The sequence below is a fragment of the Aegilops tauschii genome, chromosome 3 (genome assembly GCF_002575655.3).
Source record: "Aegilops tauschii subsp. strangulata cultivar AL8/78 chromosome 3, Aet v6.0, whole genome shotgun sequence".
NCBI lineage: Eukaryota > Viridiplantae > Streptophyta > Magnoliopsida > Poales > Poaceae > Aegilops > Aegilops tauschii.
In genome coordinates, this window is record NC_053037.3 from 625,492,651 (window position 1) to 625,563,857 (window position 71,207).

The 71,207-nt window shown below is 42.5% G+C and overlaps 4 protein-coding genes, 1 long non-coding RNA gene and 1 pseudogene across 11 annotated transcripts; 1 reads left to right on the top strand and 5 right to left on the bottom strand.

The window, feature by feature from the left end:
* Positions 1-13,189: 13,189 nt before the first annotated feature.
* Positions 13,190-16,755, bottom strand: LOC109758522 (pectin acetylesterase 5). 6 transcript variants are annotated; one of them, XM_020317380.4, is made up of 11 exons: positions 16,494-16,755; positions 15,199-15,331; positions 14,990-15,069; positions 14,827-14,916; positions 14,570-14,694; positions 14,436-14,496; positions 14,226-14,279; positions 14,049-14,126; positions 13,855-13,960; positions 13,606-13,751; positions 13,190-13,499 (listed from the first exon to the last, which is right to left on the bottom strand). In XM_020317380.4, exons 1-11 carry the CDS (start codon positions 16,719-16,721, stop codon positions 13,389-13,391), a joined length of 1,212 nt encoding a protein of 403 aa, XP_020172969.1. In that variant the 5' UTR covers positions 16,722-16,755; the 3' UTR covers positions 13,190-13,388. The 6 variants fall into 6 exon arrangements, with proteins under 6 accessions (XP_020172969.1, XP_045089938.1, XP_073367506.1 ...); XM_045234003.2 differs by having other exon boundaries at positions 14,436-14,499; XM_073511405.1 differs by having other exon boundaries at positions 15,199-15,499; positions 16,494-16,746.
* A 5,065-nt stretch (positions 16,756-21,820) lies between these two features.
* On the top strand, positions 21,821-22,936 carry LOC109758521 (uncharacterized; annotated as a pseudogene).
* A 901-nt stretch (positions 22,937-23,837) lies between these two features.
* On the bottom strand, positions 23,838-24,367 carry LOC120962134 (uncharacterized). Its single transcript, XR_005752986.2, has 2 exons — positions 24,252-24,367; positions 23,838-24,107 (listed from the first exon to the last, which is right to left on the bottom strand). It is a non-coding gene; the product is annotated as an uncharacterized lncRNA (long non-coding RNA).
* A 4,032-nt stretch (positions 24,368-28,399) lies between these two features.
* On the bottom strand, positions 28,400-39,211 carry LOC109758532 (pectin acetylesterase 5-like). 2 transcript variants are annotated; one of them, XM_045234006.2, is made up of 12 exons: positions 38,843-39,211; positions 38,530-38,662; positions 38,299-38,378; positions 38,131-38,220; positions 37,865-37,989; positions 37,725-37,785; positions 37,410-37,463; positions 37,236-37,313; positions 37,045-37,150; positions 36,807-36,952; positions 36,616-36,712; positions 28,400-28,720 (listed from the first exon to the last, which is right to left on the bottom strand). In XM_045234006.2, the coding sequence occupies exons 1-9, from the start codon at positions 39,140-39,142 to the stop codon at positions 37,145-37,147; spliced, it is 927 nt and encodes a 308-aa protein (XP_045089941.1). In that variant the 5' UTR covers positions 39,143-39,211; the 3' UTR covers positions 28,400-28,720; positions 36,616-36,712; positions 36,807-36,952; positions 37,045-37,144. The 2 variants fall into 2 exon arrangements, with proteins under 2 accessions (XP_045089941.1, XP_040242012.1); XM_040386078.3 differs by lacking the exons at positions 36,616-36,712; positions 36,807-36,952; positions 37,045-37,150; ... (6 more) ...; positions 38,530-38,662; positions 38,843-39,211 and adding an exon at positions 32,531-34,822.
* Positions 39,212-49,314: 10,103 nt separating this feature from the next.
* On the bottom strand, positions 49,315-53,317 carry LOC109758523 (pectin acetylesterase 5). The gene is made up of 12 exons (XM_020317384.4): positions 52,563-53,317; positions 52,378-52,460; positions 51,575-51,707; positions 51,392-51,471; positions 51,232-51,321; positions 50,969-51,093; positions 50,833-50,893; positions 50,520-50,573; positions 50,348-50,425; positions 50,133-50,238; positions 49,887-50,032; positions 49,315-49,786 (listed from the first exon to the last, which is right to left on the bottom strand). The coding sequence occupies exons 1-12, from the start codon at positions 52,858-52,860 to the stop codon at positions 49,676-49,678; spliced, it is 1,365 nt and encodes a 454-aa protein (XP_020172973.2). The 5' UTR covers positions 52,861-53,317; the 3' UTR covers positions 49,315-49,675.
* Positions 53,318-55,225: 1,908 nt separating this feature from the next.
* Positions 55,226-58,678, bottom strand: LOC109758533 (pectin acetylesterase 5-like). Its single transcript, XM_020317392.3, has 12 exons — positions 58,456-58,678; positions 58,289-58,371; positions 57,690-57,816; positions 57,448-57,527; positions 57,284-57,373; positions 57,048-57,172; positions 56,913-56,973; positions 56,591-56,644; positions 56,432-56,509; positions 56,243-56,348; positions 56,017-56,162; positions 55,226-55,930 (listed from the first exon to the last, which is right to left on the bottom strand). The coding sequence occupies exons 1-12, from the start codon at positions 58,676-58,678 to the stop codon at positions 55,817-55,819; spliced, it is 1,287 nt and encodes a 428-aa protein (XP_020172981.1). The 3' UTR covers positions 55,226-55,816.
* Positions 58,679-71,207: the final 12,529 nt, after the last annotated feature.

Consider the following 71,207-nt stretch of genomic DNA (forward strand, 5'->3'; position numbering starts at 1 on the left):
CGAACTGCCTCGCTCGTATCCGCTGGGCTCGGTGGGCCACCCAACAGATTTTTATGCCATAGAACTGCTCTTCCGACTCATCGGATGCCATCGAAAGATTGGAGAAAATGGTGGAAGGAGGAGATAGGGGAGCGGCGGAGTGGCGCGATTCTTGCTCGGCGTCTGTCCTAGTTTAAATGGAGGGCGGATGGGAGGAGCCTGCCCGGCGTAGCATTTAATGCCAGCCCACTGGTGAACGGACGTGTGGTCGGAGTAGGTTTCTTGGCTTCCACATGGGTTTAACGGAGAGGTTTGAATGCGGCGAGGAGGCGTGTTCAAACGGGCATGCAGCGGGTGGCGCCCTCGGCCGGCACGTCGCTTCATTGGCCATGAGAGGTCGCGTATGAAGGAAATATGCCCTAGAGGCAATAATAAAGTTATTATTTATTTCCTTATATCATGATAAATGTTTATTATTCATGCTAGAATTGTATTAACCGGAAACTTAGTACATGTGTGAATACATAGACAAACATAGTGTCACTAGTATGCCTCTACTTGACTAGCTCGTTGATCAAAGATGGTTATGTTTCCTAGCCATAGTCATGAGTTGTCATTTGATTAACGGGGTCACATCATTAGGAGAATGATGTGATTGACTTGACCCATTCCGTTAGCTTAGCACTTGATCGTTTAGTATGTTCCTATTGCTTTCTTCATGACTTATACATGTTCCTATGACTATGAGATTATGCAACTCCCGTTTACCGAAGGAACACTTTGTGTGCTACCAAACGTCACAACGTAACTGGATGATTATAAAGGTGCTCTACAGGTGTCTCCGAAGGTACTTGTTGGGTTGGCGTATTTCGAGATAAGGATTTGTCACTCCGATTGTCGGAGAGGTATCACTGGGCCCACTCGGTAATGCACATCACTTAAGCCTTGCAAGCATTGCAACTAATGAGTTAGTCGTGGGATGATGTATTACGGAACGAGTAAAGAGACTTGCCGGTAACGAGATTGAACTAGGTATTGAGATACCGACGATCGAATCTCGGGCAAGTAACATACCGATGACAAAGGGAACAACGTATGTTATTATGCGGTTTGACCGATAAAGATCTTCGTAGAATATGTGGGAGCCAATATGAGCATCCAGGTTCCGCTATTGGTTATTGACCGGAGATGTGTCTTGGTCATGTCTACATAGTTCTCGAACCCGTATGGTCCGCACGCTTAAAGTTCGATGACGGTTATATTATGAGTTTATGTGTTTTGATGTACCGAAGGTAGTTCGGAGTCCCGGATGAGATCGGGGACATGACGAGGGGTCTCGAAATGGTCGAGACGTAAAGATCGATATATTGGACGACTATATTCGGACATCGGAAAGGTTCCGAGTGATTCGGGTATTTTTCGGAGTACCGGAGAGTTACGGGAATTCGTCGGGGAGTATATGGGCCTTATTGGGCTTTAGGGGAAAGAGAGAGGGGAGGCTGCGCCCCCCCCCCCCCCCCAAGGCTTAGTCCGAATTGGACTAGGGGGAGGGGCGGTGCCCCCTCCTTCCTTCTCTTCTCTTTTCCCTTTCCTTCTGTCCTACTCCAACTACTTGGAAGGGCTCCTAGTTCTACTAGGAAAAGGGGAATCCTACTCCCGGTGGGAGTAGGACTCCCCTAGGGCGCGCCATAGAGAGGGCCGGCCCTCACCCTCCTCCACTCCTTTATATACAGGGGAGGGGGGCACCCCATAGACACAACAATTGATCCCTTGGATCTCTTAGCCGTGTGCGGTGCCCCCCTCCACCATAATCCACCTCGATAATATCATAGCGGTGCTTAGGCGAAGCCCTGCGTCGGTAGAACATCATCATCGTCACCACGCCGTCGTGCTGACGGAACTCTCCCTCAAATCTCGGCTGGATCGGAGTTCAAGGGACGTCGTCGAGTTGAACGTGTGCTGAACTCGGAGGTGTCGTGCGTTCGGTACTTGATCGGTCGGATCGTGAAGACGTACGACTACATCAACCGCGTTGTGCTAACGCTTCCGCTTTCGGTCTACGAGGGTGCGTGGACACACTCTCCCCTATCGTTGCTATGCATCACCATGATCTTGCGTGTGCGTAGGAATTTTTTTGAAATTACTACGTTCCCCAACAGTGGCATCCGAGCCTGGTTTTATGCGTTGATGTTATATGCACGAGTAGAACACAAGTGAGTTGTGGGCGATACAAGTCATACTGCTTACCAGCATGTCACACTTTGGTTCAGCGGTATTGTTGGATGAAGCGGCCCGGACCGAAGCGAGACTGGTTTTACCGCCGTGCTTTGCACACAGGTGACTAGCGGGTGTCAGTTTCTCCAACTTTAGTTGAACCGAGTGTGGCTACGCCCGGTCCTTGAGAAGGTTAAAACATCACTAACTTGACGAACTATCGCTGTGGTTTTGATGCATAGGTAAGAACGGTTCTTACTCAGCCCGTAGCAGCCATGTAAAACTTGCAACAACAAAGTAGAGGACGTCTAACTTGTTTTTGCAGGGCATATTGTGATGTGATATGGTCAAGGCATGATGCTATATTTTATTGTATGGGATGATCATGTTTTGTAACCGAGTTATCGGCAACTGGCAGGAGCCATATGGTTGTCGCTTTATTGTATGCAATGCAATCGCCCTGTAATTGCTTTACTTTATCACTAAGCAGTAGCGATAGTCGTAAAAGCAATAGTTGGCGAGACGACAATGATGCTACGATGGAGATCAAGGTGTCGCGCCGGTGACGATGGTGATCATGACGGTGCTTCAGAGATGGAGATCACAAGCACAAGATGATGATGGCCATATCATATCACTTATATTGATTGCATGTGATGTTTATCTTTTATGCATCTTATTTTGCTTTGATTGACGGTAGCATTATAAGATGTTCTCTCACTAAATTTCAAGATAAAAGTGTTCTCCCTGAGTATGCACCGTTGCCAAAGTTCTTCGTGCCCAGACACCACATGATGATCGGGTGTGATAAGCTCTACGTCCATCTACAACGGGTGCAAGCCAGTTTTGCACTTGCAGAATACTCAGGTTAAACTTGACGAGCCTAGCATATGCAGATATGGCCTCGGAACACTGAGACCGAAAGGTCGAGCGTGAATCATATAGTAGATATGATCAACATAGTGATGTTCACCATTGAAAACTACTCCATTTCACGTGATGATCGGTTATGGTTTAGTTGATTTGGATCACGTGATCACTTAGATGATTAGAGGGATGTCTATCTAAGTGGGAGTTCTTAAGTAATATGATTAATTGAACTTAAATTTATCATGAACTTAGTCCTGGTAGTATTAGCATATCTATGTTGTAGATCAATAGCTCGCGTTTAGCTCCCCTGTTTTATTTTGATATGTTCCTAGAGAAAACTAAGTTGAAATATGTTAGTAGCAATAATGCGGATTGGATCCGTGTTCTGAGGATTATCCTCATTGCTGCACAGAAGAATTATGTCCTTGATGCACCACTAGGTGACAGACCGATTGCAGGAGCAAATGTAGACGTTATGAACGTTTGGCAAGCTCGATATGATGACTACTTGATAGTTTAGTGCACCATGCTTTATGGCTTAGAATCGGGACTTCAAAGACGTTTTGAACGTCATGGACCATATGAGATGTTCCAGTAGTTGAATTTAATATTTCAAGCAAATACCCGAGTTGAGAGATATGAAGTCTCCAACAAGTTCTATAGCTAAAAGATGGAGGAGAATAGCTCAAGCAGTGAGCATGTGCTCATATTGTCTGGGTACTACAATCGCTTGAATCAAGTGGGAGTTAATCTTCCAGATAAAATAGTGATTAACAGAATTCTCTAGTCACCATCACCAAGTTAGTAGAACTTCGTGATGAACTATAGTATGCAAGGGATGACGAAAAAGATTCCCGAGCTTTTCATGATGATGAAATCGTTGATGGTAGAAATCAAGAAAGAGCATCAAGTGTTGATGATTAACAAGACCACTAGTTTTAAGAAAAGGGGCAAAGGGAAGAAGGGGAACTTAAAGAAGAACGGCAAGCAAGTTGCTGCTCGAGTGAAGAAGCCCAAGTCTGGACCTAAGCCTGAGACTAAGTGCATCTACTGCAAAGGGACTGGTCACTGGAAGCGGAACTACCCCAAGTAATTGGCGGATAAGAAGGATGGCAAAGTGAACATAAGTATATTTGATATACATGTTATTGATGTGTACTTTACTAGTGTTTATAGCAACCCCTCAGTATTTGATACTGGTTCAGTTGCTAAGAGTAGTAACTCGAAACGGGAGTTGCAGAATGAACAGAGACTAGTTAAGGGTGAAGTGACGATGTGTATTGGAAGTGGTTCCAAGATTGATATGATCATCATCGCACACTCCCTATACTTTCGGGATTAGTGTTGAACCTAAAAATAAATGTTATTTAGTGTTTGCGTTGAGCATGAATATGATTGGATCATGTTTATTGCAATACGGTTATTCACGTAAGCTAGAGAATAATTGTTGTTCTGTTTACATGAATAAAACCTTCTATGGTCATACACCCAATGAAAATAGTTTGTTGGATCTCGATTGTAGTGATACACATATTCATAATATTGAAGCTAAAAGATGCAAAGTTAATAATGATAGTGCAACTTATTTGTGGCACTGCCGTTTAGGTCATATTGGTGTAAAGCACATGAAGAAACTCCATGCTGATGGGTTTTTGGAATCACTTGATTATGAATCACTTGATGCTTGCGAACCATGCCTCATGGGCAAGATGACTAAGACTGCGTTCTCCGGAACAATGGAGCGAGCAACTGACTTATTGGAAATAATACATACCGATGTATGCGGTCCGATGAGTGTTGAGGCTCGCGGCGGTTATCGTTATTTTCTGACCGTCACAGATGATTTGAGAAGATATGGGTATATCTACTTGATGAAACATAAGTCTGAAACATTTGAAAAGTTCAAAGAATTTGAGAGTGAAGTGGAAAATCATCGTGACAAGAAAATAAAGTTTCTACGATCTGATCGCGGAGACAAATATTTGAGTTACGAGTTTGGTCTTCATTTGAAACAATGCGGAATAGTTTCGCAACTCACGCCATTTGGAACACCACAGCGTAATGGTGTGTCCGAATGTCATAACCGTACTTTATTGGATATAGTGCAATCTATGATGTTTCTTACCGATTTACCACTATAGTTTTGGGGTTATGCATTAGAGACAGCTGCATTCACGTTAAAAAGGGCACCATCTAAATCCGTTGAGACAACACCGTATGAACTGTGGTTTGGCAAGAAACCAAAGTTGTCATTTCTTAAAGTTTGGGGTTGCGATGCTTATAAGAAAAAGTTTCATCCTGATAAGCTCAAACCCAAATCGGAGAAATGTGTCTTCATAGGATACCCAAAGGAGACAGTTGGGTACACCTTCTATCACAGATCCGAAGGCAAGATATGCGTTGCTAAGAATGGATCCTTTCTAGAGAAGGAGTTTCTCTCGAAAGAAGTGAGTGGGAGGAAAGTAGAACTTGACGAGGTAACTGTACCTGCTCCCTTTTTGGAAAGTAGTTCATCATAGAAATCTGTTCCTGTGACTACTACACCAACTAGTGAGGAAGCTAATGATGATGATCATGTAACTTAAGATCAAGTTACTACCGAACCTCGTAGGTAAACCAGAGTGAGATCTGCACCAGAGTGGTACGGTAATCCTGTTCTGGAGGTCATGTTACTTGACCATGACGAACCTACGAACTATGAGGAAGCGGTGATGAGCCCAGATTCCACAAAATGACTTGAGGCCATGAAATCTGAGATGGGATCCATGTATGAGAACAAAGTATGGACTTTGGTTGACTTGCCCGATGATCGGCAAGCCATCGAGAATAAATGGATCTTCAAGAAGAAGACTGACGCTGACGGTAATGTTACTGTCTATAAAGCTCGACTTGTTGCAAAAGGTTTTCGACAAGTTCAAGGGATTGACTACGATGAGACCTTCTCACCCACAGCGATGCTTAAGTCTGTCCGAATCATGTTAGCAATTGCCGCATTTTATGATTATGAAATTTGGCAAATAGATGTCAAAACTGCATTCCTGAATGGATTTCTGGAAGAAGAGTTGTATATGATGCAACCGGAAGGTTTTGTCGATCCAAAGGGAGCTAACAAAGTGTGCAAGCTCCAGCAATCCATTTATGGACTGGTGCAAGCCTCTCGGAGTTGGAATAAACGTTTTGATAGTGTGATCAAAGCATATGGTTTTATACAGACTTTTGGAGAAGCATGTATTTACAAGAAAGTGAGTGGGAGCTCTGTAGCATTTCTGATATTATATGTGGATGACATATTGTTGAATGGAAATGATATAGAATTTCTGGATAGCATAAAAGGATATTTGAATAAGAGTTTTTCAATGAAGGACCTCGGTGAAGCTGCTTACATATTGAGCATCAAGATCTATAGAGATAGATCAAGACGCTTGATAAGTTTTTTCAATGAGTACATACCTTGACAAGATTTTGAAATAGTTCAAAATGGAACAGTCAGAGAAAGGGTTCTTGCCTGTGTTACAAGGTGTGAAATTGAGTAAGACTCAAAGCCCGACCACGGCAGAAGATAGAAAGAGAATGAAAGTCATTCCCTATGCCTCAGCCATAGGTTCTATAAAGTATGCCATGCTGTGTACCAGATCTATTGTATACCCTACCACTAAGTTTGGCAAGGGAGTACAATAGTGATCTAGGAGTAGATCACTGGACAGCGGTCAAAATTATCCTTAGTGGAATAAGGATATGTTTCTCGATTATGGAAGTGACAAAAGATTCGTCATAAAGGGTTACGTCGATGCAAGTTTTGACACTGATCCAGATGACTCTAAGTCTCAATCTGGATATTGAAAGTGGGAGCTATTAGCTAGAGTAGCTCCGTGCAGAGCATTGTAGACTTAGAAATTTGCAAAATACTTACGGATCTGAATGTGACAGGCCCGTTGACTAAAATTATCTCACAAGCAAAACATGATCACACCTTAGTACTCTTTGGGTGTTAATCCCATAGCGATGTGAACTAGATTATTGACTCTAGTAAACCCTTTGGGTGTTGGTCACATGACGATGTGAACTATGGGTGTTAATCACATGGTGATGTGAACTATTGGTGCTAAATCACATGGTGATGTGAACTAGATTATTGACTCTAGTGCAAGTGGGAGACTGAAGGAAATATGCCCTAGAGGCAATCATAAAGTTATTATTTATTTCCTTATATCATGATAAATGTTTATTATTCATGCAAGAATTGTATTAACCGGAAACTTAGTACATGTGTGAATACATAGACAAACATAGTGTCACTAGTATGCCTCTACTTGACTAGCTCGTTGATCAAAGATGCTTATGTTTCCTAGCCATAGACATGAGTTGTCATTTGATTAACGGGGTCACATCATTAGGAGAATGATGTGATTGACTTGACCCATTCCGTTAGCTTAGCACTTGATCGTTTAGTATGTTGCTATTGCTTTCTTCATGACTTATACATGTTCCTATGACTATGAGATTATGCAACTCCCGTTTACCGGAGGAACACTTTGTGTGCTACCAAACGTCACAACGTAACTGGGTGATTATAAAGGTGCTCTGCAGGTGTCTCCGAAGGTACTTGTTGGGTTGGCGTATTCCGAGATTAGGATTTGTCACTCCGATTGTCGGAGAGGTATCACTGGGCCCACTCGGTAATGCACATCACTTAAGCCTTGCAAGCATTGCAACTAATTAGTCAGTCGCGGGATGATGTATTACGGAACGAGTAAAGAGACTTGCCGGTAACGAGATTGAACTAGGTATTGAGATACCGACGATCGAATCTCGGGCAAGTAACATACCGACAAAGGGAACAACGTATGTTGTTATGCGGTTTGACCGATAAAGATCTTCGTAGAATATGTGGGAGCCAATATGAGCATCCAGGTTCCGCTATTGGTTATTGACCGGAGATGTGTCTCGGTCATGTCTACATAGTTCTCGAACCCGTAGGGTCCGCACGCTTAAAGTTCGATGACGGTTATATTATGAGTTTATGTGTTTTGATGTACCGAAGGTAGTTCGGAGTCCCAGATGAGATCGGGGACATGATGAGGAGTCTCGAAATGGTCGAGACGTAAAGATCGATATATTGGACGACTATATTCGGACGTCGGAAAGGTTCCGAGTGATTCGGGTATTTTTCGGAGTACCGGAGAGGTACGGGAATTCGTCGGGGAGTATATGGGCCTTATTGGGCTTTAGGGGAAAGAGAGAGGGTAGGCTGCGCCCCCCCCCCCAAGGCTTAGTCCGAATTGGACTAGGGGGAGCGGCGGCGCCCCCTCCTTCCTTCTCTTCTCTTTTCCCTTTCCTTCTCTCCTACTCCTACTACTTGGAAGGGCTCCTGGTTCTACTAGGAAAAGGGGAATCCTACTCCCTGTGGTAGTAGGACTCCCCTAGGGCGCGCCATAGAGAGGGCCGGCCTTCCCCCTCCGCCACTCCTTTATATACAGGGGAGGGGGCACCCCATAGACACAACAATTTATCCCTTGGATCTCTTAGCCGTGTGCGGTGCCCCCCTCCACCATAATCCACCTCGATAATATCGTACCGGTGCTTAGGCGAAGCCCTGCGTCGGTAGAACACAATCATCGTCACCACGCCGTCGTGCTGACGGAACTCTCCCTCAAAGCTCAGCTGGATCGGAGTTCGAGGGACGTCGTCGAGTTGAACGTGTGCTGAACTCGGAGGTGCCGTGCGTTCGGTACTTGATCGGTCAGATCGTGAAGACGTACGACTACATCAACCGCGTTGTGCTAACGCTTCCGCTTTCGGTCTACGAGGGTGCGTGGACACACTCTCCCCTCTCGTTGCTATGCATCACCATGATCTTGCGTGTGCGTAGGAATTTTTTTGAAATTACTACGTTTCCCAACAGCGTCCGCCCTGAGGTGCCTTCAATGTGGAGCGGCGCGCTCTACAGCGGTATGAATGCGGGCAGCTGGACGACGGGCGGGAAGCACGCGCGGGCGAGGGGAGGGGTTTTGGTGGGCCAGGGGGTTAGACGAGGGCCTGGGGCCTTTCGGACTCCCTCAAAGCTCCCCACGTTTGTCTCCGGTTTGCGGGAGATATCGCATCCAGACTGCCCTGCGGACTAATACGGGCCCGCGTAGGATGGCTTTCGCGGTCCGAACAGCATGGTCCGGACGGTTGCGAGAGGTTTGAGGATCAGCGTTGGAGACACCCTTACTCTATTATCTTAACGCATGCACACATGCCACATCATTAAAGGTCCACCATAATATGCATAAGAATTACTTTTCATTATTAGCTTTTTCTCACTAATTTTATTTATTTCTACATGCACACATATCACCTTATCAAAGTTCATTATAGTATACTGCCTATATTCAATAAATATTTTGCAACCATATAATAATCCAATACAATATATATTATGTATTTTTAGTTTTCTATATATTATTAATCTAAATGTTTCATATGACCAAATTTTATTTAAAATTGCAACGTATTCCCGCCGCAATGTTTAATAGTTTTACAGTAATGCTATTTGGTGGGCGTTTGTTGGGAAGGGGGTGGCAATAGAATGTTATTTGCTGGCAGTTTTAGTTGCCACGCCAGATTGAACGATTAGAATTTCTGCTTGTTTTTACTCAAATTTTCCTTCCTCTCAGAAACTGTCATGCTAATTTGAAGAAACTGTAAACCTCGAACAACTGAAACTGCCATCAAAACGTTGGCAAAAGTCACCCCCTACTAGCGAATGTTCGCTAGATAAGAGGTCTCACATTGTAGGGAAGAAGCAAGTCTTTTGTACCAACTGAGATGCAGTTTTGCATACACTGGATGGATTTTTAAATCGCCCGACCTCATCAATCACCACACAGAGCCAGGGAATTTGTGAAAGAATTCTTGATCCATTGAGCCTATGCCATAGCTTCTAAGCATCACATCAAATGACAATTCTTATTTGATATGAAGGACAAATAAAGAAGACATAGACCATGCACTCTTCTTTTTTTACACAAGTACACAAACAAATAGTGTCTGAACTTGGAAGAGAGCTAAACAAAGCTATTCTTGGAGATTGAAGAACCGCATCGTACATCAAAGATCCGTACGAAAATAGCATACATTTGAATCAGATGATGCTGGAGATTTTCGGACATCTGCGTGTATCATTTTTCGTGGATGATGATGATACGCCGACATACTGGATGTCCTTCATGGCAGGGAAAAATTTACGAAAATCTAACAACGACATGTGTCGCATTTAGAGGGCAGAAAACAACTGAAAGAAGAATACCCTCATGAGATGAAATCGAAATGATAGAGCAATAAGCTCTTAAGTTGTCAAATGAATGAAATTAAATAAGGTAATGTACACACGAAATGGTCCAAGAGCAATGTGTTTGATCTTCAAATAGCTTAAGAGAGAAACTTTTTGTAGGGACTTTCCCAGTCACATCTGCCCACAGTGAGCATAAACATCAACCATCAGAAAAGCAAACTATGGTTATGAAAATGTCAGCGCCCAATTTCAAATACATCCACACCCAAGTAATCATTTAGAGAAGTAAATATTAACTGATTAATGTGAACAACATACTGAGGCTCGGATGTAGGGGGGCGGGGGGATAAATATTAACAAACAACTTCCATCTCTTACCAGTCTATCCCCTTGAAGGTACTGTGCTGATGTTATGGTCAAAACAATCTTCGATCAAACAGTGCACATTGTAAGGTATAAATAAACAACTGATTAATGCTGGTTTGCAGAAGTGCTTAGTTTTCAAACCAAACTTCAGTCAAAAGCTGCTCTCAGTTATGCCAAAAATATACCCAATAGAAGATTGTAACTCGTAATATTCTCATGCTCAGGGAAACCACAGTCCCTGTCCACTTCCCTGCTTCAATACAATTGAACTCTTTATTAATATTATGGACTAAATACACAAATAAATACTAAATAAACAAATGATTAACTATTTAGCTTCTCTGGTTTACTCATTTCTTAAGCAATAAAAGGCACCAAGAGACGTACAAAGCCAATAGTGCATAGGAAATGAGTAATCCGTCTTACAAATCACACCCTTACAATTTGAAATCAAGTATATGAAGAGCGTGCCAGCGTGGTCTGTCTACAAGTACATATGGACTTCTATACTTCAGCAAGTTATATATTTCCAGGTACCTCCAAGTGGTGTTCAGCTAGAAACAAATTTCAGAGAATTTCTTTTCAAACCAGATAAATTTTATAACAATCGTAATAAAAGAACAGTGGTTTTCGCTAGTTTCAGAAAAGAAGAGAAGGACTGGCGCAGTTGGTTGGATATATTGTGCTCAGTCAATATAACTTTAGCAAATAGCACACCATATATATTCCAAGATCGTTGGAGTATGTGATATTCTTCCAGGGCTTTGCGGCATTTTTTTCCGAAAAGGAGGAATACCGCCAGCCTCTGCATCTCTTGATGCACACAACCATATTATTAAAAATCCAGGTTCAGAACAAGGTCTCAGACAGTGCCGCGAAACTCATAAAAAAAGTTGTCATAATGGGCGAAAATAGGGTAAGATGACTAGACACCTATCCTACTGTTGGACCGTCATCCCAACTGGTTGTAAGTATCCCGTGCAACCATCTCTCAATGGTTGCACCCAATATCCATAAGCTCCATGTGGTCCGCGTGACTGAGTAAACACAATTCACAAAAATAATTACTTATATGCCCTCGGAATGGCCTTTACATGGAAGGTAAAGGCCATTTGAAATGTTAGATCTCAACTAAACACCTTTCACAAAAACAACTACTTATATACGCAAGCGGACAGGCGGGGCGCACGACGATGGGGTGAGGACGGCGGCGTGAGCGAGGTGGTGCTGGATCACGGCTCGACGGGGGCGGCGGCCGCGTCCGAACTGTGATGTCCATGTGTGCGGTTGTCGGCGTCCACGACCACTGCGGCGAGAACGGCAGGCGGCGCGCGACGACGGGAGTGCGAGGGCGGGGATTATGCGAGCCGGTCAGGGCATGTCCATTAGATCAGACGTTAGATGCGTGTAATATGTATCCACGTCACATAACGATAGAGATATAGACACATCCTACAAACAAGGGTGTGTCTTTTCTGCAAATGTGATAAGAAAATTGTGAGTTTGGTATAATATAATGCCAAGCTCATGTGTTGAATATTTTATTAAAGCCTATGAAAGCTGGTCTTTAGGGAGGTTGGCGGAGTCCTTGATTAGGGGGTGCTCGGCATATGTCGGTTTCCCACCCTTTGGGTTTGGCCGAGGACCCTCCCTAAGCCTGTCCATGGTGGGCCTCGTTCGTCTGGTCCAGAAGCTTCAAGAAGGAAGGACACAAAGACTTGGCGCATACTCCAAGGCGTAGAGATAGTCCTCAGAACGTTTGCCCCTTAGATACGGCCGACCATGTGTAAACCTTAGGGACCCCAAATATCTATATAAGCCGGGGTGCCAAGGCCGTAGAGGGCAGATTCATTCACATTTGATCTCATAGTAGATCACCTATACTCTGTACATCACCCATAATCAATACAACAAAGCAGGATGTAAGGTTTTACCTCTTCGAGAGGGCTTGGACCTAGGTAAACCTCGTCCCTTGTGTTTTTTTTACCATCCTAGGCAAGACTACCAGATCGGGACGTGCTACCCGAGATCCGCCGAATTTAGCTCCGACGGAGATGGAAGCTAGACAAACAAGTGTGTGTCATGACAGTGAGGTACGTAGAGGCTGGCTATCAAAAAGTTGCCCCCCTTGAATTTGATAGTATTTAAGTGGAGTATTACCCACTTGCGTTCATGCTTACAAACATGACTAAATGTCGTTTTACATGTCACTCAACATAAAAAATTCAAAAATATTGAGGAGATATTAAACAACTCCTAAAAAATAGAGGACAAATTGAGATAATAATTGTTCACAATGAGTTTTTTATACTTTTCTGTTATTCCCTATTTTCTCTGGACAAAAATAAACATGAATTGAAATTCTGAAGCAACATTTGACGAATTAACAAAGTAATGCATCTTTTTGGGAAAATTTCCAATTATAATTTACTAGAATTTTTTTTTAATTTTTTTTACTCCATATGTTGTAACCCATCTGCCATACTTAATTTCATTATGTGTGATCATTGCTTTTCTCTTTGATGCACAATTCAATATGAAGATTGTGTTTTTGTCTTGAATCTTTACATAGTAAATATCAACACAATCCAATATACCCCCTCCGATCCATATTAATTGACGCTACTTTCGTACAATACTAAAGCAGCGTCAATTAATATGGATAGGAGGGAGTAGTAACAAATCATGGTGGCGGCAGACTATTGCATGTTGGATTGCACGGATACTCGCAGTCAATCTCTTTCACTCCTTGGCTCCTTCCAAAGTACCAATCTCCAACAACCTTTGCAATATTCTGCTCCACAAAATGGTAACGAAATTATATCAATCCAAGTGACAATATGGTGCATCAAATATAACACAGATAATTCAAGTTTCTAGTAGAATTTTGAACTCCCTGCCTTATTTCCCAGCCTTGGGGATGTTGGTGAACTCCAAGAGATGCGAAAGAGCGTTTGGCAGTGAGTGAAGCATGAATCAATGAACATGCCCCAGTCTGCCTTATCATTGATGACCTTCAAATCATTGATCATTGTGTTCCTGATTTCTGTCGAAGAAGAAGAGAGATTATTTAGTGTTCCAGACAACAGGAAGAGCACCGGTGATGAATGAGAGGGTAAAAAGGAAGTAGATTGACAAGCTTAGCCAACCATCAAGAACTTTAATTTGGGTTGAATTGCAGTTTCCGATATTGTCCTTGCAACTCAACCATGACTTTTCAGGGGAAGATGAAGTCGGTAGGAGAACATTCTGTATCTATGGTGAAGAACCACATATAAAACAGTCATAACATCAGTACACATAAGTAGATATTAGAATAACAATAAAAAATATTGAAAAATACCTGCCATGAATCGTATGCAGAGTTGAGAATAAACATTGGGGTGCGGATGCTTTTAATAAGCTCTGTGGGGAAGAAACACTAGGAGCAACATTATTTCAGATAACAAACTTACTGACATAATCTGGTGATGACATGCGGAAGTGTGGGAAGCAACTCAAATTATACAGCGGAAACTACCTCGGTTGGGTCCTTGTTGGCAAGACAGTCCTTGTGCAACACTTGTCTAACATTCTGAAATTAAGTTAGAAAAAGAAGGCGAGAAAAATTACCAATGGTATTTACTAACCACGTTTCAGAGAAAGTGCATAAAAAATTGGAAGATGACCGGCAGGTTTGATTATAAATAAGACATATACTTCAAAGTCTCAAGCAAGCCCGACAGCTAACCTGGAGCTGTACAACTCGGTTGTAGAAAGACCAAAAGGACCTTTCTCCAGATATATCCTTTCTGCTAGAAAAAAGTGGTACTTTAGTTCAGGTATACAGTGCTAGTGGATTACATTTATTTTCAGGACTCTTACACGTCAAGAAAAAACCCAGCATCCGCAAAGCATTTAACCGAAACCTGCTGTGGAAACCGTGCACTAAAATCATCGCAATGCAGTATCGTGGCTAGACCTCCGGCAGAACAACCTGTAAAGAGCACCTGAAATATGTAGAAATATGAGTTTTATTTTAAATTTTCACATGGTTATTGTCAAAACTAATGGTTGTCACGCAGAATATTTTTGTGCCAATGGTTCTTGGTATTCTGTGAACTCGGTAAATGAGGTATGACCTGTGTGGCATTGGCGAGTCCTTTTTCCATGAGTTCGCCAATAACTGCTTCATAGATGCGCAACCCTCTGAAGTAAACTGTGGTTCCATCCTGAAAAATTGCCAACAGAGAATTACCTCTAGCGACCAAAACAACAACACCGGACCATGACCTAGAAAGTCACCTGCGCTTGACCTTCTGCATCCCCAGCAAATGACGCCCCATCGCAATACCGCACATAGACTTTATTCCAGTTGTAGAAATCTAATAATGTGATGATCAAAATTAGTGCAAGGACATATCAAACAGGTTACAGAACCACTTACGCAAACAAACAAACAAACAAACAAAAAAACATAGCGAGTAGACTGGATGTGAAGCACCAGTAATTACCAGGATTATATATCTCATCACTGTCAAAAATTCCATGGCCGGTGAACTGTAGTGGTTTCATGAAGTTTGATGAACCAAGAACAGACATTCTGCGACCAGAACAATCCTTGACAGTGCTGCACCAGCCTCCTCCCTGGGTGTTTTCAGTTGAGGAAATATACATGTCAACTAATTAATTAGCTTACCTTGAGTCCACTTGCTAAACATCCCATCATGCATTTAGGAAGGCATCTTTTGGTCCAAAAAAAGACGTGGAGTGGGCGGCATGTGCTTGATGCCAAACATAATTTGGGAGTTAGGTCTGCATATATCTTGAAATATTGTGTGGTTAAGAACGTTACAAGATCGTCCCATCATCAATATAATATTCTTTTTTGGCTGGCTATTTCTTTTGCGGATGAAGTGGCTAATTAACTTGTGTGGGACATGATAAAGAAAAACATGGCAATATATAGAAAATTAATGGGTGAATGATGGATGGATGGTGGCTAATAATGGTGAGACATGAAAATTTTGTGCCGAGACATGATATTGTTTTGTTTTCTCAAAACGAAGGCAAAATCTCTACATCATCTCGTTAATTAATAAGAAGTAGAGCTGCACAATTAATTAGTGGGAAACCAAGCAAAATTATCACCACCCCACTAGCTATAACACAGGGCAACACCGGCCGACCTGGCTACTCACACGAAGACACACAGCTGTTAGGAGAAAAGCACCGTTGAAGCTGTCATCAAGCTTCATCGTCATCACTCCGTCGCGAGCCAATGCCTCCGACTTCACCATGATGACCACCAACAAATCACTCACTGCAACAAGCCGATACCCATGCCGTCCCATGCCAAGCAATCGACTACACAAGTCGGTGACTAGACAAGTCCAACAAAGAACATTGCATGGAAAAAAGCACTGAGCCTGCACGGATGGCCTCACCAACCGATCACCCATCTCATGTCGGCTTTGACTTCACGAAGACACGGTGACGCACAAGGAGCTCTGGAAGAAACAAACCCAGCCGTGACCCAACTCAACTCGAAACCGTTAACATTGCCAAACAAGAGACCATGCAACAGCGACCTAGGGCCGCCACCCCAACATCCCCGCAGTAAGCAGCGGCAGAACCCCGCAACCAAGATGACTCCAAGACGATGCCTACGAGAAGGACCATGACACTAGATCTTTGTCCCTGTTATTTTACTGCTTGGTGCTTGCTAATTTGTGCGAGACATGAAAAAAAGATGACGATATAGGAAAATTAACGGGTGAATGATGAAGGGGTGGATGACACTCCGGACCTCTAGATGGACGAGCCAGCTGCCGGATCCGTCACCGGAGCCTCTCTGCAGGTGGTACCCAGGCGGGGTCCCGTCCAAGCAGAATGCTCCCTTTTCCTGTGCGCTGGCGAGGAGGCTGACCGCGACGGGCTCCAGCGGCGCTGCGCCGGATAGCGTAGGACGGAGAGGGCCGGAAGAGGCCAGCAGCAGGAGCAGGAGCAGGGCCGCTGGTACGTTGCTTGGCGCCATATCTTCTTGTTAAGCTGCACGGTTTGAATGCTCCAATAGCTTCTTGCTTAAGTAGAAGAAGAAGGGCCGCTGGTACGTCATTTTCTTGGTATGAATAATACAGTAAGAGCGATCAAGCTGTATGATGGTGATCCTTGGAGGGAGGCCGGTCAAGATCAACTATCAATCAGTGAGCAGTTGGACAAGCTAGCATGGATAGATATCAATGTGCCAGTCGGGTGTCTTTTTCTTTTTCTTTTTTGGAACGTGGCAAGGATCCACACACTGCATTAAACATGAACCGGAGATACAATACAGTTCACAGAGAGTTCCAGCAGAATTATAGACTAGTCTCTTTGTCTTTTACGAGGACCACGAATTAAGAGAAGGAAAAATAATCTGGTCCAATGCAACCTCCGGTTGGATCCAGCCTCGTCGTCGCCTTGGAGGGATCACTTACGGAGATGAGACCGCCATCGGTGCAGCCCCACCAAACCGAAGCTGCTCCTGCCTCCCATATGGCGTCACGGCCAGCGGGAATAGAAATGGGTGCCCTTTCACTAGAAGAGGCAGTTGCTTGCTGGTGGTCGGCTTTCGACGGCGCGCAACCGCACCATGAACCTCCTCTGCAAGCTCCAACTCACCTCTTCTCCCGGCCGTCGGGTGTTTTTTCTTTTCTTTTTTGGGCCAGGCCAGCGAAATCGGAGGCCCCGTGCCAGACTCTAAAATGGGGCCTATTTCTTAAAAAAATCTTCTTTATCGTTAACAAATATAATCTATAAATAAGACATCACTTAACAAATACTATATTTTTTGTCAGAACTACTATATGCCGAAAGAACTACCGGCAGCGGTCAGGGTGGCGCTGGTAGCGCCGGTGGTGGCCATGTGACCTTCTCCCGGTGGGGTCCATGGTGGCTGCAACTGCAAGGTTGGCCAGAACCCAGCTTTTGGCGAAAAAACGGCTCAGGGAGGGCAAAGGATTGACTGGCGATAGCCATGGCCTATAGCGCATGGATGGCAAAGAAATTTTGTCGATTGTCAAACCAACGAGGAGGCGTTGCGGCGCTGGTTGGAGTCGTCACCGACGCGAAGGATATGGTAGCATCGAGCGAATAGACGCACGGGCTTGATGCAGCCGCACAAAGGATCAATAGGTCTGCGACCTATATATGGCCTGTGAAGTGTAGTGCTAGGAAATTGGGGGGCCCTCCGAACTGGAGGCCCTATGCGGCCGCATGGGTTGCATACCCCTCGGCCCGGGCCTGGTCCATGTGTCTTTTATAAGGAGGACCCCATACTAACAGAGCGAAAAACGAGTCCAGCACAATCTCCACTTGGATACAGCCTCCCCGTCGCCTTGGACAGACCACTTAGGAAACGAGGCTGCCATCAGCGCAGCCCTTGCACACCATGTACACCATGATGTTCACGGTCAAGAGGAATAGAAATGGCCGCCCTTCGACCAGAGGAGGCAGTTGCTCGCTGGTTAAAGACCGGCTTTCTACCGTCTGGAACCGCACCACGAGCCTCCTATGTAAGCTCCAAATCACCTCTTCTTCCCGTCGTCGGGTGTTTTTTCTTTTCTTTTTTTGGAACCAGAGATACAATGCAGTTCACACATACTCCCAACCAAAAAGAGTGAAATGCACCACTAGTCCATAAACTCAAACGGATTGCACACTTTAGGCCAACAACTCGAGAAGTGATCGGATTTAGTCCGCAAACTCGTTGATTTGATCAAATAAGGCCGAAACCGGCCCGAGTGGGAAAAACTGACCAAACAGAATATTTTGGAGTACAACTTCTACAACAATCTCTCCAAAGAAATACGAATTGTCACTGACAAACATAGATGCAATCTCTCGAAAAAAATACAAACTCTCACTTATAGTATATAGGGATTCGATCTCTCCAAACAGAATATCTCTCCATTGTGCAAAAATGCTCTTTTAGAATACAACATCTACATCATCTTCCTCTGGCAAACAACAATTTGGGTCAACTTTTTTCACCCAGTGGCACTTCGGCATTGTGTATCAACCAAAGTGCTAGGTTACGCAATGGTACACGCATGACGATTTCAACGTGGAAGAAGATTCAATGAAGCACACAGATAATAACTGAAACACATGTTGGAGAAAGTCATATATTGCAAGAATAGTCATATCAACAACTAAATCAACATTGCTATTTGTTCTAAAAAGGAGATAATATCAGTTTTCTTTGCTATAACTATCAACAAAAACCAGGGGCAATCACTAAACAAGGTAGGACTATATCTATCTGAACAAGTTTTCACGCATGGATAGTTATACGTAGCCTTCTCAATAGTAGCAAAAAGGGATTGAATGCGGGTAATGGTAAATGATGAAGGTAACAATGAGGATGATGTTGTCAAGAACATAGTATATACAAAAATATTCTAATGGAATGAACGAATAACATGATTTCAGCATGATGTTTCTTTCACTAAAGGAGGCCACTTCCTATTAAATAAAATAACCTGAAAATAAAACCTGACTTACCTATTCTAACATTATATGGCAGGTAGAATATGGTGTACTACCGTGCGAAAGTATTATGTGATTCCTGATTCTATATTATGTGATTCTTGATTCTACAAGCTTATTATTTAATGCAAACCAATAGTAAGAGCGTCGAGACATTGTCATATTTCATATGTGCAATGCAATCAGACCTGTTTCTCGTATTCTGCTATTATATAATGATTTTTCTTTGTGAAATATTGCAAAAAAATGCAAACCAATAGTGAGAGCATTGGGACATTGTTATATTACATTAATTTGAGCCCTATATTCGATTCTTCATGACCACTAACCTCAATGCAACGAATCAAGAAAGTAAGTTGATGGGAGCTATCCGGCAACAACAATTATTCTGTGAGCAGAGAGAACTAGGAAAATGCAATGGGATCGGGGAAGATGAACATTCTCACTGTGTGAAAGTATGAGTAGGGGAAAGAAGAACCAACAAGTCAACAAGACTACAGAATGGGAAAGTGAAGAATCATAGTGATGGGATCCATGAACCAAATGATGTTTTGTAAATGCAGCTTGGTACTATGAATACACATTAAGCCTAATATATCAAGGGTTAGTTAGTAATAAGAACAAAGTTTGCTCTCTCAGTGTCCACCCTTCGTACTGGTGAACACTATGTAAGAAAATCTGATAAAAACCTATATTAGAAAAAGTGATTTGTATGTCCAGCCACCCTTGGTTTTGACGGGTCCACATCTATGGAACCAAATACCTACCAACAAAGTTTTCATTCAAATGCACATACTATATAAATAAACTAAATTAATTTTAGTACAAGATTACTAAATAAATATTCCAACCTTGCATACCGGGAGAAAATTAACCTATGACTACACGAAAACAATCAGAACTATCAAATTTTTGTTTACATAAAAAACCAAGCAACATGATAAAAATGCTATAATTTTAAGAATGTTGTCGATCATAATACTACAGTTTGTATTGTATGCATGATTAGAATGTAAAGAATTACCAGACAACACATCTACTTATGTTATCAATAAAAACCCAAACTTACCAAAGATAAAACTTTGTTCGCAAAGTCCTTATATTTGAAACTGTCACCACATTTGATTTCAGTTTTCCTTTGGAAAATCAAATAATATATTTTGAACATTTAACTTCATAAAATCCTAGCCCACGCATCAAGCAGGACACTTTGCTAGTTAAGATTAAGATGGGAGGATCAAAGTCCACCAGGAAACCCATGGTCTCTCAACAATACGTGCAACAGCTCATGTTTCCTTCCTCTAGAAGGCTGTGGCAGTCTGGATGATTTTGGCAGAGGTACCACATGCAAATCGGCGGCCGCTTCACTACGATAACGTCAGTCGGCTAGATTCCTTCCCAACGCAATCTTGCACGACCCTAGGATGTAGTTCACCCTGTAATATGTGACGTTCAACAGTAGAATCATGGCTTAGTTTATCTAAACACTCACATGTAGTCTCCCTAATGGAAAATGTGCACTTGATCTTTCCAGCTGGAGGACGCACTTCTCGAAGCGGCTGGAACTGATAGAAATTGAGTGGACGGCGGTTGGGTGACATGGAGAGAGAAATAAGAGAGACATCGTGGAGAGATTGATTTTTTTGATGGGGTGTAGAGAAAGAGGAGAGGGGTCGTGGAGAGATTAATTTTCCTCTTTTTACGAAAGAGAGATTGGTTTTTTTACCGGTGCAAGCAGATTGATAATTTGACAAAGTTTTGAACGAACTCTGGGAAGATCACGGTAAAGGAGTCATCTCATTTTTTTGTATTCGAAAAAATAAGATGTCTGCACTGGATATACGGGTCGATCTCGACTGTAATAACTCGGCCCCACAAGATTAATGGCTCCCAAGTACTGATTAATGCGGGAATTCTTTGGGAGTCTCAAATTAGTATAGGTATAGATATCATGGATTGCTTGTGTGATGTAGAATCCAAAGTTAGTTGCATGGATTGCTTTGTGTAGAAATTTTAGTGATAATCCGATTGTGTAGAATCCGATATTTATAATGCATTTTGATTAGAAATATTTTGAGTGTCCAGAATATCAGGAATAGATATAATGAACTCCTATAAATTACTAGTGTAGAATTTGTTGCTTTGTGTCTCCCTCCGTGGATTTTGGTTTATTTGTGTATACAATTACTAGGGTAGAATTGTATACTTAGTTTTCAATATGTTTTCAGTATGTTTTGTGTAAAATAAACTCCAATTATGTTTAGTATAAATTGGTTTACTGGTGTACAAACTGATTATATACTTAGTTTTAATAATATTTTGTGTAGAATAGCGCAGCCACCACCATGTCAAGGTGCGCAACCAACCTCGCAACTGGCACGCAGTTTGGCATCTACTTCTAGCCGTGTTTTGTTCCTGCAGGGGCAACACATTATATGAAGTTTCTAATAGTCAGTTATTTTGTTTTTGTTGCAATTTCCAATAATGCAATGTGTTCGTTTATTGATTTTTCTTACACAGATCGTCCCTTGCAATGTGAGATTGGAGTTCAATGAGTTCATTACAGGTGACACTGTGATCTTCGACGCTCCTAGTGGACCCTACACTATGGAGGTCGACAAGGGACGGAAGATATCCCAGATTGGAGGAGATGAATGGGATCGTTTGATCGCCCACATGCATCTCACTAGGGGTGAATTGATCAGCTTCTCCTTTAGAAGAGAAACTCCAAGGCTGGCTGTTATCTTCCTCAAATTGGAGGACGTAGATGATGAGGACCCACTTGATGAAGCTCTCTATGCCCAAAGAATGAGGCTGAGCAAGGACGAATCGGGCAACCTCTGGTACATACTTCCTCCACGTGATGACTACGTTGGGATGCCATTCGGGACCCGCCTGACAAGGATGAATGTTAACCGCTATGTCATGGTATGTTACTTAGTGTAGAAATTTGATATGCCTAATTAGTAATGTTGTGATATACTTACTGTAGATTTTGATGATATGCTTACTGTGTAGTAATGTAATATGCTTGGTATAATAATGTTGTGATATCCTTAGTGTAGAATTTGAGGATATGCTTAGTGTAGTAATGTGATATGCTTAGTGTAGAATGTGATGATATATGCTTAGTGTAGAATTTGATGATATGCTTAATTAGTAGCTATATCCTATTCGTTGGTACTAATCATGGTAACAAAATTAAGTGAATACCCAAAATTGTAGTCATTTTATTTCTATCTTTCCATTGAATTTTAGAACTTAGAATTTATTACCCTAGAAAAAAAAAACCTAATCCTTTGAATCTTTGGTAGTAATGTGTGATGCATCATATGCTTATTAGTGTGTAGTAATGCTGTGATATTCTTAGTATAGAATTTGATGATATACTTAGTGTAGTAATGTGATATAGACTTATTGTAGTAATGTGACATGCTCATCTATCATATATGTCTTTTTTTAGAAATTGCCTAAGAGGCTAAGTGAGAGTTGTGGCATCGAGCCAGATGAAGCAGGCATTGCTGGACTACGCCTTACCGCCAGGGCTCCATCACCAACTGTGCTTATGTAGTGGACACAGACAGTCGCACTGTCTTCAGTGCTGGGGGGTGGAACAACTTCCTTGCTAGCAAGAATCTCCAGGTTGGACAGGCCATCTTAGTCATCATCAGGAACACTCGACGCCATGACTTGAGGATGATGATCGTCATCGACCTCATTTAGAAGTATGTGTGTGGCGCGACAGTAGATGCTAAATGAATTGCTTATTAGCACTATGTACTACTATTTTAGCTCGTAATGTTCTATTAACTGGAAATGTTTGTGAGATCTAGCTACTACATAATGTTTGTGAGATTTTCACTTAATTATTAACTCGTAATGTTCTATTATTTGGTACTGTTCTAGTGTGTAATGTTACATATGTGCTTACTTTTACTGTGAAATGCTAAATGTTAGATGGTGTCAAATTTTTTTTACTACACGAAACGTTCGCGGCGTGCAAATTACATTGTGCGCCGTTAGGTAAGTGAATATAGTGGTGGTGTTGCCGACATGGCACACCAGCAACACGTATAATACTGCTGACGTAGGCACCAACGCCACCACTATTTTTTAACAATGACGCCATATTGGTGGTGTCGTGTATCCATGCCAGCAAGGCCATTTTTGTCACCCCATAGCTAGGCTTTTCTGCACTAGTGTAAGCTTCTACACAAAAGGAAACAACCAAAAAAATTGACTCTTCCATTGTAATCCATTTATAGTAAAATAATTTCTTGTACACTAGAGTAAGGAATTCCTATTACGTGCTCTTACAAACAGAGACTAATAAACAATATAGGGCATACTACAACACATTATTTACCGAGCCTCCAAGGAAATCGGGACAATCTCAGAGCTAAACCAAGAGACATATACACATATATTGATCCTTATGGTAGTGGCTTTAATGGAGCCTCCAGACGGTAGCAACAGACGAGTATTCGACTAGTTATATAATAAAGTGAGAGTACGCTTTGCGCATATTAATTCTTCTGTTATGTTATATGAACTGTTCGAAATTTGGGGCCCTATTTTGTTTTTCAGCCAGGGCCCCAAATTTCGGGTGACAACCTTGATCAAATAGAACACCTAAAATTGTCCATTATTGGAACTTGCATGCCTGTCACAAGAAGGTTTTATTACTGGACCACATCATTATCCATCGTTGAACATCATGACCTAGTACAGTTCTAGGAGTCACAAACGACACAGGCACAATGCCAAAAGTTTGGGATGACTTCCCTACAGTAAGAATCCGAGACTTCGGGTCCCCATTTTCTCATGCAGGATAAACGGCATTTTAATTTCGTGCATAAAGTGGCTCCAAATGCAATTCCAGTAAAGCATTGCTCTGTAGAGAAGAACGCACACCATTAAAAGAAGTCCATATTGAGAAAAATCCAAGAAAGTTGACGTAGTTTGGGTGAAAAATATTGTTCTACTCTAGTTGTCATGAGAAAGGAAATAAAAAGGGAAATGGAGATCAATTTTGTACCAACGTGAATGGAATTTGCAAGCTGCGCGATCACCATGAGGCAAAGAAGTATAGCTTTCCCTTCCATAAGACCAGACACAAAGTTCTTCTTCTCCTCACTGTTTGTTCGTCCAAAAGCTTACACGATTATATCTTTATATATAGACTTGTAGATAGAGATCATTTACTCCATATCTCATACAATTAATATCAGAAATATCTGAGCATATCATTATCGATAATTTTTAAAAATTGTTCTATCTTTAAGACGGTATCCTTTTTAAAAAATGGTTCTATCTTTAAGATGGTATCCATTTAAGAATTCTTCTTCCTTCCTGTGGATGGCACCCATGGTGGCATCTTACTTTGCGATGCACCATATAACATCTCTCATTACCCCCTGTTGGCCGGTAGGTTAATGGTCCCGGTATGATGACTTGAAGATTGTGCTTCTTTCTGATTTACATGACGAGCGTTCGTCCCGCTCCGGCCCATGGTGACGGTGCTAAATCTGACATGAACTTACCACGTGTCGCCACCTGTGCATGCCGACCTTGATTCCTAGTTAGTAACTCTTAAGCTACTATATGTATGCACTTCAATTTTTGTGAATCATTCGCCTCCTTGCTCTGTTGTAATGATAAATATAATTATCAACCAGCAATAAAAGGCTACCTTGTCTACCTGAAAAAAGAGATGCGCATCACCATTAGAGGGGGTACCTTCAAACATGATACTACAGTTTATAAAAAGAAGCTATGTGCCTAATTTCACTGATGATTGCTCCATAAACACCACTGTTGCTTTTCTATATGTCACTTATAACTCGATGCGTGAGCTAGAATTTTCTAAAGCTCATTAAAACATCAATGTTATTTTGTTATCTCTAAAGATTTACTCCCTCTGTTCCTAAATATTTGTCTTTCTAGAGATTTCAACAAGTGACTACATACGGAGCAAAAAGAGTGAATCTACACTTTAAGATATGTCTATATACATCCGTATGTGGTAGTCCATTTGAAATCTCAAAAAGACAAATATTTAGGAACGGAGGGAGTACATGAAATCTCTGTTCACCATGTACACTATGTAAAATATCATGTGAATAGCCAATTATTACAAACTTTTGAGTGATTCAACTTAAGAAAGATATCTTGTGTAAGACATTAGGAAGGAGAAATAAATGCGGTCTATTTTTTCCAAGACATACAAACATCACATATATGCACTAGCGACCATCACATATATAAAGGAGTTATACCACATTGTATGTAAGTCGACTATAATGAAATTATTTATTACTAAATGATCTTTGGAAGTGAATATTTATTATTATTCTATTAAAAAATCAGTATGAACTGTTATTTCATATGGTTGCCATGTAGCTTGTTTTCATTATTTTACTAATATAACAACACAAGAAAGCCTAATAAAAGATAAACAATATTATTTGTACAAGTCACTGATTAGTGAGTCGAGCAAACATTGGAGTATTTTCACCACATCACGTCATTATTTAAAATTCGTTTACACTCTAGTAAAATGCCTACCAATTCAGCAAAAGAAGTACGTATTATTTTATAATCTCACCACTGCAGATAGTGATGTAGTTTATCATTGGCTTATCCAATGTTCTGTTGGAACACGCCCACGGATCAATCACATGAAAACACGATGGACACGCACGCGCAGAACTTTTAGGTTTGTGCCTCTTTTCTTTCCTCCACAATATTACAATCTGATAATGGGCTGATGTACGCGCGCGAGTCCTAATTGGACTGACCAACGTGACTTCTTCCTAAGACAATTCCGACCCAAACTCTAATCCAACACGGAAGTGTGCTGCACTAACACTATCCTAGCCGGACTCCTACTATTCCTAATCACCGGCAAGCTTGACTACAAACTTTACCAGACTCAGCTACTCACTACAGCTATGACACGGACATGTACTACTACGTGGAAACAAATCAATCTATCTAGCTGTACTCACCACGTGACATTAGGCAAGATTATTGCCAACATGTTCTTCTCCTTCAACGAAGCACATTCCAATTCTATATAATAGAAAGAATGATCAAATAACAACTCAGACCGATACAAAGTGTCTATTATATTGACACAAATATACCACTCAGCAAGAAATGTTATCTGTAACAACATTAAGCATGAGCAAGATTATCTATGGAAACAAAGAAGTCAAATCATATAGTACACATCTATTCAGAATAAATAAATGACGTTAGATGGCATTCTCTCAATTCCTATAACAACCATGTGCCTGACGCCGGGTATGAAGGTTGTTATCCTCTTGATCAAAGATACCAACACCATAATTAGGTATTTAGGTAGTTGCACGTGGACTCATTGCACTTTCATCTTGCTGGGGAGCTTTTGTCTTCATCTTTGCATGCACGTCTCATAGATCGCTGATCCCTGAGTCTTAGTCATGAACATTGACATAACTTCCAATCAGTAAAATAATCAGGGTTATTAAATATGGAGAGATGGGACAGTGGACATGTATCCGCTGATAGACTTTCTATGACGCAGATGCATATGGAGAGATGGTGCCATAAAGTCAAAAATAATCAGGGTCCTTAAATATGAAGAGAAAATATCGGGTATGCTAATAATATGAGTACCAAACTAATTGTAAAATCAAAACATAATATAAAGCCAATAGGGCTTATAGTTGTTATACCTCATGATCAATTTGAGGCGGTATATGAAAACAGGGCATGTCAGGTATCAACACAATTTTCCTTTTTAGTAAGGGGACCTTCCAATCAAAAAATTAGCATTAGAAATTTTAGTGTGAATATTTATAGACGTTTATTTTTACTGGGATTAATTAAACCTAAACCAGATAGAACGACATGCCAGCTACTTGCAGAGCAGAAAACTATAGTAGCTATCCATGAGGATATCTGCCAAAGTTAGTTGGGCCGCGAACCAACCTGTGGTTGGATGGTTAGAGGGACTGTGGTATCCCCACCCCACGAGGGTTCAAGTCCTGGTGCTCGCATTTATTCCTGAAATTATTTCAGGATTTCCGGCGATGCGCATCCAGTGGAGGAGACGTTCCCGTTGATGACGAGGTGCCTATGGTGACTTCATAAATTTCAAGATGATATGCCGGCTCGGTCTTTCAGAGGTGCTCATAGGGGTAAGGTGTGCGCGTGTGCGTTCATAGGGGTGAGTGTATGTGCGTGTATATGAGCGCTTGCGTCTGTACTGTGTTAAAAAAATCTAGTTGGGCCACCAATTAGAAAGATTATGTTACCTAATAGAGAGCACCAGGGGAACAACAGATCAATATGCATGTTATATATGTCAGTAAAGTATACTACAGATTTCGGAACGGAACATACCTACCAGATGAATATGTGTTCTGCACTGTTTGCCTATAGAACCATACCGTTCATATGTCATTGTGAGCCTCCAAATTCTGTTAAGATGATGTATTGCTTAAAGCCATAACATGCATGTTAGCCAGCAAGAATGCTGCAATCCCTCTAATAAAAATGGGAAATTACCCTACAATTTGGGGAGGAAAATAGTAGATCCATGGCTGTCTAATTCTACACAAACATGATTAAACAAAGTCAGATAGCAATTTATTAGAGATGGAGGGACTTGCCGTATGTGTTCCATGTATACACCAGATATTGCCTTGGATGACCAGCTGCTTCACAACTCATGCACCTGGCTTGGACCCAGAAAAAATAAGATGTCGTCCCATGCCCATTCTCTCGGTGGCACTTAGATCACTTTTCCTGGCCGATGCCAAGGGGCCTCAATTCTCTCAACTGAACTGCAACAACATTCTTCTTTGTATGATCCAGATCAAATAGAAAGAATATAAGATAGGATGGAACAAAACTGAACCAAATAAATTTTTATCTGCAGTGTATAGTAGCTAGCATCAAAATCAGCAATTTGTAGGAATCAAACTTAGGGTTCATAAGAGAAATAACAAATAACTGCATACATCACTTGCTAGTTAGGTACAAAACCACACAGTAAAGGTCATCCATACCTATTCTAGACCACTAGTAACCTGTACGAACCACATCTGGCAGATTTTTTTTGATGAAAAGGGGTCCCCCCCCCCCCCCCCCCCCCCCCCCCCCCCGCCCCATTTTATTAATGAAGCGAAATCCGAAACAGTCTTACTAAAAAAGAAAAGCATCTCTCCAGGGGGGACACAGCACCCCAATGCAGAGTTCTAAAGGAGCTACTTATTACATCCCCAAGAAACAGGAATCTGAGATTAAACTAGAAGTTAGGCTTCAGGTTAGGCTCCATCTTCCTGTTCTCCACGCTCACATCCACGCAATCCTCAGCAGTTCTCCATGGCGTCTGTCCAGCAGGCGAATGCATCGCTGCAACAGCTTTGCCTGAGTGTCGTCGCAGAGAACTTTCCATTGCAGCAGATATAAGCTTAGTTTTGATAGGACACATCTGGCATCTCTCCAGGTACGCCCCTGAAAACAAAAGTTGTTCCTTAGTTTCCAAATGCTCCACAAGGAGGCAGCCACTACCAGGTTAAGCATAGCGTCATTCTTATTGTTCTGCCATAAGGCACAAATGTCATCAAAGCTAGAAATGCATGGACGATCAAAACATTCAGAAATAAAATCCCAAATCTGTTTTGCAACCACACATTCAAACAGAAAATGTTGGACAGTTTCATTTTCACTACAAAATAAGTAGGACAAATCTTCCACAGGTCTCCTTTTAGCCAAATTATCTCGGGTAAGGATTTTGTTATGAACACACAACCACATGAACACATGAATTTTTTGTGGGCAGATAACTTTCCAAAGTTTATCTCCCACCTTAGAGACCACACCCCCAAAGTTAATTTGTTTATAGAAAGATTTAATTGAGAAAACCCAATTTGACTCCAAATTCCAAATGGGAGAATCAGGTTCATCTCTTAACTGAGATGTTTTAACTAGATCAACCAGGTGATTCCAGCTACTAAGACCTGTTTCACCAAAGCATCTTCTAAATGTTAGTTTCAATGTGACACCATCCCAGACTTGTGCTACTGAGCACTCACTCTGGTTGCAAATGCAAAACAGATCCCAGAAACGAGTTTTTAGGGAATAATCCCCAACCCAGATGTCATGCCAGAAACTGACATTCTCTCCATTCCCCAATTTCCATTTGTAAAAAGTCTTGGCTGCAGCAAAAGCCCAAGTGGCACTCTTCCAAAAGGTAGAGCCCACTCCATTTTTAGACCATAGAATATTAGGTTTATCAATATCATACTTATAGGAAATATTTTTCTTCCACTCACTGTCTTTACTATCAAAGTATCTTTTTGCCCAGTTGGCCAGAAGTGCCCTATTAAATTCTCTAATGTTAGGGACACCCATTCCCCCAAATTCCTTCTTCTTAGAGATCATACCCCAGCTAGCTAGATGGTATTTATGCTGATTGTCCCTGTCTCCCCAGAAAAAATGGGCTATCTGCGAACTGATAGCATTAATGGCCCACTTGGGAAATTTAATCATGGACATCAAGTAAGCAGGAATACTGATAATGCGGGCACATAACAAAATAATTTTCCCTTTGTATGTAAGATATCTCCCCAACCAGCCAGAAATATTTTTTATAATCCTATCAATGATAGGTTGTAAATCCTCTTCCTTAAAGTTGTCATAGTGCAGAGGCACCCCCAAGTACTTGATAGGAAAATCTCCCAACTTGCAGCAAAAAATCTGGGTAAATTCTTTTGTCACTTCCTCCTCCACATTAATGGTAAGTAAATCACTCTTATGGAAATTAATTTTCATACCCGACAGATTTTCAAAACAGGACAAAAGCCATTTAAAATTTCTGGCTTTGTCCATTGAATTTTCTAAGAATAGGATGGTGTCATCAGCATATTGTAAGCTGACAACACCTCCAGGAATAGCCTGAGGCAGAAGCCCCGAAATTAAGCCTCAGCTCACAGCTTTGTGAAGCATTTTAGAAAAAACATCATCAACCAGGTTAAAAAGCAAAGGAGAATACGGATCACCCTGCTTTAACCCTTTCCCAGCTAAAAAATGGGGGCCCACTGTGTCATTGATCCGAACACTAAAAGTGCTTTGAAGTAAAGTGGTTTTAATCCAAGAAATCCATTTGTCCTCGAAACCTCTCGAATGTAACATATCAAATAGGAATTCCCAACTAACTCTGTCATATGCTTTCTCATAATCTAGTTTGAGCACTAGCCCTTGAGTATTAGATCTCTTAACCTCATGAATAACTTCATGTGCCATCACCACACTCTCCAAAATGTACCTCCCCTTAATAAAGGTTGTTTGATTTAAGGAAATGAGTATGTAACTAATAGGGGAAACCCTGTTAGTCATAGCTTTAGAAAAGATCTTAACCCCACAGTTACTGAGACTAATAGGCCTAAATTTCTTCATATATTTAGCATTAGGTTCTTTAGGAATAAGCACAATCAATGCAAAATTAAGACGGTATAAGTCTAACTTGCCCTCCTCAAAGTGTTTCACTAAGGCCATAAAGTCAGATTTGATCACGTCCCAAAAAGTTTGATAAAAAAAGGAAAGATAATCCATCTGGGCCAGGTGCCCCATGAGCATAAGAACCAAAAATGGCCTCTTTAATCTCTTCTTGAGAGAAGTTTTTCTGGAGGTTGTCATTCTCCTCCTGAGTGACTAATTCTTCCTCCTCCAAGAAGGAAGGACCCAGCTTGATGTTATGTTTAACTTCATATTTAAACAATTCCTTATAGAAGTTAGTGGCTACATCCAACATCTCTTTAGTAGAGTGGACAGGGCCATTATCTCAAATCAGCTCTGAAAGGTGGTTTTTCCTATGTCTGTGGTTAGCCAGAGCCTGAAAATAAGCATTGTTCTGATCTCCATCTTTAGTTTTTTGATCCCTCGATCGTTGCCACAAGGCAACCTCTTCTTTATGCCAAATCCTATCTAGTTCATCTTTGATCTCTATCATACGTGCTTTGTCCCCATCATCCAGCTGATTACGCTCGGAAAACACATCTAATATATCAACCTCTAATTTCAGGTCCTTCTTCCTTTTTTTTCATACCAGCCTCCACATTGATGCTCCAGCCTTTCGTTTTTTCCTAAGAATCTTAGTCTTGTTCATCCAAGTATCTAGAGCACACTTTCCAGGAACTACAGAGTTCCAAATCTCACATACTAAATCTTTAAAACCAGGTTGATCCAACCACCATTTCTCAAATCGAAAAGGTTTAGGGGAGGTAACCCTCCTAGCTCCCGTATCTAAAAATAAGTGGTGTGTGATCGCTCCCTATCCGTGGTAGAGCAGTTAGAGTAGACATAGGAAAGTGGGCATCCCAGGACATAGAGACCAACACCCTATCTATAGTGGCAAAAATAAGAATATCTTGATTATTACTCCAGGTGAAATTCTTGTTAGCAATGTTAATTTCCAACAAAGCCCACTTGTTAATCCAATCATTAAACAGGAAGGAGTTTTGAGCATTAACAACACCATTACTCTTATCCTCCTTAGACCTAACCAAATTAAAATCTCCCCCGAAAATAAAAGGGTATGTAAGAGTAGACATAACTTCATGAAGTTCAGCAATAAACTCAATTTTACTCATTATAAGCAGTACCATAGAAAGCAACAAAGTGCCACAGAAAACCATCATTTTTGCTCTTAATAGTAACTATAACACAATATTTCTTATCTAAGAAACCAATGATATCAAATAAGTCTAGTTTACGACCCACAAGGATCCCTCCAGCAGTATTGTTCGCAGGAAGCACATGCCACTCGTAGTTATTATTACCAGCAATCATACCCAAGGTCCCACTCTCTATTTTCTCTCTTTTGGTTTCAAAGAAACCCACAAAATCAATGTGATTAGTATTAAGGAAATCTCCCAGGCATTATAGTTTACCAGGTTGAGCAAGACCCCTAATATTCCAAAAAACACCTATCATTTGACCTTAAAAGGGTGAGATAAGCCACAAAGCTGGTTCTTAGCATTAATAACAGGGCTATCTAGTTCTAGGGCAGCAGTGCCCCTGTCCTATTAACTAATATAGCATTATTGTCAGTGGGGGAATTATTATCGTAGCAGTCCATGTCTATGGAGTTCGGGAGAACAATCTCCGGATTAGAATCAGCAAATTGAAGACATTTAATCTTCTCCCTAGCCACTAAATCAGCAATGATATCATTGCACTCATTATTATCATCACCCACACACAGATCAACCAAAGCAGTATGAGAAGCAAGTACTTCATTTTCCAAGGTAGCAAATGATTTACCTTTGAAAGTAGTAGGAACTTCCAGGTTCTTCTTCAGCAAGTAAGCATTTGCCTTGTCCATGATCTTCACATTTACATGACCTCTGGTTTTAAGCCTATTAGTCAGAACTGGGCCCCAAGCAGTTTTGGTTTCAGTGTTGAGTTTCTTCTTCTTTTCTGATTCTGCATTGTCCATAGATTCAATTAATGATCTCTTCACAGAGCCAATAGCCATAGCCAAATCTTCAGGGAGGCATTGCAGTTTAGTTTCCATATCTTCTTCCTCTCCATCTGTCTCCTCCATGTCAAATTTATTGAGTTGTTCAAAATAATACTCCAGATGTGCAGAGATATGAATTTCCTCAGTATCCTCAGGCAGCAGGTGATATGAGCATGGGGTGCCGAACCCTGGCTTGTCCTCAACCTGTTTGTTCTCTCTATATCCACTTTTACTGATTTCCTCCAGAAAGTTGTCATGGGCCTCATCAATCATAATCTTTGAGTGAAATTCTTCTGCAGACACAGAGATCTGTTGTACTTGCTTGTTTGTCTTAGAGCTGGGGTTCTCTTTTGGTGTGAAGTTAGCTCTGTCCAGTCCATCAAAAGGTTCCCCTGCATGATCTTCCATGTTGTCATTATCAGTCAGGTCATCATCCAGTTTTTCTTTCTTTCCATCTTCATTATCTTGTCCTGGATCATCATCATTTCCATCTGATTCTTCTCCAACTTGTTCAAATCCTTCCACAGTGAAAAATAGCAGGTAGATCATTTTCTTCATCTCCACCAGTCTCTCAAATGGGATTTTGCAGGGATCTCTGCAAGCAATCTTGATTCTGATAGTTTCATAGAAGCTTTTGAAAATGCCATTCCAATCAACATCCACAAGGATTCCAAAATATCCAGCAACCTGTGCAAAGACCTTCCAAGCACACCATTTTGGGGAAATTCCATCAACAACCACCCAAGCTTCTTTTAGTTCTCCAAACTCATCCAACATTCCTTCCCATTCACAAATCTTAATAGAAACACCATCGATAGGTAGGTTGAACGCTAGAAATTCAATCAGATTATCCACATTCTTCCAGGGTTGAAATATGTATAAGAATTTCTTCTCCTCCAGTTCTCTGATCTGCCAAGGCTACTCTTTTGTTTTGCAAAATATTCCATTCAACTGCACCAGCAACTCAGAAGTAGAAACTTCTCCTTTAACCACTTTCAGAACTGCACAATTTTTGTAATTCAAGCAGCTAGATTCACTTGCCAGAGGAACATCCACATGATAAAATCCCAAGCCAGCAGCAGCACTACCAAAATAGGTGGCTGTATGCTGTGGACGAACCCAGGCCGCACAATTGTTCACATTGTGGTTTCCACTTCATATAAAACATTTCTTGGCTTCGATACAATTGCCAACATAGTCTCCAGGCCAGCCACAATTGAAGCAAGTCATCTCCTTATACCTTGGATCTAGAGGTTGAACCAAAGGGGCAGGTTGAGGGGCCTGAGGGATCGGGGCCGGGGCTGGGGCTGGGGCAGGGGCTGGAGCTTGTTTCCCCCCTCCACCCGTCTTGTTTCCTCCGTGCTGGACTGGGATCACCTGAGGAGGACCCGCAGATCTTCCTTCCTGAGTTGGTGCCGCCTTCTTTGCTGCCGGAGGCCGGCAATTCCGGTTACCTTGTCCCTGATTCTCCATATCTCTCACTACCTCAGCAAATGATCTACTCCCCAGCAAAAAACCAGGCACTGTTATCTGAAATTTGGTAGGGGTAGGGTCAAGACCAGGATGAGGAACTGGGAAGCAATCCTCGATGGTGAAGGATTTGGATTGGAACATATCCTTCCTCACCCAGAAGAGCTTGGGAATGGCGAATTTAGGGTTAGGAGGCTGGTGATGTGGTATATGAGGACGAGGGTGGCGGCGGGGGGATGGGACAACCCACAACTGCCCGTAAAAATCCGCAACCTCCTCCTCATCGCTATTACCTAACCTGAGACGCGTATTTTTAGAAGCCGCTTTCGCGTGCACCACCCATCCTGAGATCAACGGTGCAAGGACAGCCGCAGGTCCCAGCCGCGGCTCGTTCAAACAATCCCCCCTCCCTCTCGCACAAACGAGCTCACCGTCGATCTCAGAACTCGCCGGAGCCGGCGACCCACACACAAAGCTTCCAGGAATTGGCACGATTCCAGTCGAACACGATCCAGCCCCATAAGGGGCATCCTCAAATCTCTCTTCCTCGACTACTTCAATAGCCATAAGGCTATTTCCTTTAGATTTCATCAATTCCCTCAGCATAATCTGGAATATTATGCACTCGGTTTACCTTCGATCGAAGACGCGGCACCTTCCCACAATCCCCCGGCAATGGCGGCGGTTCCAGACTGCTGTCAGTCAGCCTAGACCCCGCCCCGAGCACCCGCGAGTTGGTTCGCGCCGCTCGGCCGCCGGGAGCTGTGGCCTTCAAGGGACGCGTGGGGGGCTATCCCCCGGCGCCAGGAACTCACGAGGAATCCTGGCCAGCCCCACCACCGACGGTGGCCTGATGTTCAAGCGGGACGGGCTCCATGTCTTGAAGCGTGCCCACTTGGCTGCAATCTTCGGATCCGGTGATTCCGCTTCCTGAATCGCCCAGAACAGCAGGTCGTAGTCCATCCCGCCATCGTCGCCAGCGAAGGGCGCGCGCTCTGAGAAGGACGAGGTGTGGATGACTTGAACCAATAGCTCGCCCCACTCGGAGCGGTCGGGGAATCTCTCCGTCACCACCCTGAGCATCTCCGCGCGCGCCTCCGGTGAGGATGCGTCGACCATCGGTCTCTGCACCACCGGAGTTGGTGGTAGCAGGGCCAGTGCAGGCGGAGCCAGCGCTAGCGTCGGCCGCCCTCCTCGCCCGCGGCCTGCGGCTCGATCCACCCGCCATCGAGCCCCTGAGAATAGCCTGCGGATCAAATCTGAGAGAGTCTGATGGGCGTGGAGTGGTGGATGGAGGTGGGGAATGGGTGGGGGGAGCGAGGGGACGGGCTACTTGGGATCGTCCCGCCATCAATGCGGTGGAGACCGCCATTAATGGCGGTAGGTGGAGGTTGGGGACGGCCCGCCATTCTCATGCTGAATAATATCTTCCTGCATGTTGGTACCAGCCGATCTGACTGAGGAAATTCGTCTGGCAGATTTTTTGGACTACAACATCAAAGACGATGATGCAAGACGCGATGTTATGGTATCGGTGGACCATAGATGTGGTTTGTCACGACGTGCAGACTTCAGTTCCATGAGGGTCCAATAGAGGAACCATTGATGCTTCGGGAGGAGGCTTGGTTGGGCTCCTAGATTGACCATTTGTGGCGGCTCACAAGAGGGCGTAGCAGAGGAACCAATGGAGGTCAAGGAGGGGTGGAATAGCTCGGTAAGGTGACTTGGGGCATCCAGGTCGAGCGTTTGTGGCAGCTCCCATGAGGATGCGGCACATGAATCAATGGATCAGCAGGGGGAGGAGGCGCCTAGGTCATGGGTTCATGGAGGTGCTCAGGTCGTGCGTGGTATGATAGATAGATTTCTTAGGTTAGTCCATCAGCTAGGTATGGGAGACGTGAGGGCAACCTAAGGAAAATAACTTCTCATGGAATCTGTAACCTCCGGTGGGTTATGTAATGGCAAAGGTGGGTAATTTTCTTTAATTTATATCGTAAAGCTATAGAGTTTTCCAGTCAATTTATTAATGGTCAGATGTTTCTAATTTTTGTCGTAATGTCTAAGCTATTTATCCTTTTTCTGGTTAGCCCGTAACGTACTTTTTATATATAATAGATAGATAGATATATTGGTATATATACAGATAGATTAACTGAATAACTCATCATTTTTGGGAAAATTTCCATACTGATTTGGTGCTTGAAATACATTTTTTTTGTTTTTGCTCCATGGACATTTTCACACGATCCACCATCATTCATCTGACCGCACTTGTTTTATTACATATGATCATTACGTTTCACTTTGATGAAATATAGAATATGATGATTGCTGTTTTTTCTCTTTCTTTCTTGCACTCTTTACATAGTAAACCTCGACCAATGCAATGTAATAACAAATCATAAAGGTGACTGACTATTGCATGTTGGGTTGCACGGATACTTGCAGTCAACCTCTTTCACTCCTTGCGTCCTTCCATGGTGCCAATCTCCAACAGCTTCTGCAACGGTCTGCTCCATATATAAGATGGTAGTGAAACAATATCAATCCAAGAAACAACATGGGGTAGCAGATAATGTGATTTATTGTGGATTTCGAACTCCCTACTTTATTTCCAAGCCTCGGGGAATTATGTGAATTCCAAGAGACGTCAAGGACCATTTGGCAATGAGTGAAGCATGAGTCGATGAAAAATCCCCAGTCCTCTTTATCTTTAACAACCTTTAATGCATCAGCCATCGTGGTCCTTAGTCCTATCGATGCGGTAGCAGAATATTTAGAGTTTCGCAAACAGGGAAAACCATTGATGCTTAATGAGAGTGAAAAATTGACAAGCTAAGCTAACCATCAAGAACATCAATTTGTGTGGAATTGCAGTTCCGGATATTATCCTTGCAACTCAACCACGACTTATCAGGAGCCGGCGAAGCTGGTACGATCACATTTCATATCTATGGCGAAGGATAAGTGATTAAATGGTGAAACTTTTAATGGTGGAGTAGAAATAAGAACGAGAAGAAGAAAATTTAAAATTACCTGCGCTGGATCATACCCAGAGTTGACAATAAACATGGGGGTGTGGATGCTCTTAATAAGCTCCGCAGGGAAGAAACACTAGGAAAACAATTATTTCAGCTAACGAACTTACTAGCATAACCTGATGGCATGCTTAAGAGTGCGAAGCATATCAAGTTATTCAGTTGAAACTACCTCAGTTGGCTCTTTGTTGGTAAGGCAGTCCTTGGGCAACACTTGTCTAACATTCTAAATAAGTTAGCAAAATTTGTGAGATACAGAAGAAACTCAGTGGCATTTAGTACAAAGTGGCATCATCACATGGACAGAAAAATATTGTGTGTTTTACCGACTGTTGCACAACTAACCACTTGAAATCTCAAGAGTTTTACAAAGCCTTTTTTAAAAGTCGTGTTTTAGAGAAGTGCAAAAAGGGGGGGAAGATAACCAGAAATCTTGGTTACAAAATAAGGCATGCTATTAAAGTTTTAAGCAAGTCCAATGGCTAACCTGGAGGTGAACGACTCCACCATAGAGAGATCGGAAGGACCTTTGTCCAGATATATCCTTTCTGTTAGAAAAAAGTGGCACTTTTAGTTCAGATACCATGCTAGTGGGTTACTTTTTTATTTTCTTTTCAAGAGTCTTACACGTCAAGAATAAACCCAGCATCGACAAGGCATTTAACCGAAACCTTGTGAGAAAATCGTGCACTAAAATCGTCGCAATGCACAAACGTTGCTAGACCACCAGCAGAACAACCTGTGAGGATGGCCTGAAAAGCGTAGAAATATGATTATTTTTTTCTTTTTACATTTTTACATGGTCCTTGTTCACAACATTTGTAGCACAGACTGCAACTTTTGTACTAATGGCTCTTGCTCAATTTATATTAGCCCAGTAAATTAAGTATGACCTGTGTAGCATTGGCGAGTCCTTTTTCCATTAGTTCGTCAATAACCGCTTGATAGATACGCAATCCTCTGAAGTGCAGTATGGTTCCATCCTACACCATTGCCAACAAAACATCTCCTGAAGCAACCGAAACAACGACATCATATATATCAGAATGCAGAAAAATCACCTCTGCTTGACCTTCCGCATCACCTGAAAACGAAGCTCCATCACAGTATCGCACGTAGGCTTTGTTCCAGTTGTAGAAATCTAATAACATGCCGATGACAATTAGTGCAAGGACATAGTGAGAGCCGAGAAGTATTAAATATTCAGGTAAACAGAGAGAAGGACATGAAAAAATGGAACAAATTAAATAGATATATGGACTGGTGTGTGGAATAGAAGTATCTGTGATTACCAGGATTTTGCAGGTGATCACTGCTGAGGATTCCAGCGCCAGTGAACTGAATCGGTTTCATGAATTTAGACGAACCGAGATCGGACATTCTACGATTGGAACAATCATTGACTGTGCCGCACCAGCCTCCTCCCTTGGTTGTTAAAGAAAACGTACAAGTCCATCAACTAATTGCCCTTCCTTGATTCAACTTGCTAAACATGCCCATCATGTATGTCTTTTGATATATAGAGGGAATTTCGCAAAAAAAAAAAAGATACGTAGAGGGAAAAAGATGCAGGGAACATTGGATGGATGGCTGGATGGTACGTACCTGTAGATGGATGTGCCAGCTGCTGGAGCCGTCACCGGAGCCTCTCTGGAGGTGGTAACCCGGTGGGGTTCCGTCCAAGCACACAGCACCCTTCTCCTGTGCGGCAGTGAGGAGGATGAGCGCGACGGGCTCCGACTGTGGCACGCCGAACAACATAGGATGGAGAGGGCCAACGGTGACCAGCAGCATGAGGAGCAGGGCTGCCGCCACAAGTACCCACCATCTGCGGTGGTCTGATGGACGAAGTTGGCACTGCTCCGGGTGGAGGAGCGGCTCCGCTGAAGCGGGCACCATGTCCATGGCTGTCACGTCGCCTGTAAGCTAAAGATGGTGTGGCTGTGTCTTGCACTAGCGGGGGTTGCATGATTTGGTTTCGGCAGCTGCTGCTTCTTCTTCTTCTAATATACACAGTGCTCGTGTTGCATTCCACTCCACTCCTCGTCATCTTTCGTAAACCCCGCCAAATCTTCCAGCTGGAAAGCAATCGTACCTTTTGTTGGAGCTGCTCCTCGCTCCCTTGTTCTTCCTCACGTTGCCTCACACAGCTCTCTCTTCTTCTCTCACGAATACACACACACGACAAAACTAGCTTTGCCCTGTCTCCCAATGAAAACCACATAGGCTACATTTTTCCTCAGCCCTCACGGCCTAAACTTTTTCTAATTCATCTGATCACTTAAATAACACATACACGAGACTCACGCACGCACGCCAGCCACCATGCACGGTCTCACATCGTACTCCACTAACCACTAACTCCACGCACTAAGCTAACTAACTAACTACTAATATCCAAAATGCTACTTCACAATTCCTACAGATAGGTTTTTCACAAAATGGGTGAAAATTTCCATCTCTCGCGATTCATCCTCAAATTTCTGAAAACTATCCATGAAACTTTTGAAAGTTAATGTTTCGGAAACTTTATCATCCAATTCCATGAAGTTTGTGCGAGCACGGCAGACACAATGATTTGGTTTCTAAAATTTGGAACCCGTGTAGTTGAAAGTTCTTTTTTTTAAGTTTGATGACAATATTTGCATATTGTGATCCCACTTTATAAAAACTAGATGACACCCCGTGCGTTGCTGCGGGAATTTTTAGCAGGCATTAGTAGAAGCTAAATTCGACAAACTCCTGTCCTGTGGTTTACATGTTCAATAGTAACAAAAATAAATAGTAGAAAGAAAGTTAAACTATAAGCAAATGGAAATAAACCAATCGACCTTGGTGAAATCCTGACAAAAAGAAATTCAAACATGTACTCTGAATCTCTGATTAGAGGAGGCAAGAAGTTTACACATTGTTCTTATGTACTCTGGTTAGAGTATAGCAATTGGGTTTGTAGTCAATCTGGTCTGATATTTGTCTCTTACCAAGGATCTATCGGATACGTACGTGGGGTAATTAGCAAAGAAGTAATCATGCTTAAGCTTGCCTTCATGCATACGTGCGCACGCAAGTACAGTACCAGTGACAGCATGAACACACCCATAACAGCAGCAACCTGCTGAAAAAGGGTTTCCCCCGCTTTATATTATAAAGCAACTTCCACTGATCACAACGACACTGCTGGGGTGAACAACACATCAAGCCCAAAAGAGAAAGAAAAAAAATGCCAACAACGGCAGCTCGACAAAGCATGGATGATCCGCCACCGCTGCCACTACAAGAAATATGTCAACGTGTGACCTTCTATTAGTGACTTGGGTGAATTGGTCGTTAGTGAGTTGGGTGAATTGCTCGTAAATCTATGACCTTTTGAAACCAATTGGTCGTAAGCCGTTTGGGAGGGTCCAAACCCTAAACCATAACGACCATTTTGGTCAGGAAGGTCATAATTGCCTTATACGAAATGGTCATAAAGCAGCAGTGGTCAACAACCTTATTTCTAGCTGATAACGACCAATCTAGATGGTCATGACGTTTACAACGTGGATCCATTGATATTACTGAGTACCACCTCATCAATTTTTGCCTATGTGTCAAGTTTTGCCTATGTGTCATGTCCATGTGTCAATTTCATCTTACGTGTCTGGATAGCACTCGGTTTGATCCAATAAAGCATGTGTGGCACGAGGCAATAACCACATCCACAGATGTTACATGTTTAAGTGAAATCAAAACATTAGCTAGTCATCATACATGCATGATTATCAACTTTGCAAATTCATTTGAATTAACATAAAGATGTTTTAAAATTCTAGCAAGTAATCAACCAAGCAATCATCATATCAAGTGTTCAAGATGCTTGCATTGGGTATGCAGAAAGGTTGATTCACTCCGTAATTTTGTAAAAATCATCTTCCCTCCATTTTTCCTATTTTCAAAATAATGCAATTACCACATAAATCCGAGATAGCACAAAAAAGTTGTTTGCAAATTTTTGAAATAAATACCGAAATAAACAAGATGAAAAATGAAGAATGTTAGGAAAAGAATCAATTCATTTGGATTTGCGGTTTAAAAATTAGGGAAAGTTAAAGTTTAATAAAAATCTGATTTTTTTTAAAAAAACTCTAAAATGAAAACGCTTCGGCCAGAATATGTTTTCTGAGTAAGAAAACATACGAAGTAAACGGCACCTTCACTTAAGATGAAGCGGTACAGCGTTGGGTCACTAACAGTGGGTCCCATGGGCCCACTGGTCAGGTTTGACCAGTCGACGGCACCCTCTTCTCCCGCCATGGGCCCACTGGTCTGACCAGTGGGTCCCATGTATATAGAGGGAAAAAAGATTCAGGGAACATTGGAAGGATGGATTGCATGTACCTGCGGATGGATGTGCCAGTTGTTGGAGCCATCACCGGAGCCTCTCTGGAGGTGGTAGCCCGGCGGGGTTTCGTCCAAGCACACTGTTCCCTTCTCCTGTTCGGCTGCAAGGAGGGTGAGCGCGACGGGCTCTGGCTGCGGCACGCCGAACAGCATTGGACCGAGAGGACCAACGGCGTACAACAGCATGAGGAGCAGGGCCGCCACCGCAAGCCCCAACCATCCGCGGTGGTCTGGTGGACGACGCTGGCACTTCTCCAGGTGGAGGATCGGCTCCGCTGTCATCGGCACCATGGCCGTCGCGTCACGTTGCCAGCAAGCGAAAAATGGTGTGGCTGTGTCCTGCACTAGCGAAGGTTGCATGATTTGATTTCGCCTGCTGCTGCTCCTTCATCTTCTAATGTACACACTACTCGTGTTGCACTTCACTCCACTCCACTCCACTCCTCGTCATCTTCCGTAAACCCGGCCAAACCTTCCAGCTGGAAAGCAATTGTAATTTTCCACGGTTTTGCTACTTCGAAATGATCCCATGTACGAGGTTTGGTGTCGAGACTAACATCGAGACACGATGGATATCGAGACTAACATCAACTTACATCAAGAAATTTCATCACGGAAATTTCAGTCCTCTATCTAGGCGGATGCTAGGCGCCGACCAAAATTTCAGCCGGTTGCACGCAGCAGTCCAATCGCACACTATGCCTTGCCCTCCAAACCGTCAGATCAGGATCTTCGTCCCTACCCCGCGTCGTCTTCTTCTTCAAACTAGAACAATGCCCGTGCATTGCAACGGGATATAAATATTCTAGTATGTTAGCTTGTGATTTACCTATCAATAAAAATACGATTGTGTAAATAAATCTTCATCAAATTCTAACCATGAATTACCTTATATTTTGCTTAAAAGTTTGGTAAGTAAATTGAAGTGAATTTGGTTCAAAAGGTGATTAATTAAGTTGATTGATTATCCTATACATGGAAGGTTGGACGAAGGTGTGGTGGAAAGAAAGGTGAAATGTGAACCTTCCCTTCTTTTTAATTAAATAGTACAGATTACACAACCATGTGCGGGGGACAAGAGCGACAGCGAGCGCCACAGACCTCCCCGCACTGTGTGCTTGCATCATCATCACCGCTATTAGCATCCCTCGTTGCTGCCTCGGTTCTTGCAGCTCCTGCCCATGGACAGGTCGCCACTCACATCGTGCCACATAGCACCGGCGAGCAGTGGTTGAAGCTCGTCGGTCCAATTGTTACAACACCAGGTGTTGTAACAAACACTTCTGTTTCGGTACACAACCCCTAAACACAATGGCTTCTGTTTCGGTACAACCCCCTTAACACATTGATGGCAAAGGGCATGATGGGCATATATAGTACTACAAAATAAAACTGAACCACCAAACTCAAGGGCCTCCAAGTCGTAACCACTACTCCAGTCCAAGTTACGTGATACAATACAAGAAGAATTCATGTTGTACTCTCATAGTCCATGATGGGCCAAAGCCCTTTTTCCAAAAACGTGCAGGGCTAGACCCCATGGTTGACTTCGACCAATTTATCCTAGCGGCATGACCGTTCGCAGTTAGCAGTGGAATCATCACGAGAGCTATATCTCGCATTAAGCGCGACGGAAGGAGCTCTCGTTGAAGAATCTCCCCCCCCCCCTCCCACACCAACCCCCCTCCCCTTGCTACAGTACTGGGACAGCCCATTCGTTCGATAGCTCGTGTTTTCTTCGCTGGTTCTTCACCTCGGTTGTTTCTTTCATTTTTTTTATTTTCTTTGATTTTCTTTATTTCTTCACCAATTTTATTCGCTTTTATTTTTCTTTGATATACTACAATTTTTTTGTTTTTTACCAGTTTTCTTCCTTATACTTAGTATTTCTTTTTTTTTACTTGGGTTTCTTTGTTTTTGTTTTTTTACTCAGGTTTATTTGTTTTATTTCAGTTTTCTTCATTTTCTTTTTTTTTCACATAGGTTTTCTCAGTACATAGTATACATTTTCAAATACACGATCTACATTTTTCTTAAATAGATGTTTTCAAATAATTAATCGAATACATGGTCAACATTTTTCAAATATACATTTAACAATTTTCAAATTCTTGATCAACATTGTTCAAATACTTCCTCAAGATTTTTTCAAATGCTTGATTAACATTTTTATATACATAATAAAAAAATTCATCATTTTCCAATACATGGTCAACATTTTTTCTATACAACTTTAACATTTTATAATTGCTTGACTAACATATTGCAAATACAAGTTTAACATTTTTCTAATGCATGGTCAACATGTTTCCTATACACACTTTAAACTTTTTCAAATGCTTGATTAACAATTTTAAAATACAAGATTAACATTTTCTCAAAATTGTCAACATTTCTTCTATGCAAATTTAATATTTTTCAAAAATTGTATCAACAATTTTTCAAATGCAAGATTACCTTTATTATGCATAATCAACATTTTTTCTATACGCATTTAACATTTTTCAAATACTTAGTCATAATTTTTTTTCAAAAGCTTGATTAACATTTTTATATTACAATGATAATTTTTTTATTATATTTTTAATGCATGGTCAACATTTTTTCTATACACATTTAAATTTTTCCAAATAATAGGTTAACATTTTTGAATACTTATAAAGATTTTTTAAATGCTTGATGAATATTTTCATATACAAGATCCAAAGATTTTGTCATTTTTAATCCATGATCAACAATCCGTACATAATTAACAATTTTCAAATGCATGATTAACATTTTTCAAAATATTATGTCCAGTATATAATTTTTAAAAATCTCAGGACTGACCCAAACTTTTGCAAGTAGGTGGGCATGCCCATCTTAGGAATCCATGCCTAGTTTGAATGCCTTCCGACACGTATGCACGTTGCGACACGACAGGCCATTTATTGACTTTTTTCAGAACTCCAGAAAATGCAAAACCTGTCAAAAACCCAAACAACTTGGCTTGATGCCTTAAATTGGTCATACAAGGTCATGGAAAAAATTGAGGCCATTTCAAGGATGCGGTGAAACAACATGATCTTAGACGGAGTCTTCTAGCCTACCTGAACACACTCCGTTCAACATGGTCAATTTGTGTGCATACTTGAAATGAGACCAACTTTTGCAAGCCTATGGGCATGTCCATGGTAGGCATCCATGTCAGGTTTTAACGATTTTCGACACCTTGTGCAAGTTGTGACATCGTCCGGCCATTTATCGACCTGTTTTTATAGAGAAAACTACGGAAAATGCAACATTTGTGAAAAACTTTGGCATGGTGCCTTGAACTGATCATTCAAGGCCATGTAAAAAAAGTGGGACCATTTGAGAAACAACGTGCTCTCAAACGTAGCCTTTTGGCCTACCTGCACACACCCTCTGATGAAGATGGTCTAGTTTTTGACATTCTTGAACATACCTCAACTTTTGTAAGCAAGTCAGCATGTCCATATTAGGCATGCATGTCAGGTTTGAACGGTTCCAACACCGTATGCAAGTTGCGACATGTTGGGCCATTTATCGAGATTTTTTGACCAAGAAACCTCCAGAAAATGCAAAAAAATTTGAAAACCAATAAAAATTGGCATGGTGACTTTAATTGGTCATGCAAGCCAATAAACAATTGGGGTCAGTTGTCGGATGTCGAGAAACATCGTGCCTGCAAATGGAGCTTTCTAGCCTATCCGGACACCCTCCGTTGAACATGGTCTAGTTCGGACATTCTTGAAATGACCCCAACTTTTGCAAGCAGGTGGACATGCCCATGCTAGCCATCCATGTTGGGTTTGAACAATTTTTGACACCGTATTGTGACGCATCCCGCCATTTATCGGTCATTTGTTACCGAGAAAACTTCAGAAAATGAATTTTTTTGTCGAAAACCTAAAAAACTTTGAACGGTGCCTTGAATTGGTCATACACATCAATTAAAAAATCATATCATTTTATGGATGTTGAGAACCAAGGAGTTCTCAAACGAAGGCACTTGGACAACCTCCGTTGAACATGGTCTAGTTTGGGACATTCTTGAAATGACCCAAACTTTTGCAAGAAGGTGGGCATGCCATGGTAGGCATCCATGATTGGTATGAATGATTTCTGACACCATATGCAAGTTGCGACACGCCCGCCCATTTATCAGCCTATTTTGATAGAGAAAACTCAAGAAATGCAAAAGTTATCGAAAACAAAAACTACTTGGCATGGTGCCTTGAATTGGTCGTACATGCAATGTAAAAGAATGGGGTCATTTGATGGATGTTGACAAACAACATTCTCTCAGACAAAGCCTTCTGTCCTACCAGGACATCCTACGTTGAACATATAGTGTTTTTTGGACATTCTTCAAACGATCCATACTTTTGCCAGCTGGTGGGCATTGCCCATGGTAAGCATCCATGATAGGTTTAAAGGAAAAAATTTAAAATCATAATTTAAACAAGTACATAAAATTATTATTTCAAGTTTTTAACATAACTAATAAATACGAAGGTATAAAATTGTAAACAATAAATGTTTTTAAGAGCATTTAATAAGTATGTGAAGGAAAAAATTAAAACTATTATTTTGCTATTACAAACAATATTTCAAATTTTGTACAGGTTTCAAAAAAAATGAAAAAGGAGAAAAATGAATTAACAACAAAAGAGAAGAAAAAAGAAAAAAAATAGGAAAAATGCTTAGGCCTTGGCCAAACTAGGAGACGGCATCGCAACGGTGAATTAAGAACAAATGAATTAACAACAATAAATGTTTTTAAGAGCATTTAATAGGTATGTGATGGGCCGAATTTTTAAAAAGTCATTGCTTCAAAAAATGTCCCCTTTTTCAAATTAGTTCACAAATTCACAAAATGTTTATTTTTACAATTTTTTTCATAAATTAAAAAAATGTTTGGAGATTTTTAAATAATGTTTGTTCTTTCAAATTTGTTCAAATTTAAAAAATATTCCTGTTTTCAATTTTTTGTACACAAGTGAAAAAAATGCGTGGCAAAATTCAAAAAAATCTTGGTTTCAAATTTTATTTGTATTTTTCTGCTTTTTTTAAATTCAATTTTTTTAGTGCTCTCAGAAAATGTTCGTGTTGAAAATTTTGTTGTAGTCTAGGAAAAATGAAAACTAAAAAGTAACTTAAATAAAAAGAAATAGTGAGAAAAAGATGAGTTTGCTACAGTAATCAGATCGCCGAGGGCTAGTTCTTATAATCCGTGTTTCCTACTTAGATAGTGAAGCTTATTCGTGTGGCTAGCGACAAGCGGTTAGCTTCGGCAGTTACAGGGTTTGATGCCTCGCACTGCCGTTTCTTTTTCAGTGAAGTTTTTTTGAAAAATTCAAAAAATGTTCGAGAATGGAAAAAAATTACGGTTTTGAAATTTTTCTTTGAAACTTAAAAAAAATTCATGTGTTTGAAAAATCTTTGGTAATTTTAAATATTGTTTGTGCTTTTAGAAAATTGTTCACAATTTTGATAACTGTTGGCATTATCAATTATTTTCCTCAAAAGTCAAAAAATGTTTGCATTTTTCAAAAAATGTGCAGGATTTTCAAATAATGTTTCTATCAAAAAAGTTTACACTTTTTGAAAAAAGAAGAAGTTCAAAAAATTGTCGGATTTACAAACGTTCTCGCTTTTTTAAAGGTTGTTCGAAATTTTCAAGAAATACTGGAAAAAAATAAAAAAATTGTCTGGATTCTATGTTGTATTTAGTTCTTAACCATGCGCCTTCCATTTTGTTACCATGGTTCATTAGCCTGTCTGGTAAGGTGCGCTCCTCCCCACCTGGAGGTCTGTACTTCAAATCCCCGCCAAAACAATTGTTGATTCTAGCTCCACTGTAAGCCGGTTTCGGCCAAAAAAGCTGCTGGTTTGAGCTGCGGCTTCGATCGGTTGCAGGAAAACCAGCTGTTGGTTCCAGCTTTGCCTCGATGGGTTGCAGCAAAAAAGTTGTTGGTTCCAGCTCCCGTGCCGCAAAAGCCAGCTGCTGGCTCCGCACCACCGTTGCATCAACAGTCAAACGTGGTTCCAGCACCCGGGCATCTTGGTTGCAGCACCCGCCAACCATGTCATCTCCACCGTCGCAAAACTCCGACGACCAGACATGGCAGCTTCGTTAGTCCCCGATTGCAGCACTGGGTGGCACGCGTGTAGCACAGGGGGGGGGGAGGGGGAGGGCTGCTAGGCGCGTGTACATAGGTGGAATCACAATTCTGAGTCTACAACTAATTAAATGAAGGAAGCTTAGCACCCAAAGCTAAGCACCTATGCACTGGGGACTTGAGTTGCTAAGATATTTAATACACTTAGCACCTTATCTAAGCACCTTTGCATTGGAAGAGGTCTTAATAGTTGGGCAATTAAACGGGATTCTTAACACATAGTGCATATAATTATGGTTGGCTAATTAAATGTGAGATTCCCTATAGACATGCATATATGGCAGACGTGTTGCATGATGCTCTTGTGTGTGGAGAGGTTGTGAAACTTTGTGTGACGATGTGGATGATGTGTGCTGCCTCCGACGAGGATGAGAGCGAGCGAGCGACATGAGATATTTCAGCACGGCGCACAGAACTTGCACGACCGGCAACGGCTCATCTGCGTGCACTCTACCTCGGTGGTGTGCCACCACTTGTGCTGCACTGACCCGATTCCACGAGGACTCAAGGGCAGAAGGATAACTTCATCTCACATTAAACAGTGTTGTCGTCGTCGCTATGACCCGTGTCTGGGCTATAAAGGCACTAGATTGCAAGGATCTAGATGAAATTGCAAATCAGATGGAAAAGTACGGCTGCATGCAGTTGTGGCATTACTCATCAATTGCTACTGCTAGTAGACCAAATGCAAGCCATAACACAAAGGATAAGAAAATGTACCGTGCAACTGAAAAAGAAGTGTTTACACGCAGCACCATCATTGAGTGTAAATGTTGTGGTGGAGGACGTCGACGTCAGGGAAGAACCCGTCATTGGGAAACTCATCATCTATAGCCACGGAGCAGAAGATCCAGCAGTCGCACGGAAGCGCTCTCCCAAAACCTGATTGCCACTCTTCCGTGCAGAATCACAAGAGACGGGGTTTCAGATGCCTATTGTCTCGCTTCTCGGTGCACGCTGAGAAGAATGATGGGAAAGCGGTAGGCGTCGCAATGTTTTGGAACCAGGCAGTCGGGGCAAGGAATGACGTTGCGGGCGGCGGAGGAAGAGCATGCGTGTATGTGCCCTCTTCTTAAGCTCTTAGTGATGTGTGAAACAACCCATCTTATATGTTCGTCTCCCACACCATCCACTAGCGTGGTAGGACAAAACTTTTCACACCCCCAGCCCTTGTCATGCATGAATGTGTCATACAGCCCTCTTGATTTCCCCTAGGAATTATTGAAAATAATAATGGGCTAAAGCCCAATAATTCCAACACAGTCTTCCCGAGACAGTAACTGAAACATATGATCATATGCTGTCTCCTACATCTACTGCCCTTCTCTTGCACCATTTAGTCGAACACGTCAAGTGCAAAGAGCAAATTTCACATCTCAGCAAAAAAACTAAGATCGACCATAGAACATGTAGAAGCATGGAAGAATGTGCACAACAATCTTGAATGCATTAATTTAAACCAATCAAGCCATGCATGCTCATCTCCTTTCTGAGAGTGGAGCAACTACTAGTCGTTCTTTCGAGGATTAGTGTGTGGTCGTGCAAAACTCCTAGACAGGCTTGCACCTCTTCCTTGTACATATTTGCAATTTTGTAAGAGAACTATTGTGTGTGTATGTTATGCACACTTACAAACATTAGCAATTCTTGAACATGTATAACCATAACAAAACATTATCCAGCATTTAATTTTAAACTCGGTGAACACTATGACTCGATGCATTTTCATTCGCCTGCCCATACTTATTTTCATTCTAGGAGATTATAATTTCTCTCACTTTGATGGACAATACATCATGATGGTTCTGCGTTAATTTCGTCTTTGTCGAATCTTTGTATATTAATTCTTGACATAGTCCAATGTAGTAACAAATCATGTCGGCAACAAACTGTTGCATGTTGGGTTGCATGGATACTCGCAGTCAATCTCTTTTACTCCTTGGCTCCTTCCATGGTACCAATCTCCAACAACCTCTGCTATGGTCTGCTTCACAAATTGGTAATCAAAATATATCTATCCAAGTAGCAACATGCATGGTGTTATAGATAATGTGATTTTTTTGGTGGATTATCGAACTTCCTACCTTATTTCCTAGCCTTGGGGAGATTGCTGAATTCCAAGAGAGGCCAAATATGGATTGACAGTGAGTGAAGCATGAATCGATGAACAATCCCCAGTCCTCCTTGTCTTCAACAACCTTCAAAGCATCCACCATCGTGTCCATGAATCCTGTTTATGGGACGAGGAATATTTAATGTTCCAGGGAGCATAAAAGGCCTTGGTGTTGAATGAGAGAGGAAAGATAAAAGGTTTGTCAAGCTCCGCTAACCATCAAACACTTCAACTTGTGTGGAATTGCAGTTACTCATGTCATCCTTGCAACTCAACCACGACTTATCAGGATCTGATGGATCTGGTACAAGAACATTTCGTATCTATGGCGAAGAACCATCGATGAAATAGTGAGGGTTTTAAAAGAGAAGTGCGTATAAGAAGAAAAATATCCCCTCTCTATGAGAACAAAAAGAAGAAAATATCAATTACCTGCCATGAATCATATCCAGAGTTGAGAATAAACATAGGGGTGTTGATGCTCTTAATAAGCTCTACAGAGAGAAAACACTAGGAGCAAGATTATGTTAGCTAACGAACTTACCCGCATAACGTAGTGACAGGCTAAGTATCGGAAGCAAATCAAGTTTTACACGGAAACTACCTCAGTTGGGTCCTTTTTGGCAAGACAGTCCTTGGGTAACACTTTTTGAACATTCTGAAATAAGTTTATAAAAATAAAAGGAGGGGAAAAGACCTCGGTGCCATTTTAGTACAAAGTGGCATCAGTCCCATGGATAGAAAAATATTGGAGTGTAGTAAAAATTCTTGCACAAGATTAACCACATGGAAAATAAAAGTTTTATTCTAGTAGTAGTCATGGTTTAGAGAAGTACAAGGATTACAAGATGACCAAAAGGCTTTTATTATAAAATAAGGCATGTCTTTTAAAGTTTGAAGCATGTCCGACAAATAACCTGGAGGTGAAGAAGTCCATCATAGTAAGAGCGAAAGGACCTTTCCCCTGATATATCCATTCTACCAAGAAAAAAGTGATAGATTAGTTTAGGTATATCATGCTAGTGATTTATATTTTATTTTCAAGAGTCTTACACGTCAAGAAAAAACCCAGCGTCTGCAAGGCATTTAACTGAAACCTCCCGAGGAAACCTTGCACTAAAATCATCGCAATGCAACATCGTGGCTAAACCACCAGCAGAACAGCCTGTAAGGAGGGCCTGGAATGTGTAGAAAAATGGTTCCTTTATTTCCGCGTAGTGTCCACAGCTAAATAAATTAATGATTATTGCTGAAATTGTATCTATGTACTAATATCCTTCTAAGAAATTATATGAACTTGATAAATTAAGTATGACCTTTGTAGCATTGGTGAGTCCTTTTTCCATGAGTTCATCAATAACCGCTTCATAGATGTGCAATCCTTTGAAGTAAAGGGTGGTTCCGTCCTACATCAGTACCAAGTAACATCACTTCGATGGACCAAAACAGCGATACACCAAGATTAAGAAAATTCACCTGTGCTTGACCTTCCGCATCCCCAGAAAATGACGCCCCATCGCAATTCCGTACATAGACTTTGTTCCAGTTGTAAAAATCTAATAATACACTAATCAAAATTAGTGCAAGAAAAATAAAACAAACAAAAAGTTGGGACTAATAGATATGGAGTGGTTATAGGAGAGAATCATTAGTAATTACCAGGATTCAGTTGCTGATCGTTGTCAAGGATCCCAGCACCAGCAAACGGTATTGGTTTCATGAAGTTAGATGAACCAAACATCGACATTTTGCGATCGGAACATTCCTTGATTGTGCCGCACCAGCCTGCTCCCTGGTTGTTTTTTATTTTAAGAATATATAGGTCATTGAAGTGGTTTTTAACCTCACATATTGATTAGCCAATACAAACAGCATCTACTAGTTCCAACATGCAAGACGGAGCCATGTCCGTACAGGGCACCTCCACTCTTCAGTCTTCACACCAGGGGCGGAGCTAGGACTGGGCCACGCCCCGGGCGGGCCCTAGGCCTGCAATAGTAAGCTACAGTGTGTCTACAGGGCCCAAAATGCTACACCTTGTGCACGCCCCAGGCCCAGAAGCCCCCCCCCCCCCCTCCCCCCGGCCTGGGTCCTGGATCCGCCACTGCTTCACACTCTTACAAAACGTGGCCGTCTCATCATGGGTAGGTAAATCAATTAATTTTTTTTTGCGGGGGGTAAATCAATTAATTGACCGCAACTAAAACAAAGATATAGAGAGGCACATGCTTAATGACAAAAGAAATTAGGAGCCGCGTCTCTATCTCGAAGTAGATACCAGTTATCAAAACATTGTATGATTTGCAACATTAATTGGAAGATCATCTCATCTTCAATCTGATCATATTATTATTTTTTTGCAGGCTAATTTGTGCGAGACATGGAAAAGAAAAAACAAGTATAGCAATCAATGCAGTATAAGAAAATGGGTGAGTGATGGACGGATGATACGAGCTACGGACCTCTAGATGGATGAGCCAGTTGTTTGAGCCGGAGCCGGAGCCTCTCTGCAGGTGGTAGCCTGCTGGGGTTCCGTCCAAGCACACTGGATGACATCCAACGATGACAGTATCAGTTTTAACAGTATCAATGAAACTGGAGTAACAAATTTAACTCGAAATGGATGGATGGATGGACGCCGTCGTACCTGCTCCCTTCTCCGTGGCGCCGGCGACAAGGATCAGCTCGACCTCGACTGGATCTGGCAGCGAGAGGAATAGCCTTGTGCGGAGATGGCCAAAGGCTGCCATCAACAGCACTATCAGAACGGCCGAAGCGACGGCGAGTCTACAGGCAGAGTTTGCCGCGGAACGATGCTGGCGCTCCTCCGGCTCCTGGTGGAGGAGCGGCTTGGTTGTCGCAGCCATAGCCGCGGTACGGTTGGCGAGAACTGTTTTGGCTGTGTCGTGAAGAATCAAGATATGTATACTGAGCTGGTGATGCATGATTATTTGCGCTGCTTCTTCTTAATCCGATGAAGTGAGTAAGTGACCGGTCGTCGACTCCACTGACTCCCTCCCTCCAACCGCTGGTTGGTTGCTTGCTTGCTTGGCGCCATATCTTCTTGTTTAAGCTCTACGGTTATAATATGCTCCAATGCTGCTTTTTTTTAATTCAGGATCAATCAATCAATCAGAATTAATGAAGCCAAGAGGAGCTATCAGCAGCAACATTGATGATTAACCTCGATAACATCCCTCTAAAAAAGGATTAATTAATCTCAACGTGGCAGCACATGTCCAAAGATCACAAATACTCCGTATCATCGATGATGTACAATTTATACTAGAGTAAAGAAATTGATTTTTCAGGGGAGTAAAGAAATTTATTTATCAGGGAAGTAAAGAAATTGATCTGTAGTAACTACCCGACCCAAACCTTCTTACAGAGTACAAGGGACCAATACAAACATGAAAAAGAAAAACAAGTGCATATCGTTTTGGTTGTACATAAACAGCTTTTCATGTCAAGAGAGTTGGCTGGGGTTCGAGCCCCATTGGTTCTTGCAAATTATTGGCGGGGAGTCGGCTCAGGGGCAGATGTCTCGAGCCTACTGCGTGTACTGCCTTTCTTTTAGGGAGTCCTGCTGCGTATTTTTATCGAATTTTTTAGTAAATAATACAGAGTCTTAAAAGGAGAGAAGGCTAAAACTAAAAAACTAAAAGCTATACATCAAGCATACAACAACACTGAAATTTGTGGACAGCTAATACCTTGATGGTAATAGGCTTCCCATACCTTTCTACCTTAATAGTATAACACACATGCAGTTCTCCTGCATATTATTCAAAATTTGGAACTCTTTTACTGTAACCAACCATAAATTAAACTGGACTGTCTATTCCTTCCAATCTAATCGGTATGATCGATTCGTACTCCAACATACCACTCCCACAGAGTCTTTCACCAAACGGCTCAAAATTTTCAACTCTGGCGCGCGGTTCATCCTCACTTTTTTTAAAGCTCCCATTAAATTTTTGCTAGGATTTTCCCATGGACCAATCACATCAAAGTAGACGAACCCATGAGCACAAAAAACTCATAGTCAAGGGCCTGTATCGTGCCCTTTGTTTTCCTTTATTTCTTCTCAATCTGTACGTTGTGTTACAAAACTCACGCACCTACACGTGCTTATATACACGAGCAGCCGAGAACCATTGCTTTTGGAGTCCAAAAACTACACGGGGACGACCTAAGGAAGGCAAACTACACCCTAGTACTTGTACTCCCAGTATACTATTAAAGGTAACACACGGCATGTAAGTGTTGTATATGCAACTGGCAAGTAAGAAAAACCTTATAGGTGTAAATGATTAATGGCGCTGCATAAAATAAGGATGTAGCTTGTATTTTGAAAAAATACCAATGCCGTGCGAACTTTAGCCGGTGCTACTGACAATGCATGACTAGCGGCTTGGGAAATAGACTGGACGTCACTAACGCCGAAAATCTTCCGGCACAGTTTTACTCTTAGCCGCGAAGTATTCCCGCGGTTGGCCTGGCCCAGCTCTGATAGCACAGACTAGTCCTGTCTGTTGGCCCACGTGGCGGCGAGGTGCTTCGTCTCGATGGTCAACATAAGTGTATATGAGGGTGAGATCCCCACTCATCATCACGTACGTCTTATCAGAAAGCGATAATGTGCCTCGAGGCGGTAGTTAACCTACCATCCCCTCGAGTTCTACACAAACGCTAAACACATGCGAAAAACATGGATTTAATGCCACGGAGCAAGGAGGTGTCGCCACCACCTCGCAAGTAACCATTGCATAAAAGGGATTCGGCCGTGAGGGGAGAAAGGTTTGCATCCCAACATCCTCCTTCCATGAGATCTCCTGCCCCGCTCTTAGCCTCGCACCTCCTTGTTATCCTGCTTCCACAAATGGCCGGTAGATCCAGGGGAGCGGGCTCCTCTCCAGCGTCGTCCTCGCGTGTGGCCGTCATGGGGGGAGAGAGAGAGAGAGAGAGAGAGAGAGAGAGAGAGAGAGGAAACATTGTACGGTGTCGCAGGGCCAACTTGACTGGCTTACCAATGCCGGTTATCTTCCACTGCCAGAGGTCGCCTACGTGCATGCGGGGATGGTCTCCATTGGCCAGGAGATCATTCAAGAATCCGTCCCCAACCCCAAGGAGAATGAGCGTGTATGCTTTGTTCCTTTTCTCATCAGTGGTTTGGCCTTCCCAAACATCCCTTCCTGCGGAGACTCCTGCATTTTTACGGCCTTCAATTGCATCATCTTTCCCCACCCAACGTAGTCGCCGCGCCTCCCGGACAAGCTACCCATAGCCCCGCTGCTGCATCTCGCCTAGTTGGCCAGGAAACTGAGTGCCCCACTGCCACGTGTGGCGAGCGTCCGACTGTGGGATTTTTTTTTATGATCCTGACAAACAAGCACTGACCAAGCCAATTATATAGAAAATATTGAGGATATATCGAACATCTAATAAAATTCATTCTCAAGTTCAATTTTTGTTCGGAGAAACAAAAAGAACAATCATGTGCACAATGAATTTTTTCCTTTTCACCCTTCTCCATTCTAAACTTGGAACATGTTATGGTTTCTCTTTTATGTTTGCCCAAACCACAAATAAATGTGAATTGAAATTTTGAAGAAACGTATATTTTTCAGAAATTTCCCATGCTAATTTAGTGCATGTACGGTAAATAATGTCAGATGTTCACACAGCGAAAATTTTCACTTGACTTGTTGTCATTCAGTTGAGCATACTCTTTTCATGCTAAGTTTTCATTATTTTCACTATGATATCCAACACTGCATAATTCTAGATGCATTTGCCCCTTCTTTCTTGAATAGTAAATCTCGTTGCGATCCAGTGAAGTGTAGTAATAAATCATTACATCCACAGTGGGTACTCGCAGTGAAGTGTAGTAATAAATCATTACATCGACGGCAACTGTCTGCTGCATGTTGGGTTGCATGGGTACTCGCAGTCAATCTCTTTCACTCTTTCGCTACATCCACATTGCCAATCTCCTACAGCCTCAGCAATTGTCTGAAGAAAATAGTGAGAATGTAAGCCTAGGGGAGAATCACATAATACAGATTCCTCACACTTTTTAGATGCGATTTTCGCCCTACCTTATCTCCAAGCCTAGGGGAGAATGGTGAATTCCAAGAGATGTCAGAGACCGTTTGGCAGTGAGTGAAGCATGAAGCAATGAACAATCCCCATCCCTCTTTATCTTCGACAACCTTCAATGCATCCACCATCGCGTTCCTGAATCCTATCGATGCAGAAGCAGATTATTTATTTGTTTCGAGAAACAAAGAAGGAAAAATGAATGGATTGACTAGACAAGCTAACCGTTAAGGAATTCCATTTGTGTGGAATTGCAGTTCCGGATATTATGTTTGCAACACAACCACGAATTATCAGGAGCCAACGAATCCGGTATGAGAACATATCGTACCTATGGAAAAGAATCATGGATAAATCAATGAGAAACTTAAAAGAGAAGAAGAAGAAGAAGAGGAAGAAAGGATTTCAAAATACCTGAAATGAATCGTATGCAGAGTTGAGAATAAACATTGGGCTGTGGATGCTCTTTATAAGCTCGGCGGGGAAGAAACACTAGGGGAAACAGAGTTACCAACGTAATAAGATGACAGATGTAAGCGTGGGAATTAGAACGAGTTAGACAGGGGGAACTACCTCTTTTGGCTTCTTTTTGGCAAGGCAGTCCTTGGGCAACACTTCTCTAATATTCTGCAATAGGTTTAGCAAAAACAAAAGAGGGGAAAAGTACTCAATGGCATTTCGTACAAAGTGGCATCCATTACATGGACTTTTGCAATATTCTAGTCAGTAATTCAGTATTGGCACAAATTAACCACATGTAAAGAAAAACAGAGTTCTAAAAAGCTTGATCTAGTAGTCATATTTTACAGAAGTACACAAAGGATGAGGTGATCAGACGACTTGATCATAACATACGGAATGTCTTTTAAAGTTTGAAGCATGTCCAAGAGCTAACCTGGAGCTGAACAACACCATCAAAGACAGACCAAAAGGTCCTTTCTCCAGATATATCCTTTCTATATCAAACAAAAAGTGGTACTTCAGTTCACGTACCATGCTAGCGGATTACATTTACTATCAAGAGTCTTACACGTCAATAAAAAACCCAGCATCGGCAAGGCATTTAACTGAAACCTCTTGAGGAAACTTTGCACTAAAATCATCGCAGTGTAGCATCGTGGCTAGACCACCAGCAGAGCAACCTGTAAGAAGAGCCTGAAATGTGTAGAAAGATAAGTAATTTTTTTCATTTTCAGATTTTTCTTTTTCACATCTAATGTTTCGTCGAAAAAACTATATGAACTAAGTAAATTAGGTACGTATGACCTGGGTAGCATTGGCAAGTCCCTTTTCCATGACTTCATCAATAACTGCCTCATAGATGCGCAATCCTCTAAAGTGAAGTGTACTTCCATCCTGCATCCTCACCAACATAACATCACTTCAAGCAACCAAAATAGCGACATCGTAACAGGATTCAGAATAATCACCGGCGCTTGACCTTCCGCATCCCCAGAAAATGATCCCCCGTCGCAGTAGCGCACATACACTTTGTTCCAGTTGTAGAAATCTAATTGGACATACACGAATATAAATTAGTGCAAGGACATATCAAAGAGGTAAAAATAAGAGGAAAGCCTCACTTTATCCAAGCAAACAGGAAGAGAGGCAATGTAAAATTATGGGCGAGATGGAAGGGAGTGGTTTTGTGGAGAGAAGCATTGATGATTACCAGGATTCAGTTGCTGATCGCTGCTGAGGATCCCGGCAAACAATATCGGTTTCATGAAGTTGGACGAACCGAGATCGGAATTGCTTCGGCTGGAACAATCCTTGGCAGTGCTGCACCAGCCTCCTCCCTGGGTGTTTTTCAGTGGAAAAAATAGTTCAATCAACTAATTGCCTTGCCTTGAATCTCCTACTTTATACTCCCTCTGTTCACAAATATAAGATTTTCTAATCTATTTCTGAACAGATGTATATAGACACATTTTAGTGTGTTTGTTCACACATTTCAGCCCGTACGTAGTCCATATCGAAATATCTAAAGCATCTTATATTTGTGAACCAAGGGAGTGAATATCAACATCATGTACAAAGGCATAAACAAAACATGTGGTTAGGCTTAGTTAAGAATATTGTAAGATGATGTCATCATCAGTATGACATTTTTGTTTTTCTGGTGGCTAAGGAAAGCATAGCAACATACTCCCTCCATTTCAAAATAAGTGTATCAATTTTAAGCTAGTATAAAGTTGGAACTTGAGACACTTATTTTAGGACGAAGGGAGTATATAGAGAGTAGGAAAATGGGTGGGTGATACTACCTACCTGTAGATGGATGAGCCAGTTGTTTGCGCCGGTGCCGGAGCCTCTCTGCAGGTGGTAGCCCGGCGGGGTCCCGTCCAAGCACACTGAACTCAAATTAACCTGAGATGAATGGACGGAAGGCTGGACGGTAGAATCTAATATAGTGCGGCGACTGGACGGCGGCGTACCTGCTCCCTTCTCCTGCGCACCGGCAAGGAGGGTCAGCGGGACTGTCTCCGGCGGCGGCGCGCAGAACATCATAGGAGGGTGAAGGCCGGCGGCGGAAGGCAGCAGCAGGAGCAGGACTGCCACCGAGAGGCCCCATGCATGGCGGCAATCCGGCGCTCGCCGGCGCTGCTCCGGGTCCGGGTGGAGGAGGAGCTGCTCGGCCTGGGCTGTCCCTGGCGCCATGGCAGTCAAGGGACAAGAGAATAAGAGAAGAATGGTGGGACTACGGCCGCTGCTGCTGCTTCTTATGAAATATTGTTGCCCCATTCGTCGTTTTCCCCGTCCTCCTTTGCAAGTTGGCGCGCTGTTAAACAAATGCGCCAAATTTTCTTACATCCAAGATTAGATCACACAGAGAGCAGCATCTACGTCATTCCCATTTACAAAAAGTACTACCTACAATTGCATTTTGTTCTTTTTTTTTTATTTAACCACCAAACTTTGCAAGTTCCCGTAACATATGTTGATCATCATTTCCACAAAGTTTCTGATTTTTTTTGAAATGTTTTGTTATGTTTTCTTGCGTGGGTGCACCGTGGATGCACCGAGCTGGGGTGTAGGAAAACCACTCTCTTTCTCCTATTTCCATTCTCAAGTTACAGTGTTCACAACCGGATTTTTTCAAAGGCAGTCCCTCCCGAGTCACCCCCGCAGGCGACGGGAGGGAACCCTAGCCGCCTCCCAGCGCCCGTCCTCCCGCTCCTCCACTCCCCTGCCGCCGCCAAAGAGTGCAACGGGAGAAGCTCGACCAGTCCCGGTGGCAGCAGGGCTCTTTCACCGGATTTGACGAGCAAGAGCGTCGCGATGCGGAGGGTCGCGGCGGCGCGATCCAGCTTCCTAGCGGCTACGTTGGGAGGCGGGTGATGCGGATGTGGCCTCCAGTGATGGGGCGTGTTGGATCTTGGCAGCGGCGATCTGGCCCAAATCCATGGTCCCAAGCACCAAGCGGCGCGGGCTGCGGACGGCGACGGTGGCCGGCTGGTGCTGCCATCTGGGCAGTAGTGGTCGACGGCGATGGTGAATCGGGGCTGCGGTGGCGGTCCTCGGTGTTCCGGTGGCTGAGTGCGTCTACTCGCGAGGCACCGCACGGTTCCAGTCAGCTACTGTGTCAGGATGGCGCGACTGCCGGTGAAAATCAAATCGACTTCGGTCTTGACGGACGATGGCGGCATCATCGTCGTTGCAGGCAACTTCATCTTCCTCGGGCTGCTCCGGGGGAAACCCTAGATCTGGGTCTTCCCGTATCGGACGATGACAGCACCTTCAATGACGTTCTCCCTCCGGGCATCGTTTTGAAGCAGGTGCTGACTGGAAGGGCCCAGAGGTGGAGCAGGGTTTGATCTTTCGCATCGATGATGGCGGATCTCGACGGCGTGGCGCAGTGAAGTATCGGCTTCCGATGCGGGTTGACGGACTCGCGCAGGAGGACGGCGTTGTCTGGCGTCGTGGTGGCGTTGACGGCAGGCCTGGTAAGGTTGATGTGTCAGTTCCTGTCCTGAAGATGGATAGGTGGAAGATGGGAGCGGTCGCCTTTGAGAGTGTACTGGACTAGTGGGTGCCCCAGACCCGGTATTGTGGCTTGGTTGGGTCTCCGGCTTTAGATGTTAGGCATTGGTGCGAAGTCTGTTTGGTATTCGGCTCGGATTTTCAACACCCTTCATCAAGTGGATAGAAGTAGCGACAGATATTATCGAGATGGTGGCTTCAGACTTACTAATATATTGCGTTGTAAGATCTTTATGAATAATTAATAAAATAGTTGCATGCATTGCCGAGATGCAGAGATCAAGGGTCATCCTCCCTTTAAAAAAATGAGAACCCGCGACGTTGCCGAGTACCGGCATGTTTGCTGAGTGCATAATGTCTAACACGCAGTAAAGGATAAGGAAATCGAGTGCGGAAAAAAAACGCTCGGCAAAAGGCTGACACTCTCGGTAAAGACGTGCTTTGCTGAGTGTTGCCTGCATAGCAGCAAACACGTGCTTTGCCGCGTGTTCACCTTTGCCGAGTTGGTATTCGCGGCAAACATTTCTTTTTTTTCTTTTTCTTCTTTCTTTTCTTTTGTATGTTGTTTGTTTTATTTTTTCCTTATATGCTATGTTCTTTTCTACATTATTTTTTTGCTTTCTTTCTCTCTTTCTACATTTTATTTTATAGGCATTTAATGAATTTTTAAGCATTTAGTGAATATAATTAAAATTTAAACTGCAAGTGCATTAAAAAATTGGTAAAATTAGGTTGAAAAATCCTGCTTGTACTTTTAATCTATATTTATACCTTTTCCAAGAAAGTAAAAGGAATTGCAAACATCAGGGTGTCAAGACTCGACCTCAAACATGAAGGTCATTATTCTTTTATTCCAAAAAATGCGTAGGAAGTCGGAGGAAACATGAAATTTAGCATGGTGTCATTATATCACCTCAATAGTCTATGGTTTTGCAAAAAATGTGATGTACACCGCTTAGAAAGCTACTCCGGGTGGAGGACACAGAAAAAGGGTCATCTGTCCCGGTTGGTAAGGGCCTTTTGTCCCGGTTGTTGAACCGGGACTAAAGGGTCGTTACTAATGCCTTAGCCCTTTAGTCCCGGTTCTTACACGAACTGGGACAGATGGGCCTCCATGTGGCCGGTGCGGCGAGCCCAGGCAGGAGGGCCTTTGGTCCTGGTTGGTGGCACTAACCGGGACCAATAGGCATCCACGCGCCAGCATTTCAGGGGCTGGAGTTTTTGTTTTTTTTGAAGGGGAGGTGGGGGTTTTTGAAGGAAATATGCCCTAGAGGCAATAATAAAGTATTATTTATTTCCTTATATCATGATAAATGTTTATTATTCATGCTACAATTGTATTAACCGGAAACATAATACATGTGTGAATACATAGACAAACAGAGTGTCACTAGTATGCCTCTACTTGACTAGCTCGTTGATCAAAGATGGTTATGTTTCCTAGCCATAGACATGAGTTGTCATTTGATTAACGGGATAACATCATTAGGAGAATGATGTGATTGACTTGACCCATTCCGTTAGCTTAGCACTCGATCGTTTAGTATGTTGCTATTGCTTTCTTCATGACTTATACATGTTCCTATGACTATGAGATTATGCAACTCCCGTTTACCGGAGGAACACTTTGTGTGCTACCAAACGTCACAACGTAACTGGGTGATTATAAAGGTAATCTACAGGTGTCTCCGAAGGTACTTGTTGGGTTGGCGTATTTCGAGATTAGGATTTGTCACTCCGATTGTCGGAGAGGTATCTCTGGGCCCTCTCGGTAATGCACATCACATAAGCCTTGCAAGCATTGCAACTAAAGAGTTAGTTGTGGGATGATGTATTACGGAACGAGTAAAGAGACTTGCCGGTAACGAGATTGAACTAGGTATTGAGATACCGACGATCGAATCTCGGGCAAGTAACATACCGATGACAAAGGGAACAACGTATGTTGTTATGCGGTCTGATCGATAAAGATCTTCGTAGAATATGTGGGAACCAATATGAGCATCCAGGTTCCGCTATTGGTTATTGACCGGAGAGATGTCTCGGTCATGTCTACATAGTTCTCGAACCCGTAGGGTCCGCACGCTTAACGTTACGATGACAGTTATATTATGAGTTTATATGTTTTGATGTACCGAAGGAGTTCGGAGTCCCGGATGAGATCAGGGACTTGACGAGGAGTCTCGAAATGGTCGAGACGTAAAGATCGATATATTGGACGACTATATTCGGACATCGGAAAGGTTCCGAGTGATTCGGGTATTTTTCGGAGTACCGGAGAGTTACGGGAATTCGTATTGGGCCTTAATGGGCCATACGGGAAAGGAGAGAAAGGCCCCAAAGGGAGGCCGCACCCCTCCCCATGGACTAGTCCGAATTGGACTAGGGAGGGGGGCGCCCCCTTCCTTCTTTCTCCTTCTCCCTTCCCTTCTCCTATTCCAACAAGGAAAGGAGGAGTCCTACTCCCGGTGGGAGTAGGACTCCCCCCTTGGCGCGCCCTCCTCCTTGGCCGGTGGCCTCCCCCTTGCTCCTTTATATACGGGGGCAGGGGGCACCCCATAGACACAACAATTGATCATTGATCTCTTAGCCGTGTGCGGTGCCCCCCTCCACTATATTACACCTCGATAATATCGTAGCGGTGCTTAGGCGAAGCCCTGCGTCGGTAGAACATCATCATCGTCACCACGCCGTCGTGCTGACGAAACTCTCCCTCAACACTCGGCTGGATCGGAGTTCGAGGGACGTCATCAAGCTGAACGTGTGCTGAACTCGGAGGTGCCGTGCGTTCGGTACTTGATCGGTCGGATCGTGAAGACGTACGACTACATCAACCGCGTTGTGTTAACGCTTCCGCTTTCGGTCTACGAGGGTACGTGGACAACACTCTCCCCTCTCGTTGCTATGCATCACCATGATCTTGCATGTGCGTAGGAAATTTTTTGAAATTACTACGGTCCCCAACAGTGGCATCCGAGCCTGGTTTTATGCGTTGATGTTATGCACGAGTAGAACACAAGTGAGTTGTGGGCGATATAAGTCATACTGCTTACCAGCATGTCATACTTTGGTTCAGCGGTATTGTGAGATGAAGCGGCCCAGACCGACATTACGCGTACGCTTACACGAGACTGGTTTCACCGTTGCGAGCACTCGTTGCTTAAAGGTGACTGGCGGGTGTCTGTCTCTCTCACTTTAGTTGAACCGAGTGTGGCTACGCCCGGTCCTTGCGAAGGTTAAAACAGCACCAACTTGACAAACTATCGTTGTGGTTTTGATGCGTAGGTAAGAACGGTTCTTGCTAAGCCCGTAGCAGCCACGTAAAACTTGCAACAACAAAGTAGAGGACGTCTAACTTGTTTTTGCAGGGTATGTTGTGATGTGATATGGTCAAGACATGATGCTATATTTTATTGTATGAGATGATCATGTTTTGTAACTGAGTTATCGGCAACTGGCAGGAGCCATATGGTTGTCGCTTTATTGTATGAAATGCAATCGCCATGTAATTGTTTTACTTTATCACTAAGCGGTAGCGATAGTCGTAAAAGCAATAGTTGGCGAGACGACAACGATGCTACGATGGAGATCAAGGTGTCGCGCCGGTAATGATGGTGATCATGACGGTGCTTCGGAGATGGAGATCACAAGCACAAGATGATGATGGCCATATCATATCACTTATATTGATTGCATGTGATGTTTATCTTTTATGCATCTTATCTTGCTTTGATTGACGGTAGCATTATAAGATGATCTCTCACTAAATTTCAAGATAAAAGTGTTCTCCCTGAGTATGCACCGTTGCGAAAGTTCTTCGTGCTGAGACACCACGTGATGATCGGGTGCAAAACAGTTGCACACGCGGAATACTCAGGTTAAACTTGACGAGCCTAGCATATAACAGATATGGCCTCAGAACACGGAGACCGAAAGGTCGAGCGTGAATCATATAGTAGATATGATCAACATAGTGATGTTCACCATTGAAACTACTCCATCTCACGTGATGATCGGACATGGTTTAGTTGATATGGATCACGTGATCACTTAGAGGATTAGAGGGATGTCTATCTAAGTGGGAGTTCTTAAGTAATATGATTAATTGAACTTAAATTTATCATGAACTTAGTCCTGATAGTATTTTGCAAATTATGTTGTAGATCAATAGCTCGCATTGTTGCTTCCCTGTGTTTATTTTTGATATGTTCCTAGAGAAAAATTATGTTGAAAGATGTTAGTAGCAAAGATGCGGATTGGATCCGTGATCTGAGGATTATCCTCATTGCTGCAAAGAAGAATTATGTCCTTGATGCACCGCTAGGTGACAGACCTATTGCAGGAGCAGATGCAGACGTTATGAACGTTTGGCTAGCTCAATATGATGACTACTTGATAGTTTAGTGCACCATGCTTAACGGCTTAGAATCGGGACTTCAAAGACGTTTTGAACGTCATGGACCATATGAGATGTTCCAGGAGTTGAAGTTAATATTTCAAGCAAATACCCGAGTTGAGAGATATGGAAGTCTCCAACAAGTTCTATAGCTAAAAAGATGGAGGAGAATAGCTCAAGCAGTGAGCATGTGCTCAGATTGTCTGGGTACTACAATCGCTTGAATCAAGTGGGAGTTAATCTTCCAGATAAAATAGTGATTGACAGAATTCTCTAGTCACCATCACCAAGTTAGTAGAACTTCGTGATGAACTATAGTATGCAAGGGATGACAAAAGTAATTCCCGAGCTCTTCGTGATGCTGAAATCGACGAAGGTAGAAATCAAGAAAAACATCAAGTGTTGATGGTTGACGAGACCACTAGTTTCAAGAAAAGGACAAAGGGAAGAAGGGGAAATTCAAGAAGAACGGCAAGCAAGTTGTTGCTCAAGTGAAGAAGCCTAAGTCTGGTCCTAAGCCTGAGACTAAGTGCTTCTACTGCAAAGGGACTGGTCACTGGAAGCGGAACTACCCCAACTATTTGGTGGATAAGAAGGATGGCAAAGTGAACAAAGGTATATTGGATATACATGTTATTGATGTGTACTTTACTAGTGTTTATAGCAACCCCTCAGTATTTGATACTGGTTCAGTTGCTAAGAGTAGTAACTCGAAACGGGAGTTGCGGAATAAACAGAGACTAGTAAAAGGCGAGGTGACGATGTGTGTTGGAAGTAGTTCCAAGATTGATATGATCATCATCGCACACTCCCTATACTTTCGGGATTAGTGTTGAAACTAAATAAGTGTTATTTGGTGTTTGTGTTGAGCATGAATATGATTTGATCATGTTTATTGCAATAAGGTTATTCATTTAAATTAGAGAATAATTAGTGTTCTGTTTACATGAATAAAACCTTCTATGGTCATACACCCAATAAAATGGTTTGTTGGATCTCGATCGTAGTGATACACATATTCATAATAATGAAGCCAAAAAGATGCAAAGTTAATAATGACAGTGCAACTTATTTGTGGCACTGCCGTTTAGGTCATATTGGTGTAAAGCGCATGAAGAAACTCCATACTGATGGGATTTTGGAATCACTTGATGCTTGCGAACTGTGCCTCATGGGCAAGATGACTAAAACGCCGTTCTCCGGAACTATGGAGAGAGCAACAGATTTGTTGGAAATCATACATACAGATGTATGTGGTCCGATGAATATTGAGGCTCGTAGCAGGTATCATTATTTTCTGACCTTCACAAATGATTTGAGCAGATATGGGTATATCTACTTAATGAAACAGAAGTCTGAAACATTTGAAAAGTTCATATAATTTCAGAGTGAAGCGGAAAATCATCGTAACAAGAAAATAAAGTTTCTACGATCTGATCGTGGAGAAGAGTATTTGAGTTACGAGTTTGGCCTTCAGTTAAAACAATGTGAAATAGTTTCACTACTCACGCCACCTGGAACACCACGGTGTCACTAGTAGGAAAAGGGGCTTTTACCCCGGTTCATAAGGGCCTTTAGTCCCGGTTCAGGAACCGGGACTAAAGGGTCGTTACTAATGCCCTAGCCCTTTAGTCCCGGTTCTTACACGAACCGGGACTAAAGGCCGTCCACGTGGCCGGTGCGGGGAGCCCAGGCAGGAGGGCCTTTGGTCCCGGTTGGTGCCACCAACCGGGACCAATAGGCATCCACGCGTCAGCACCTGGCAGGAGCTGAGGTTTTTGTTTTTTTTTTGAAAGGGGGGGGGTTTGGGGGGTTTGGGGGGTTAATTTAGGTTGTTATTAGGTAGCTATTAGAGAGAAGTGTCCCCTCTTATATCTCCGTGCTTGGTTTACCAACGCTACGTACTGCTATGCCTAAACATGGCTTAGATTGAAGTGAAGGCAACATGTGGTGCATGTCGAAAGTAATACTAATCCGGACTTGATCAAGTTTGGATTGTACTACTTTCGACACGCACCACATGCATGTTACCTTCACTTCAATCCAATCCATGTTCATTTCACCCGCTGATATATAATAACTCTTCATGCACGCATCATGCATCATCATATATAATAACAAGTCCTACTAATCATCATCATACAACTTCTACTCGTTATTAATAACAAGTCATACGATCGATCATCATCCTCAGTCATCGAACCAACCCTACTTAATTGTTCTTAGAACATGATCATCAGTATTAGGTAGGACCGAAATACCCTCTTTAAGGTAAAATAGCATAAAACAATATAGACCCTGACTCTCCATTATGGAGAATGGAGATCATCCTGTCTCCAATTCTTGCGCCTCGCTTCCTTTTGCTTCCAAGAAGCTCCTTGCGACTGTCCATACATTTTTTCCATTCTTTGATTTGCATGTCTCCACTTCTTTTAGAAATCCGGTATGGACAGTTGAGATTCGTAGGATGACCTGGTTGTATATTCAAAACATCAAGCCTACCATTCTGATACATCAAATGAGGCACACAATCCTCTGGGATTATCTGTTGAAAAACATAGTAATAACTTCATAGTTAGCAATGATAATGCACTAGTTTTAGAACTATGCAAAATATGCACGGATGTCGTAATAGTAAGAAATCTTACCAGGGTATCTCCATAGTAGTTACCGTAGTTCACCACGTGCACTAGTGGCACGTATGGAGGACCATAATGATGAGGAGCTTGATTGTAGATATTGTAATTCTCAATATCAGTACAAAATCCGACCAGATGAGTTTTCTCCTTATAAGTTAACTCAGAGCCATCGGTGTAGTAGGTTCTGTCTACCATGTTCCGCACATTGTTTGAACAATCAAAATAAGCTGTCAATGAAAATAAGCTGTCAACTATTTTGAAAGGAACAATATAAATTAGCTAATAACTATGTTTGAGAAACTCACATAGCGGTAGAATTGGAGGCGTATCAACAAGGACCCAAATGTCCATATTGTCTTGCTCGATGTCAGGATCACCAAGATCCATGGTGACAAGCATACCCTCATCAAAACCATACATCTTGCAAAATGCTTCCCAATTTTTGCAACCAAAATGGGTTACGCTCTCAGAATTATACAGCTTTACTTCAAAATCTATATCATGATGGGTCCTTCGGTGAATTTTCTTTGTTTCCATACTTTCATGGTCTTCAAAACCCATCCTCTCCAAGACGTAGCGTCTTGCATGGCATGGGATAAGCTAGCCGAATTGTAAAAGATGAAAAGTACACGTTGAAATAGTTGAAGTCGTGCTTAATTAGGAAAAAATAACACTTGTCGTCGTTGCGTACCATTTCAACATCGAACGTCTCCTCCAGCTTAATACTGAAGCGCCGATCTTCGTCCAGGTGAGGCCTGTCGCACTGACCTCGGTCGTCGTGGCACCAGTCGCACTCCCTCGGGAGACTTTCGTCGTCCGAGTACGACATTTCCTATGTTCATATATAATTCAAATATTAAACATCTACAATTAAATATATGTACTAAAAAACCTAAGTTAGATCATTATTATTCATCACGGGTTGACTATCGGTTTGTCGAGTCTTTTCTTGAAAACTCTCAGCTCACGTGGTGTATACATTCGACCGTTGGTGATGGTCGCTCCTCCCTTTGTCCCCGTGTGCATTACACCAAAATGTCTAGCTAGCACACGGGAACAAAGGAGAAGCGACCCCCACGACAACAGTCGGGATTCTTCGTCCTCTCATATATATATGGTGGAACTCTCCCTCACTGATTCCTCTCTGACATTTGCGACCGTCGGTGATGGTAGCTCCTCCTTTCGTTCTCGAGTGCATTACACCAAATTGTCTAGCACACGGGAACGAAGGAGAAGCTACCCCCACGACAACAGTCGGGATTCTTCGTCCTCTCATATATGGTGGAGACTCGACAGACTTACAGTCAACCCGAAATATCATTTAATTATCTTTCTAAAAGAGGATTTGGCTGGTCTCACCTCGATGTCGGAGGGGGCGGTGACGGGGACGACGGCGGGGATGATGGAGGGGCCGGGGGGGATCCTAGATTTCTGCGAAAACAAAAACCCTATAAGCTATCAACTAATCATAGTGCTCTCCAATTTTAGCATTCAAAGTAGGATCGGAGTAGTTTTCCACTTTGAGAATTCAATAAGCAAAATAAAATCACAAAATAAAGTAGTATTCAAATTAGGATGCATTCAATTATAAGAAAAACTACATCATCTCCATGCGTCCGTACATCGCCGAATATTATCACTAATACACCTCGAATACTATCATACATATAGCATCGCTAGTACAGCTAGAACAGTAGCGCCCGACAGACATCGGCGCGGGCGGTGGACACCCAAAGGGACGGAACCATCACAGGATCATAGCTCCAGTGAGATCCCTGAAGAACCTGCCAGGTACTGTCGAACCTGCCCTCCAACGCAACCATGTAGCGACGGACGTGCTGGTCCTCCTCGCTGACACGGTGACGTACCTCCTCCGCGGTGTCCAGAAGCCTCGGCACCGTCACTGGCCGACGCGAGCGCCACCAAACAAGGATCGGGTCAACGACGGGCTGGTTCCTCACCAACCTACGCCCACCGGAAGGTAGCACCTCCCAAAACCAGCCCGGCGGAGCCCAGTCCCGTACATGGCCCCTCTGATCAAGCCGGCCTCCTCCGCCGAGTCGACGACGAGGATGCGGGATAGGCATCGTCGACGTCGATGCGGGAATAATTGCTTTAACTAAAAAAACAAACTAGTTCTATGAATTTCCTTACTATAAATAGAATAAAGTAGTACTTACTAAAAATAAACTAGCTAGTTTAACTAGTTCTATTATTTTTCTAACTAATTCTATTAAACACTTTCTAGGTAGTACTTACTAAAAGTTATCGGGGAGGGGGGTACATATATCGACAACAAAAAAATAAGAAGAGGAAGAAGACGCAAAAAAAGAGGAGAAGAAGAAAGGAATAGAGGAGGAGATCGAAGAAAAAAAAGAAAAAAAGAGGAGAAGAAGAAGGAATAGAGGAGAAGAAGAAAAAATAGAATAATATATTATTCTATTTCTTCTTCTTCTCCTCTATTTCTTCTTCGTCTACTCTTTTTTTTCTTCTTTTTTCATCTTCTTATTTATTTCTCCTCTACTTCCTCTCCTCTTCTTCTCTTCTTCTCTTCTTCTTCTCCTTCTTATTTTCCTTTTTTCTCTCCTTTTTCTTCTAAATATGAACATACATAAATGACTTTGATCATACACAATTTCTATGAACAAAAAAATCATAAAAATTCTATGAACAAAATTACAACAGAAAAAATCATAAAAATTCTATGAAAAAATTGATATATTCTTTGCATATGAACATACAAACATTTGCATATTCAATAATAATATCACCAAAAAAAATCTAAACTACACATCTAAATTAATACATCTAAATTACAACAACTAAATTATCTAATTAACTACACATCCAAATTAATACAACTAAATTACAAACCTAACTACACATCCAAATTAATACTACACATACAAATCTAATTACAACAACTAAATCTAACTACACATGCAAATTAATACTACACATACAAATCTAATTACATCCAAATTAATACTACACATACAAATCTAATTACAACAATCTAATTACAAATCTAACTACACATCCATTACAGGGAGGAGGAGGAGGGGATCGGGGCGGCGCTCATAGGGTGGCGGAGGGCGACGGCGTGGGTGGCGGAGGGCGACGGCGACCGCGGCGGGCCGGGGGCGGAGGGCGGCGACGGTGACGTACGGGGCGACGGCTAGGGGGCGCGCGGCGGATGCCGACGGCGACGGCGGCGGGGGGCGGAGGACGACGGCGACGGGCGATGGCGTGGGCTCGGGGGCACGGGCGACGGCGACGACGACGGGGCAGCCTGGCGGCGTAGATCGAGCTCGCGGCGTCGCCGGGCGGGGGGGCACTGGCGATGGAAATCAGCAAATTTCCAAAGTGTTACTTATATAGCAAAGGCTTTAGTCCCGGTTGGTGGCTCCAACCGGAACCAATACCCACCCTTTGGTCCCGGTTGGTGCCACCAACCGGGACCAAAGGCCTCTTTTCACCAGCGCAAAGGGCGGGAAGCAGAGGGCTTTGGTCCCGGTTGGTGGCACCAACCGGGACTAAAGGGGGGGGGCATTGGTCCCGGTTGGTGCCACCAACCGGGACCAAAGGCCTTGCGCTGCCCGCGGCCAAAAGTTTAGTCCCACCTCGCTAGTTGAGAGGGGCTCGGAGTGGTTTATAAGCTCCACTGCGGCTGCCCTCTCGAGCTCCTCTCAAATGCAGGCTTACGGGCCTAATGTCACACTGTGCTGTCCCGGTTGGGTTTCTAGTTGTATTCAGGCCGTGGTGGCCCAATAGGTGGCAGTTTTTTAAATTTTTTGCATTATTTATTTTCTTTTGTTTTTTGCTTTATTTTTTAATTCTTTTTGCTTTTAGGTCAGCAAAATTATAAACTGTCTGTTGGTGCCATTAGTTTTAGAAAACATATAAACTTTCTATTAGTGCCATTAGTTCTTTATGAAAATTCGTTTTGCTGTATTTAGTTTTTTATTTTCTTTTTTGCTATATTTATTTTGTTTTATTTCTACTTACAACAAAAAACTTATTTATTTTATTTTATTTTGTTTCTAATTACTTATTTATTCGGAAACTACCAAAGTATCAGGATTACATCCGGAAACTCGTCTGTTACAAAGGGATTTCATTTTTTTAAACCTTATTTGAACTCCTGACTTTGTGTGTGTTCAAAATGCAC

Excerpts from the sequence above, each read along its gene's own strand:
- LOC109758532 (XM_040386078.3), bottom strand. The coding sequence starts at position 33,506 with ATGTTGGATGAGTTTGGAGAACTAAAAGAAGCTTGGGTGGTTGTTGAT. Across the intron at positions 28,721-32,530 it reads AGTTCCTACTACTTTCAAAG|GGGCGTACCTGGAGAGATGC; the intron begins GTAAATCATTTG and ends TTTTGTTTTCAG.
- LOC109758522 (XM_045234003.2), bottom strand. The coding sequence starts at position 16,721 with ATGGCGCCAAGCAACGTACCAGCGGCCCTGCTCCTGCTCCTGCTGCTG. Across the intron at positions 15,332-16,493 it reads GCTGGCTCGTCCATCTAGAG|GGAGGAGGCTGGTGCAGCAC; the intron begins GTCCGGAGTGTC and ends GAAAACACCCAG. Across the intron at positions 14,127-14,225 it reads CCAACAAGGACCCAACCGAG|TGTTTCTTCCCCACAGAGCT; the intron begins GTAGTTTCCGCT and ends TGTTGCTCCTAG.
- LOC109758523 (XM_020317384.4), bottom strand. The coding sequence starts at position 52,860 with ATGCATCACCAGCTCAGTATACATATCTTGATTCTTCACGACACAGCC. Across the intron at positions 51,322-51,391 it reads ATGCGGAAGGTCAAGCACAG|GACGGAACCACCCTTTACTT; the intron begins GTGAATTTTCTT and ends GTACTGATGTAG. Across the intron at positions 50,574-50,832 it reads ATGGACTTCTTCACCTCCAG|AATGTTCAAAAAGTGTTACC; the intron begins GTTATTTGTCGG and ends AACTTATTTCAG.
- LOC109758533 (XM_020317392.3), bottom strand. The coding sequence starts at position 58,678 with ATGGCGCCAGGGACAGCCCAGGCCGAGCAGCTCCTCCTCCACCCGGAC. Across the intron at positions 57,374-57,447 it reads ATGCGGAAGGTCAAGCGCCG|GATGGAAGTACACTTCACTT; the intron begins GTGATTATTCTG and ends GTGAGGATGCAG. Across the intron at positions 57,173-57,283 it reads GACTTGCCAATGCTACCCAG|GCTCTTCTTACAGGTTGCTC; the intron begins GTCATACGTACC and ends TACACATTTCAG.